Genomic DNA, 72,089 nt, shown 5'->3' on the forward strand with positions numbered 1-72,089 from the left:
CCTGCCTACAAAGAACTTACAGTCTAGAGGGGAGACACACATTAATATAAATTAATTACAGATATGTTCATAAGTGCTGTGGGGCTGAGGGTGGAGTGAATAAAGGGGGCAAATCTAAGTGCAAGAGTGATGCAGAAGAGAAAGGGAGAAGAGGAAAGGAGGGCTGTCGTAGTCCCTTATTCCCATCAGACAAATAAGTGTCTGAGAAGCAGCATGAGGCTGCACTGTCTGGTGGATAGAGCATGGGCCTGGAAGTTAGAAAGACCTGGGTTCTAATTCTGACTCCTTCCCTTGTCTGTTGTGAGACCTTGGGCACATCATTTAGCTTCTTTGTGCCTCAAGTTACATCATCTGTAAAATGGGGATTAAGACTGTGCGCCCCATGTGGGACATGACTTTTCCCAACCTGATTTATCTTATCTCCCCCTGTGCTTGGCACATAGTAAGTGCTTAACAGTTACCATTAAATAAATGCCAAGTATCTAATGTCTCCACTCCCTGGCAGAGGCAGGACCACACCTCGGAGAGTGAGGAAAATTTATTCTGTTCCTTTAGGTCTTCTGTGATGGCAATTCCTCAAGTTCCCCAGGAATCAACAAGTGCTCAACAAAAGTCCTTATTACCCTTCTTTCCCACACCTCTCCATCAAGGCAGGTTTTGCTGGGTTTTCAACTGAAGACCACAGGGTAGAAGGAGATGCTCTGTCTTTAATGCAGAGTTTTGCTCTTTCAAAGGGAAGGCAGATTTGGGGCCCTGGCACCGCCCCTGCCCAGATGGCAGCCAGCAGCTGGGCCTGGCAAAGAGAAGTTCTCACTCTCGGCTGCTGGCGTCCTGACCCCTCCCGTTCCCACGGCAATCCTCACTGGGCTGGTGGAGACAAGGTAAGCCAAAGCCGAGCTAGAGGCATCAGCTCACGCCTCCTGACTGGGACTTTCCGGCTTGCAGCCCCTTCAGTGGATGGCCATGGGAGCTGGCACTGAAGCTGACACATGGCAAGCCTGGTCTGTGCTTATCCAGTTCAGCTGTTTACTGGGCTGACCAGAAAGCAGCGTCTGGTTCCGGAAGTCTATTTCCTCAGGACCTCCATCTCCACCTGAGCTCTTGTGACCTGACAAACTCTTGTTCACTTGTGGATATATCTTACACATCCTCTTAAGCACAAACTCATGTACAGCTCCCTTTTTTCTCTTTCCTACTAACTGTAAATTACTTTAATATCAATCTCCCCAACTTGGCTGTGAACTCCATGAGTGCAGACACCATGTCTACTAACTCTATTGTACTGTCCTAAGTGCTTTCACAACAATCAGGCATTTAGAAATAGGAATTGATATATTACTTTAATAATGTGCTGTTTAAGGGGATACCTTGGGCCAAGTACTGTGGTAGATGTAATACAGACACAGTCTCTATCCCACCTGGGGCTGAGTCTGAGAGGGAGAACAAGTATTTTCTCATCAATCAATCAGTCGATCAGTGGTATTTATTTAGCACTTACTTTGTGCTGACCACTGGGAGACATTTCCATCCAGGGTCTTTCTAGACTGAGCCTTACTTTTGGGAGTTTACAGTATCCCAGCTCCAGAAGTGTGGGAATGAACTTTACACAACATAACCATTACAGTGGTCAGATTTCCTCCTTCACAATCATTCATTCAGAAACTATTTATCAAGCACCTACAAGTGGGTGACACTATGCTAACTTTGTTCCAAAATGAATCCAACAGGATAGAATCCTTGACCCCTCAAAGTTGCGTCTAATGCAAAGACCACTGAGCCACCAGAGCAATTAAGGGAGCATTTTATTCGAAGCCAAGAAGGAGGGTTTCAAAAAGATAGGTGGTGAAGTTACGTGGTGAGGACACTCGGATGGGAATGGGGAGATGTGGGATCTAGTCCCAGTTCTGCCTTGATTAGCTGGGTGACATGGGGCTCAGTTTCCTCACCTATAAAATGAAAATAAAGGTCCCCTGCCTCTCCCTATTCTGTAGGGGTGTTGTGATAATAAACAAGGTAACTGATGTAGAAGGTTCTGGTACTTGGAGTGATTGGGGGAAGGAATTCATTGCCATGGGAAGCTATGTTGTCAGGAAATATCAGCACTTTCCATAGTAACAACTGTGGTATCTGTTAAATGCTATGTGCCAGATACTGTACTAAGCTTCTGGGGTAGATACAAATTAATCCGGATGGACAGAGTCTATGTCCAACATGGGACTCATAGTCTTAATCCCCATTTTACAGATGAGGAAACCGAGGCCCAGAGAAGTGCAGTGACTTGCCCAAAGTCACTTAGACACGTGACAAAGCCAGAATTAGAACCCAGGTCTCTTGACTTCCAGATCTGTGCTCTTTCTATTAGGCCACGCTGCTTCTCACTGTTATTGCCCAGACACTAGACCGGGGGAAGATGTGGGGTAGATGTTTTATGGATATTGCAACTTATGTCTTTGCTAAACTTCACTATGTTTTTCCCAACTGCAAGTCATTCAAAAACACATCCAGAACTCTAGTCCAAGGACTCACTCTTAGGACACCTAACGATTAACCTCTCTCCACTTAAAGGAGCAGACAAACTAAATGATTCTTCCTTCCCTATCACTTATCCAGTTTTTAATATAGCAAAAGACTCTGCTCAAAGCCCTCTGGTCATCCATTTTCCTTAATAGCTTTTTATGAGGGACCTTATCAAAAGCTTGTGAGAAATCCAAGTAAATTATGTCCCTTGCCTCACCTTTACCTACTATTCATTAACTTTTTCAAAAACAATATGACATCGTTTTCAACATAATTAAAGGGTTTGGGGGAAAAAAAAAGAAAAATCTTTAACTAACGCTTGACAATTTCAGTTGTTGCTTAGGAGAGCTGTGCTTGGGTCACTGCTGCAGTTTAAGAACTCTAATCCATTTCCAAGCTGCCTGGAAAAGTCAGCCACTAGTTCAAGGTGAAAGTGACAAGTTCTCAGACACTTGAAGCACAGAACTCTTGTCTTAGGAGGACAAGAGGAAGGCAAGAAAGTAAATTCTGGTTACACTCCCAATGGGGATGTGACAGAGTTATATCTCCCACAGGAGACCCCAGAGGGTCAAGGGCCCTTGTTTTCTAACCCTGTGCAGGGCTGGTTGGGGAGGAGGACAAGGGTCTCTTCTGCACTGCCCCCAGTGTTAGAAACAGGATTCAGATCCCCCTTCCACCCTTGGCAGCACCATTCTCTGGAACCTGTCCGGAGGTGCTCTCCATTCTGAAAGCTCCAGACCCTGGAGAAGGCAAGCTAAAACGAATTCCTCCCAGCGAACTCCCGTTCATCTTGGAAAATGGAGCTCCAGGGACTCAGAGGAGAATCCAGGCTCTGTTTGAGCCTGAGGATGTGGGGAGCTGAAACTTGATTCTTTTAAAAGGTAAACAGGGCTTTTGTGATTCAGGTACAGCTATTATTTTTAAAGCAATGTGCTACTGTTTTTCTCTCCCTTCAGACTATAAGCTCCTTTACAGGTAGGGAACATGTTACTCCTTTATACTTCCCAGCCACCTAGTTCAGTGCACTGCACTAAGTGGGCATTCAATAAGTACAGTTGATTCAATTCAATAAATACATTCAATAAGTACTACTACCAACTCCAAACTTCGATGCCAGCAAGCCTGCCTTGTTGACCAATCACATTTTAAAACATCAGCTCTCCAATTTAGCTGCCAGTTCAGAAGGTTTTGGGGTTTTTTTGGGGTTTTTTTTGTAAATGCATGCTATATGCCAAGCTCTGTGCTATGCACTGGGATAGAATGCAATCAGATCAGACAGAGGACACAGTCCCTGTCCCACATGGGTGTCTCAGTCTAAACCTTTGTAACATTCCTGCCTAGAATTAACAGTAGAAGTTTCAAGCAAGCAGTATAGAGAGAGATTACAAAGCAGGGTTTCCCCTCTCCAAGTACCAGGCTTCTCTTGTTGTTCCTTGAGTTCTGCTTTTATAGAGACTAACAGGGTAAGAGATCTCATTAGCAATTCCTTACAAATCCTTGGAAGATAAGAGGAAAAACCACACATTAGCCCATATTTCTGATTTAAAGAGTCCTTACTGGGTGGGCAAAACTTAATATAGAGCTGCCCTTCTTGTTTGAAAATCATGCTGTTGCCAGTGAGATTTTATCCCTGAGTTTGAGTGAGGCTGAAAGGAGCAATGCATTGTCAATTTTCCCTTCCACTCTGTGCTCATGTAAAGATCATGTTTTGGGACTGAGCTGATACAGGGCCTGGTGATTCCACCTCTTCCATCAAAAAGTTCTGCTTTAAAAGAGCTACTACCTTCCTGATTCACGCAGGCCTGCTTTGGCCCGATCTGCTTATATCTAGCCCGGTGCTTAGTTAGAGTGCCTGGCACATAGTAAGCACTTCACAAATACTATTATGAAGTGCTTAGTACAGTGCCTTGCACTTAGTAAGTACTTAACGAATGCCATAATTATTATTACAAACCAGTCAATTAGTGGAATTTATTGATTATTTAATTTGCATGTTTGTAAACACTTACTTGGGCTAAGCACTGTACTAAGCACTGGAGTAGGTACAGTTCATGTCCTACACAGGGTTCATAGGCTAAATCCCCTTTTACAGATGGGGTAACTGAGGCCCAGAGAAGTGAAGTGATTTAAGGTCATACAACAGACAAGTGGTGGTGCCGGCATAAAAATCCACATCCTCTGATTCCCAAGCCCAAGCTCTTTCCACTAGGCCATGTAGCTTTTGAGCACTTCTGAATGCTTCCTGTGTGCAGAACAGTGTATTAAGCACTTGAGATAGTACAATATAACCAAATTGGTAGACACGTTCCCTGCCCACAAGAAGACTCAGCTGTGTGGCACTGCCTGAGGCCATAGGTGTTGCTCAGGCAATTAAAAAAAATTATAAGTCTTCTAGATTTGTGATTGTCCTGGCTTAATTTGCTAAGTTACCTGGCACTGACCCTAGCTTCTCTAGCTCTAAAACAGGCCTGACAGATTCATTCCTATCAATTAATGGTGTTTATTGAACACATGATGTGCAGAGCACTGTACTAAGCACTTGGGAGAGTACAATACAACAGAATTAGGGGCCACATTCCACACCCATAACAAGCTTGTTACCCATTATTCATTGGCATGCAGGCTGCTCATTTTAAAAGTTGAGGATGACTAATAAATTATTTGGAAAATTTTAGCCACCAGATGCATTGTAATGAAATAGAACAAATAGCAATGAAATTGTGAATAGGACCTTTTTTTTAATTTAATGTCTGGCAGATACAATATTAGTGGGATGGACTACCATGGAGACAGGGACAGTGGTCCGAGATTAGCGGGAGAGAGAGAAATGGCGGCGGTCACAAATTCACTCTTGTACACACATAGCATGGTGTAATTGATAGAGGCCTGGGAGTCAGAAGATCATGGGTTCTAATCTTGGCTCTGCCACTTGTCTGCTGTGTGACCTTAGGCAATTCACTTCACTTCTCTGTGCCTTAGTTACCTCATCTGTAAAATGGGGATTGAGACTGTGAGCCCTATGTGGCACAGGGACTGTTTCCAACCCGATTTGCTTGTATTCACCCCAGCGCTTAGTACAATGCCTAGTACATCGTAAATGCTTAACAAATACCATTACTGTTATTATTATTACTACTACTGTATGTTCATGACATACTTACACATCCCAGTTCTCCCTTGGCGGTTCTTGGTCTAAAGGGTAGGGAGAACAGGAATTTAATCCTGTCAGTCAATAAACACCATTGATTGATTGAATGCCCACAGTTCAGAGGAAAATACAACATCCAAGGGGAATGGACAAATAGCTGGGAACTCATCTCTGCAAATGAACTGTATAGGGAATTAGCTGAGACAATAGCCCCTCACATGTGAATAAGGAGAGGCATTGGAGAAGCTGGGCAAACCTGAAATGCTACTTGGGCTCACATCAAATGATGAATGGCCTCCTTTTGGGAGTGGGTAAAAATTTCCATCTGAACTGAAAAATCAATGAATCCAAGTGAAAATATGGGACTAGAAAGGGAGAAAGTCATGTTATCCTGCAAGGAAGATTATCTGGATGGATCCCCAGAAGGCCCTGGAGGCTGTGGCTTTGTCCATTCTCATCTCCAGGCACATCAGGTCTAGTCGCTGAAGAATAAGAATGTCTCGGGGACCACCTCAGGGCAGCAGGAAATGTGAGCCTCCTTGAGTCAGTCTATGAGGAGTCTTTGTTTTCAGGAGGCAGTGATGTGGGGAGTCTTCCAGCCACTTGGGCTAAAGCAGGAAGGATTTAGGCTAGACATAAGGGAGAATTTCCTGCATCAGATTGGGGTGGAACATTGGAGTTCAGTGTATCTTTCCCATGAGGGTTTGAAGAGCCAAACGGTTGCCTGCCAGTGAGAAGATCTCACTGTAGGCGGGCTGTGGGCTGTGGAGATTAGTCAGGCCATACTGTAGTTCCACAATTAAGGAGGACTTGAAACTTGGATCCCAGAAACAATGAAACCTCATCTTGGGTCATTTCATTTGGACTCTTTTTTTCTGCTGGGATCATGCTCCATCAGACTCTTCTCTGGTCTTCCTTACTCCAGTCCTCATTAAATACTCTAATTCTTGCTCTGGCTTCCTGCTCAGGTAATAGTCCCCAAATGGAACCACAACCCGGAAATCCAGAAGTTTGGATCCTCTTCTAGGAAACTGGAAAATCCAGTTTGAAACTCAATGATTGGTCACTCTAGTCAGTCAATGTTACTTAACTGTCTTGGTATCTCATTAAGTAAAGCCTTACTTACCAGGGACTATGAGATTTGCAGTGGAGGAACAAGACATAGGCCCTGCCTTTAAGAAGTTTACAACCTAATGAGGGAGACAGAGACTAGATTCACTTCTGCCAGACCAGGAGATTTCACAGCATGACTTAGCTAGAATGTTCTTATGGAATTAGAGAACATTTTTCTGAGCCTGTTGGATACAGGATTCTGTGCTGCCAGGAGATTGCACCTACCAACTACATTGTACTCTCCCAAGCGCTTAGTAGAGTGCCGTGCATGTAGTAAGCATTCGGTAAATACCAGTGATTGACTGGTTGATTGAAGTGGCCTCAGACACCTTGACTACAGTGGGAGTTTTCCTTAAACCTGGATTTGTGAGAATTCAATCCTTGCTTTAGAATGTTGTACACTCAGAAAAAAGACTGATGATGATAATCCATGTTTTCAGGACACAATTTGGCTAGAACAGGATTAGGCAATCAGGGAATGCCCTTTCAATAATGATAAACTGTATGTGTGCATGTGCTTAGCTTTGGGATCAGTAATGCAGCAAGAGTCATCTTTAACATGAGGTCTTGCAAGAATGTGACCCTTCTGTATTAGGACAACCGGGTGTATATACAAAAACAAAAAAACACAGGTGCAGGTGAAGAAGCATAAATTAAAAGAGAAAACACAAGAACAGAGGCAATTGCAATGTAGAAACAAAAATTCCAGAGATGAAAAATGTGTTCTAAAAGGTTACTAGAGTGTTTGAAGCCAGAAAGTGTAATCTGGGAAGACTTCAAGGTGGAGATGGGTTGTTGTTTTTTAGCAACATTTTATAAAAAGGAGAAAGTTTCTGATGAACTCTCCCAAGCACTTGGCAATGGAAAGAGGATAGTCCTGGGAGTCAGAGGACCTGGATTCTAATACCACCTCTGCTACCTGCCTGCTGTGTGATTTTGGACAAGTCACTTCACTTTTTCTTTGTCTCAGTTTCCTCATCTGTAAAATGGGGATTAAATACCTGTTCTCCCTGTCTCCAATGTGATTAACTTATTTTCTTGAATCTTCCCCAGCACTTAGTAAATAGAAGTTAATAACAAATATCATATTATTATTATTACTTAGTAAAATGCTCTGCACTCAGCAGGTACTCAATAAGTACAAATGATTGCCTAATTAAGCAAGTGTTTTCCATCTCCTCTGAAGACAGAATGAGAATAATTGGGCTTGAACCCAGAATGGCTATTCATCCAATTTTATACCAGAAGTCCAGTTTTCAGTTGGTCCGACTCCTCTCTGGTAGGAAGACAGCACCCAACCCTTTTGTGTCCAGCATTTTTTTTTCTTAACTACCCAGAAACTGTATAAGGTTCCGGGAATTTCCACAAAGAACCTTTGGGTGAGTGTATCCTTGAGATCTCCTCATTTCCATTATGCTTATAACTTGTAATTAACAGAATATTTGTCATCTTTTAAATTTCAAAATAAAATATTATAAATGTCACTAGGGAAGGACAGCTCAAACATTAGTCTTTCCCACAAAGTAGTATTATTATACTTATTACTCTTGATATTTTTAATTGTTCTTATCATTGTTATTTACTTAAATTTTAAAGTTAGGATAGCAGTTGGCAAAGGGACATCCTGAATTTTCAATAGCTGCCAGTTAATTAGATTAGATTAGTGAATTCACCCTCCTATGTGAATTAGAGCAAAGAGATTGAGACTAAATGATGGGGTGGAGTTTCCTTGGAATTTTTTTGTAGTATTTGTTAAGAGCTTACTCTGTGTCAAGCACTGTTCTAAGTGCTGGGGTAAACACGAGTTAATCAGGTTGGACACAGTCCCTGTCCCACATGGTGTTCTCAGTCTCAACGGGAGGGAGAACAGGTATTGAATCCCCAATTTACAGTTGAGAAAGTTGAGGCACAGAGAAGCAAATGGACTTGTCCAAGATTATACAGCAGGCAACTGAAAAAGCCAGAATTAGAACCCAGGTCCTCTGATTCCCAGGCCCAAGCTCTTTTCAGCAGACCACACTGCTTCCCCTGGGAGAGATTCTCATCTATTCAGTAGTTCATCTCATGGACAAGCACTAGATGAATTTTGCAGCCCAAGAGGTCTATCTTAATTAAATAAAATCCTACTCGGTAACCTTGGGCAAGTCACTTAATCTCTCTGGGCCTCAGTTTCCTTATCTCTAAAATGGGGCTAGGATAGCTTGTGAATCCCATGTGATTCAGGGAGGGTATCCAATATCACAACCTTGTATCTACCCCAGTGGTTATCACATAGTAAGTGTTTAGTAAATATCATGGTGATTACTGTGACTTCTTAGTGTCTCTGCTGCATCAATTTCATATTGATGGGGGTTCAAGAAGATGCAATCAAAAGCTCAGCTTCCACCCATGCTCCAAGATCTGATAAATTATCAAAAAAAATTGATAGGCACGACTGTAGCAGGAGATACACTCTGACACTCGCCTTTCATCAGCTTCCAAGCATGCACTTTTCAGTGGTAGTAATAATACTGTCCTCCAGTCACCCCAATTCCAGCAACAACTACTTCCAGATCAATCAATCGATAGCATTTATTGAGCAACTACTGTGTGCAAAACTGTGCTTAAGCTCTTGGGATAGTACAAGAGTTAGAAAACATGCCCCCTGTCCTCAAGGAGCTTTGGAGTCTAGCAGGGAAGAGGCAGACCATTATAACCATAATGAAGTTTATAAGATATAATCAAAATGTTCTCCAGGGATTTTGGTGTCTTAAGCACCTAGTTGGAGGGCTCTCCTCTTGAGGGACTGCTGAGGAGTTGGTAGAGGTTGGGGTGGGGAGACACGGGAAGTTTATCTGCTAGTTTTTTCAGGAAGGAGCAGTGACTGTCCAAAGTATACAAAGCCCCTTTCACCATTTGGAATGTATGTGAAGACTGTTCCTCTCCACACTAAAAATAATGCCTATTTTTCACCTGCCTGATATACTCAAAATATGGACAGGCTCTACTGACATTCTCTGACAGGAACCAGATCACCCTTTTTGAGGCTGTTCACTTTTCTGCAAGTAATGATGGCCACTCCAAAGTCTTTCTCAATCTCTGTTGTTAATGCTAATAATAATAATAATGACAATCATGGTTTTTAAGTATTTATTACATGCCAAGCAGTGTACTAAGCACTGGGGTAGTTACAGTATATGCATATTGGACACAGTTCCTGTCTCACATGAGGCTCACTCTTTGAAAATGTAGCTCTCAAATATTGTCAAGATCAAGACCATTGTAAAATTGGGGATTCTTGACCATCAAATGAGGCAGAAAGTTGTCCAAAGCTGTCCCAGCTCCTATGTCTGGATCATTCAACATCTCAGAATCTCTCCCTTTCCAGATTTCAGTAGTGTGTGTCTATGTATGTTGGCATGTAAAAAATACTTAACTCAATCAAGGGCATGCAGCATGGGAGTGAGCACAAGTCTTCTTCTCCCTGTCCTTCCCAGCCCCAACCTGTACAGGGATGAATTCTCACATTCATCCACATCAGTTACAAACACCAAGTTTTGCTTGATAAAAGCAAAACCTCAGCCTTGTGACTATGTGAGTTGAGCACTTGAGAAACCACAGCATGAGTCTCCCCCAGGCCCTTAACAGCAGTGCTTGGCACGCACAGTCACTGCTCAATAAATGTTATCAATGATGAGGGCAAGACAGATCAGTCTGAAGTACCCCAGTTTGAATTGGGATGACCCTTAAGACAGAGGTTTCAGGAAAACTAAGACACCAAAAGGGAGAAATTGAAAGAGTCAGGCATTGTGGATAACAAATGCAACAGTATAGGAAGCAGCAACTTTTTACATGCTCAAAATGGTCTTATCAGCTACGTTTCAGGAATGTAATCTTTGAACCTTCCATGTAGCTATGAGAGGGCATTGGTCGGGGGTGGGGTGCAGAGAGGGGGAAGGTATGTGTGGAGAGGGGAAGAACCCAATCAAACTCATTCAATTGCCAATCACATAGGGGTGCAGCTGAAAAGTTTAATCTCACAGGAACTCCTTTTCACACAAGGAGTAAATGTTTTTAGTTTTTGACTTGCCTCTCCAAATTCACTCACCTGCATTCTCCACCTCTTTCTCTGATCATAGGAGGGGATTGTTTTCAGTAAAATAATTGGCGTTAACTGCTTGGAGAATGGTTTTCATCTGAGCAAGACTAACGCACCTCTACTCCTCCCCACAGGTTTCTGAGACCTGTTATAAATCTCCTGATAACATGCATCTCCTTATCATTGGTCCAGGTCTGGATCCCACATATAACCTTATAAGGAGTACATAATGGAAGAACATACAAATTCATATCTTGGGAGCATATACAAGCAGGTCCAACCTTTAGTGTACTGTATGTACTTTTAATAATCTCCATAAAAGCCTGATTTTCAATCCCTGGGCTCAAGCTGACAGTGTAAATAAAATCACCCAAATCCACAGGGTAAGAGAAATGAAAATGACAAGGATTAAAATTTTGTCAAACCTCTTTCTTTTTAAAATTCTGCTTCCCTTCCAATTGGATCACGACCCTCTGTGTGCACAGCTTAAGACCAGACGGTATGCTTTCACTTTTATTCCGCTCTGCAGCAGGCTTACAGTATTTAGTGAAAGTCTGTAAAGAATGTGTGCTGTGTGCTGTGTGAGAGTTAATACTATAATCCCCCATCGTTGGGGTCAAATGCTGAATAGAGCAGAAGAATTAGAAAATATGTTACATACAATGGTGGAAAAAAATGCATCAGCATGCTGTTCTGTTAACTCAGGCATTCATTACTGGCCAGTAATGGCAATGAGGTAATAGAGGGTATAAAGAGATGTGTACTTCAAGTCTAGTGTGCATATTAAAATGAGATCGTGAGACTTGGAGCAAGAGAATCGATACTGCATGTACACCATTTGTTCTTTATTGTTGCTTATAATTACACCTCTCCAAGTACCTGCTTGGATTTAGTTTCTAAGTAACAAAATCAACCTTCAAATGGTTCAGAAGGGTCGAACTCTGAGCCACTCCTTTTTTCTCTCCAGCAGTGGTATGCGAACCCTGTAATCCAAGCACCGCAATACATCTGTCCCCAGAGACTTCTATTAACTAGAAAATGACTAGGCACCTTAGCCAAAAGGACAGACCCACTCATTTAAAGTATCTTGGAAAAATCAGAATTGCAGTGCTAGAGAACAATTATGAATATGTAAAGAAATGCATCTCTGGGTATGCGACATCCAGTGCCCTCAGCAGGTGATACAGAATAGATATTTAGGCTGTAGATCTTGTGGCTGATTTAAATTCCTCAGCAGGGGCCAAAACATTAATTGATAGTCAAAAAAAGAATCAGATATTAATAGTGATTAAATTTATTCTAATGCCTGCTCCCTCTCTAAACCATAAGCTCCCTCTGGGCAGGGAACATGTCAACTCTATTGCATTGTACTCTCCCTTAGGTTTAGTAGAATGTTCTGTACACAGTGAGCACTCAGTAAATATAAGTGATTGATTTACTGACTGTTAAATCAATAGCAAAGATATTTTACATTTGCCATTTCCAATGTCAGAAGCATATTTTGATTAGCCTGGCTCTTGATTTTAATATAGTTAGATGAATCAATTGAAATGTGTCAACCTCGGATCTTAGCTCAAAGTTATAAGTGCTTAATAAATGCCAACCTTCGATGCCACCCACTACTTAAAAATATAGGAGTCATTTCTAGTCAATCAGTATGTCAGCCATTGACATTTATTGGACACCCACTATGTGGAAAAGGTAGACCTAGGCACTGTGGAGAAGTTCAAATGAAGAAGTCACAGCCCCTCCTTCAAAGAGTTTGCAATCTAGCGGGGAAGACAGGGCAAGTCCGTATTCTAGGACATATAAACTCATCAGCCATCTCTAGCATTTATGAATTTATTTGTACCCAATGTCAGTACTTTTGTGTATATGTTTATTCAGGTGTACATGCAGTTATTTATCATGAGTATTCTATTTGACAGTGTTTCTAATGACTTTCTCCCCCATTAGAGTGTAAGCTCCTTGTGGTCAGTGCATTGTATCCAGCAGCCGCTCAGGAAATACTGCTGTTACTACTACTACCACTACTACTAAGACAAAACAAAATAAAACATTAAACATAGGGGCAAATGTGAAAATGCAAAAAAGATATATGAGAACCCAAACTATGGAAATATGAAACTTTATATATATATAAAACTGTTATGGGATTCAACTGTTATGGGATTCCTCAAGTGATTATCAGGCCCAGAGTCTGGTGAGGATAATTTGGGAAGTCTTTCTTCAGGAGGTGGCCTTTCTGTTTGTTGTTAAAATTGTATTTGTTAAGTGCTTACTATTTTCCCAGCCACTCTGTTAAACCCTGGGGTGGATACAAGGTAATCTGATTATTTTGTATATGCCTAGCACTTGTAGGGTGCCTAGCACAGAGTAAGCTCTTAAGAAATACCCCCCCCCCAAAAACCTCAGGTTAGACACAGTCCTTGTTCCACATAGGACTCAGTCTTAATCCCCATTTTACAGATAAGACACAGATGAGGCACAGAAAAGTTAAGTGAAATAGGGATTAGAACCCGGGTGCTCAGTATCCCAGTTCTGTGCTCTTTCTACTAGGTCACACTGGTTCTCATTAGGCTTTGCTGCCTTCTCTTTGAACTAAGAACTGTAATATGAGAATGACTAAGTCTCCATACATCCCAGTATGTAGTTACTTCCAGGAAGTAAGATTAACAACTGAGAGGAAACTTAATTTCTCTAGGGCAGGGCATGCAATGAGGGTCCCCCCCAACACTTTTTTGGATTCTATTTATTGCTATTGTTCTTGTCTGTCCGTCTCCCCCTATTAGACTGTAAGCCCGTCAAAGGGCAGGGACTGTCTCTATCTGTTACCAATTTATACATTCCAAGCGCTTAGTACAGTGCTCTGCACATAGTAAGCACTCAATAAATACTATTGAATGAATGAATGAACACTTAATGACCTGAAAGGGTAGTTGATGTACTTACTGCTAGAATTCGGCTGAATGGGGAAAAAAACATGTTGCTAATGCTCAGTGTTTTATCTTATCTCACCCAAGACTGGCTATATAAAGTGTTAGCAGGAAACCTATCACTTTTACCATATGTTGTGACAATACAAAAACCACACAGTGGATAAGACTGTCCTACTAAATACAAACTCAACCAGTCAATCTGCCTATGAAAATCTATGGGAGATTTCTCAGATACAGTGATAATTTTTTCTGAAGAGTCTTTTGGAGCAGTCTCCTGTACACTTAAATGTTACTATTATTGTGGTCTTTGTTAGGCACTTACTATGTGTCAGGCACTGTTCTAAACTCTAAGTTAGTCAGGTCAGACACAGTCCCTGTCCCACCTGGGCCTCATAGTCTAAGCAGGCTGGAGAACAGGCATTAAATCCCCATTTTACACATGAGGAAACTGAAGCACAGAGAAGTTAAGTGACTTCTCCAGGGTCACCCAGCAGTCAACTGGCAGAGCCAGGACTAAAACCCAAGTCCCTGGCTCCCAGGCCTGTGCCCTTTTATTAGGTCACACTGCTCTTCAATATTTGCATTTGTGAGAGGGACTGTCCCCTTGGGGTGAAGAGGAAAGAGGTCCCTTCCAGCCCCCTTAGAACATTTAAGAGCCTCTTCACCGTCACCTCCTTGCCACATGGCTGCCTGAAGATGTTTGGCCAGTTCATCTGCTGACGCTGTTTCTCAGTAGCTCTTACTTCTATCTTGCTGTTTCTGGTGGTACTTTTCTGTGTCTTTAAAGCATTTTCTTTGCTCCATTCTGTTGACCAAGAATCTTAAGTTTGAAATTTAGAAGTGATCTGGCTAAACTCCAGCTCCCTGCCTCCATGCTAAAGCAAGGGCTAAACCCTCTATGACAAATAGGGGTCCATTTTCCCCGCTAAGATTTACATAGATAAAGATTCCACAGTGCACTTCAGTAATTTGAGCCACTCTTTTATTCCGCCTTTGCTTAGTCTGTCAATCAATAGCATTTTTTGAGTACCCACTGTGTGCAATGCACTGTACTAAGCACTTACTTGGAGAAGCGGCGTGGCTCAGTGGAAAGAGCACGGGCTTTGGAGTCAGAGGTCAGGAGTTCGAATCCCGGCTCTGCCACTTGTCAGCTGGGTGACTGTGGGCGAGTCACTTAACTTCTCTGTGCCTCAGTTCCCTCATCTGTAAAATGGGGATGAAGACTGTGAGCCCCACGTGGGACAACCTGATTCCCCTGTGTCTACCCCAGCACTTAGAACAGTGCTCTGCACATAGTAAGCGCTTAACAAATACCAACATTATTATTATTCACTTGGAATTAGCGGACATGAGCCTATCAAGGAGTTTAAAATCTAATGGTCAAGGTGTTCTTCCTTATTCCCAATTGAAATTTCACCAGCTTTAATTCTTCTGGTTAAACCAGTCAGTGATATTTATTGAGTGCTTCCCGTGGGTACAGCACGGCATTAAGTGTTTGGGAGAGTTCCATCCACTAGCACTGTAGAAATGATCCCTGCCCTCAAGGAGCTTTCAATTCTCTTCATGGAGACAAACTGGTCATCATCTTCAGAGACACCTTTTGGGGTGTCCAAGTCTCCTTCCCTTTACTTTTTCTTCTCCAGGCCAATCCCCACACCCTTACACCCGATTCCTTTAAACTTTCCCCACAAGAACTTCAGATGCTGCAAATACAGGGTAGAGAAAGATCAGCAGAACAAGAAGACCTGGGAATCATCATCATAATCACCATGAGTAGCAGCACCACAGCCCATAGCAGGAAGATGAATTTGAGTCATTGTAGTGTGGTTACTAAAGGCAAAATGAAATTGGGATACATTATTAAAGCATACAATGGGCAAGAACTGGAGAGTAATCTTTCACTATACTCTGTCCTGGCCAAATCCCTCCTAGAGTCCATTTTAGCCACGGCCCTCTTAAAAGACAAAACTGGAGAGGTTCCAGAGAAGAGCAGCAAAAATGATTAAAGGTTAAAGGAATTGGGGTCACTCCACTTAAGCTACCACACAGCAGCTGTTGGCTATTCTAGTGTCATGCATTCTCCACCCAGTGCTGGATGAATGGCTGTGGTCCAGGACTTTGTTGTTTGGGATCGTGGCCTTCCATATAAGAGTAAGTTTGGCTCACCCATCTCAAGAAGCCAAATCTGTGATGATGATGTCTGTAATGCCTTCAGATTTTACTATCAAATGAAAGATTGGACACTCAACTACCTCCGCGTTGGGCTTCAGTTTAGTTTGGAGTCTCATGCCATTTTGGTGTCCGCAGACACAAGCCCCTCCACCTCAAGTAAAAATTCTTTACTCCAAGTTCTCCACCAATTTAGCTGAGCCTATGTATCTGCTCTCTTCACCCACTCTTTTCCAATCCTCTCTCCTAGTTCCTCCCAAGCCAACCTTCTAATTGTACCTCACTCTTGAGTCTCCTGCTGTAGTTTACTCACTCACCCAGTTCTTCCAGCTTGGATCTCCCTCCTTCCCCACATCCAACAGATCACATCCTTCCCAACAACCAAAGCCCTCCTGGAAGCCCACCTCCTCCCAGAAACCTTCCCTGATTAATTCTCACCAACCCAAGTCTTATAAACTCTTCAGTTCATGTACTTAAACCCACGTAGTACATATGAACAAATTGTATATATAAATATTAGTGATATATAAACAATTGAATAAATAAATGTATATGTTTATTCAATTATTTTGATTGCACTGTTTCTGACTCTCCATCTTTCTTTTTTCTGCCTTTTCTGCCCTGCCCTCTGGTTGCGTCCCCTGCTTGCCTCACCATTATTATCAATTGAGTATACACTGTTTTTAGAGTCAGTCAATCAATCAGTAGTATTTCTTGAACACGTACCATGTGCACAGTACAGTAGAGTTAGCAGACAAAATATCTCTACTCTCAAGAAGTTTATAATCCAGAGGGGGAGAAGGACACTAAAATAGAGTTAAAGATATAGAGAAGCAACGGCATTTAATGATATGTTACATAACAGTGCTACAGGGAGGGAAGGAAGGGTGTCGAGTCCGTAAGTATCAAGTGTAGTGAGAAGCTCACCTCTCTTTTACTTAAGGCGCAGATTCCCTTAAATACCAAACAAAAACAGAACAGACACTAGTTCACCTAGTTCGTGTTCTTTCCTATCTGGGGAAAGAGTGCTTATTTTAATGGCTGTGTTATTGTGGTTTGTATAATACCCCTCTTTGAGGAGATCCAATTGCATTGCAGTCACCAGGCACAAATATCTCTGTGGGGAAGGGAAATGGGCAGGGGGCGGGGGTGAGTGACTGTCTTTGCTGCCTGGTGCCAAGCAGTAAAGGGGAGATGCAGGTATTAAAAGACTAGGCTGTAGAATCGTCTTCATACTCATCCCTATGGCCGTGCCTGTACTAGGCAGACGTAATTCTTTAAAGGCATTTTTTTCATGGAAATTTCCTTTTTTGTGCAAATCTGCCCAATGCATATCTAGCACTAAGCACGAAAATAATGTTTGTGGGGATTGACCATGCAGGCAGGATTAACATTTCGCAGCCCCCACACCATTCACCAGCCCTCCCCCACCACCTGCCTCAGCCAGGACCTTGATTCCAGCCTAGCCTCCCGACGGAGAGATTAGCTTTCTGCCTTTTCTGCCCCTTAGCCATAACTTCCAACCTCACCTGCTACCTGGAGGGAGCTCGGGACGGCACCCACAGTCCGGGTAGGCCCCTCCATTAGAGTAAGGGGTCAACGACCTAGCCTGAAGCTGTCAACTGGGCCGCCTTCACCCAGTCTGAGCTCTCAGACATAACCCCATGGGAAAAAAAGATACCCTGTATGTCCCACCTCTCCCAGCTCTACTGTGAACTTTGGCTGCCCCCCATGTTCAGTTGTGACAACTCTCAGTTCCTCCTAATGGCAGCAGCCTTATGCAGCAACACCACAGGGACTTCCTCCCTCTTCAACCCCACCAGATCTCAGCCCTCTCCACCTTCAAAGTCCCTCTGAAATCCCACCTCCTCCAGGAGGTTTTCAATTATTTTTCTTCTCCCTAGGGCACAACCTCCCAACCACCATCTCAGCCCTCTTGTCAACACGGCTACTTATAGCCCTTATCAACCTATTTCTTTACGTACTCAATGATTTAAGCTCTTATTTATTCACTTACCCATATTTCCATTCTATTTTCCCTCTTAACTGTAAATAGCTTTGTATGTGTCTCCCCCTTTAAATAGTAAGCTCTTTAAGGGCAGAGATGGTACCTACTAACTCTGTTCTCCCGAGCGCTTAGTACAGTACTCTACACAGAAAGGGCTCAAGAAATACCATGGATTGATTGATTCATTACTGAACTCTCCCAAGCACTTAATACAGTGTTCAGCACAGTTTGCATCAGTCAATTCTCTGAATCAATTGAAGTTGACCTTGTCCTTTCCCCTGCAAAATGGATGACCAGGTCGGTGTAAATTTATGGAGGGAACTCCATAAGTAGCAAGGGAGGAAAATTCTCCCCTCCCTTCTGAGCCCTGGACTTTGTTGCTACCCAGCATTCACCTCCAAATATGCATGAGCGGGCTGGGGCTGGGGGGCCTGGGTTCACCCTGTCCCAGTGCAGGTCTTGCAAGGAGGTGCCTCTGGTAGCATGGGCCTCATAGTACCATAGTACCTCACGCCACGTACCATGGGTTTTATTATGTCTTTGGTCTTCCAGGCCCACCTAAGGGTTCAGGTGGCCCCTGAGGACCTATTCTGGGCTGTAGACACTTGTAATGACATCCTAAAGACACCCCCAGTAAAAATAAGAATTGTGGTATTTGTAAAACACTTACTAGCTGCTAAGCACTATACTAAGCACTGGGGTAGGCACAAGATAATCAGGTAATCAGTCCCTATCTCGCATGGGACTCAAAGTCTTCAGAGTTTGGGGGAGAACAGGTATTTAATCCCCATTTTACAGATGAGTAAATTGAGGCACAGGGAAGTGAGATAGCTTCTCCAAGGTCACACGGCAGGCAAGTGGAAGAGTTGGGACTAGAACCCATGTCCTCTGACTCCCAGCCTTGTGCTCTTTCCACTAGGTCATGGTCTTGGCAGAAATCTGTTAGTGGGTTATTGAGAAGCAGCATGGCCTAGCAGACAGATCATGGGCCTGGGAGTTGGAAGCACCTGGGTTCTAATCCCCGGCTCTGCCACTTGCCTGCTCTGTGACCTTGGGCAAGTCACTTATCTTCTCTTACAGTTACCTCATCTGTAAAATGAGGATTGAGTCTGGGAGCTCCATGTAGGATAGGGACTGTGTCCAACCTTATTATCTTGTTTCTACCCCAGCTCTTAGTATATGCCTGGCACCCCCACTTGCTCCAGGGCCATTCGGCTCCCCTCTCTGATCCCTGTAAATAAGGGCTCTGCTTCCCAGCTGCAGGGTCTGAGGCAGAATGATATTGAGAGTAAAATACAAATACTGGACATAAAGACTGTAGACAGTAAGCTCCTGTGAGCAGGGAGCGTGCCTACAAACTGTTGAATTATATTCTCCCAAACACGCAGTACAGTGTTCTTCACACAATAAGCACTCAATAAATTCCATTGACTGATTGATAAAGGCTTCTAGTGCCGTATTACTAACAGTTGGGTGGCAAAATAGCTGCAAAACAGTCTGGGCTAACACCAGACAGATGAACACCCCAGAGAGGAGTGCAGAAAAGGTTTCAGAGAGTGGAGAGTCATGCCACTGGCTGATCGTAGTCACGCCAAGTGGGTAGAAGGTGCTCAGAATCGGTCAGAAGAGCAGAGACAGATCCAGAAGAGCTTCTCAACTCAAACTCCCCCTCAGCCTGCCTCTTCTCCCTGCCCTCAAGAGGACCTTCTGGGTCTTTTCAGAAATCAATCTGGAGCCAGTTGTTCCTGGGTCTAGGTGGGATGTGGGGCCTTCAGCTGCTCTGTGTCGGAAGAGGATAACCATGAAATTTCTCTCTCCGACAAGTCTCGTCGGAGAGATTCCAGCACTGGGAAAGTAGGCTAAATGCTATTGCTGTCATGACTGGATCTGACTGCACAAGAGTTGAAAAGAATTAAATATTAATTTCAGCAGCACCCCACAGTGCATTTTCAACAAAATCAAATCCGACCATCTGGGGAGCATAAATTTGGAGGGCCACATTCAAAACTCAGAAACATGGTGCGCCTTGCCAGGGATGCTATCTTTGAAGGCAGTAAAGATTTTTCAAGATACTATATGCGGAGAAGCAAGCTGTGCATTTGAGAGTGGAATCTGGCCCCTCATCTCTATTAGCATTACAATTTATAGGAGGCTTATTTTAGCCAATTTTATCTCATCAACTCAAAGTGTTGGAATTGTGTTGCCGGTGGTGGGAGTTGAGAAACAGGCTCTACCTTCTCTTGGGACAAATGACTTCTCCCTTGGGTTTCTCCCCTGCTTCCCACCATGGCTTGCGACTTCACGAGTCACTTTAAATATGTGAATCTGAATGTTAACAAGCCCTTAAATCGGAAACAGCTATTCTTGGTTTTTATTTGTCCTTTTTTCAAAAGAACAAAAACAGTGTGGAAGGTGTGAAAAGCACAGAAACAGCTTTACAAGGGAAGCAGAGGGGCCCATTTCTGGAAAGGTGTCCAAACTGGGCAAACCCAGTCTGCTATAAAGAATCCACCCAAAGCCCCCCAACCAGAAGGGTTCAGCACAACATTGGGGTCTGAAAAGCCTCCACTGTTCACCATCTGCAGGGTCCCCAGGGATATCCCAAAGAGGAGTACTTCTAAAGTTGTGATGTAAATCACCTCCACGGGGTTGATGCCAGATTTGACATGCTGCTTTGTGGTGCTATCCTCTTTCAGAGAGAACAGAATCCTCAGCTTCCAAACTGGAGCTTAGTAAGTGCTCTGCACACAGTAACTGCCCAATAAATACCATTGATTGGAACTTTGTCACATCCTCCAAACATCAGTCTTCAAATGTCATTACTCAGTTGTCCCTCTGGCTCAGTATTTGGTTTGCAGTAGGATGCCTGCAAGAACCATGTGTTCATTGCTTTCCTTGATATCCATCTTAATCCTAGTAATGCACCACATAAGTTCCTTAACTCTCCCTCTCTTGATCCCTAACTTTCCCTCAGGTAATCCATTATAGACTGCTTTGTTCATGAATTTATCTGCACTCCCTTTGAAACTACTATTATTTCTGTGGGCACTACTTTCACACGCTCATCATCTGCCACGGGAAGGAGAATTTCCTTCCGGAGGCTTTGTGTGTACTAAGCTTCCATGGGCATCCTCTTATTTTGGTATAAGGAACGTAGTGAGCAACAATTCCAGGTGAACTAGCATGGCCTAGCAGAAAGAGTATGGGCCTGGGAGTCAGAGGACCTGGGTTTTAATCGCTCTACCACTTACCTGCTGTGTGACCTTAGGCAAGTCCCTTCACTTCTGTGTGCCTCATCTGCAGTTCCCTCATCTGCAGAATGTTTTCCCTCCCACTTAGACTGTGAGCCCCTTGTGGGACAGAGACTGTGTCCAAACTGATTATGTGTCTCAGCACTTATACATTCAGCTTGGCATATAATAAGCCCTTAACAAATACCACCAAAAAACAAACAAAAAAAACCCATGTCCTCTTTCTTCATGATTTTGTAGATTTCAATTATGTTCCATTTCACCCTGCATTTTTCCAGATTGAGGTGCCCAGATTTTGAATTTGTCATTAATGAAGCTTCTCCTTGCCTTTGATCCTCTTCCGATCCCTTCTCTGTATTTTCTCCTGCTCTATTATGCCGGACAAGAACCAGTATTCCTGGGGTCAGGGTGCCATCATTTTATATTGTAGCAGAATTATGCCTTTTGTTTGTTTCTGGTTGGTTTAGACTACTGTCCCTCATTGGTGATTGAAAGGAACAATCAACAGTGACTCTAGGATCTCTTTCCTGAGTTCTGACTGGTAGATCTGCACCCAGGGAGTTTAGATGAGGATTAATTTTTCTTATGTGCACAGGAAAGGACATAGGAAGGACAGTGCTCACATTGAAGCTCACTTGCTCTTTTTCACCCCTCTCATTTAGCTTTGTGAGTTAATCAATCAATTGTATTTATTGAGCACTCACTGTGAGTAGGGCACAGTACTAAGCACTTGGGAGTAAGTACTACAACACAACAGTGTAACAGACACATTCCCTGACCACAGTGAGTTGTTCTTGGCGTTATCTCTATCTTTGTGGCATTTCATCACCTGGAAAGGCCTATTGGTACTGGCAGTTTTTGAGATTCCACTGTACACTCTCTTGACCTGATAAATGAATTGTATTATTATTATTGTCATTATTTTTATTATTATTACTAATAATGATAATAGTGGTATTTGTTAAATGCCTATGTGCCAAGCACTGAACTGAGCGCTTGGGTAGATACAAGATAATCAGGTACCATATTGGGCTCAGTAGATAGTAGAAAAGATGTTGAATCTCCATGTTGCAGATGGGGAAACTGAGGCCCAGAGAAGTTAAGCAACTTGCCCGAAGTCACATAGCAGGGAAGTGGGGGATCCTGAATTATAACCCAGGTCCTCTGACTCCAGAGCCTGGCTCTATCCAATAGGCCATGCTGCTTTCCATTGAGCGTTTAGTGTGTACAAAACTCTGTATTAAGCAGTTAGGGGAGTACAATACAAGAGAGTTGATCATGAGAGGACTGAGGAGATGGCACGATTGGAAAGGTGGGAGGAGTGGAACCTGAAAATAGGCGTGAAAGAAAGATGAAATTGGATCCAAATTCTCTCCAAAAAGGAATTTCCCTTCTACCCTGCCAGGAGGGCCACCCGGACAGGATTAAGGCCCTCAGTGTCTGAGGACTCTGGCATTCCCTGGTTTCATCAGTGAATAGAAGGGAGTAAATTAAGTGATTTGTACAATCCATCCTTTGCCATACCTATTCTCTGAGGGAGTTAGCAAACTGGAATAATTACAGGCTAAACAGTGATGTTAAGGAGGAAGTGTACTGTAGTTGGAGTTAATGGGCTGAGAAAATAGCTTTCTATCGTCCCAGGAGGATATATTTGTGACTAAAATGATGAGAAGAAGGGAGTCTTGGAAGAAGAGAGACCTGGCCCTAATCCGAAGAATTTTAGTCCATAAGATGGAATATGTAAAGTTTTCATTAAAATCAAGAATAAGTACCCTTCAGATTCGGGCTCATTATTCAGTACACCACCAAGACCAGCCAGGAGAACAAACGGTGTGAATAGGTGATAATCCGAGAAAGCAATCATTTTACCATTAGAGTCGAAGAAGAGTTTAAGGAGAAGAAGCAGCAAGTGGTACTTGGGAGCTAAAGACTGCTTCAGATGTGAAAGCTGGGGAAAACTTCCCACACAAAAGGAAAAGCTGGAAACTTCTCATTTAGAGAAACACTGGTCGTTTACATTGAGCAAATAAAAACAGCTCTTGGCACTTACAGGAATCTCTTTTCTCCTAGGATGTCAAAACAGCTTACCCCCATGCAAGGATGATTTTCCACATTTAAAGGATGAATCAAACCAAGGCCCAGGTTAAGTGGTTTGCCCAAGGCCAGGAAGGAATACATAGATATAGCAGGAACCCAGGATTCCTTGCTTCCAGACAGTAGACAATGCCTCTACTCTCTTGCCTTCTCATGTCTTTCTACCTGGTGAGAGATACACTGTTTGACACTCTGCCCTGCAGCAAAAAAACAGAAGAAGGGAAAATGCATTTCATACTTAGGTGAGAACAAAACAATAGAAAGAAGAGGAGAGGTGGGGAAAAGCATCCAGGGAAGATAAAAATATGTTAGCAGCACCACCCAAAATAAGCACCAGTGGGTTACAGATGTGCTCTTGATGTTACTCCTTGGTTGGGGGGGATGGCCTTCCGCTCTTTTAGCTTGTTCCTGAGGAAGGAGGAATCGCTAGCTGTGTGACATGGGGAATGGAATTTCCTCAAAAGGGGTGAGTAACCGGCAGACAGGATGGTTCTCCCCTTCTATGAGGATGGGAAACCAGTTAGAATGGCAAGGGAGTCTGCTGCATTGCATTATGCTTGGGGAGCGGAGTAAATCTGTTCAAATTCTCCCAGAGGATTTGGTGAATTAGTTTCATTCCCAGGTGTATCTAATGGCAAGTTAGAGAGTTGGAATTGAACTGATTCAGTGTGAAAAAAAACTTGAGATCTTGATTTAAAGAGAACAATGTGGATACTTATTTTCATATTATTTGCACCTGGTTTATATACACCACCATGCATGGTCCTAATTTCCCCCCCCCCAGTAACCCAATTCATTTCCTCCCATGGTGTCCCTGGGTCCAGCTGAGCCAAGTTGGACTGGCCCCACTCAGAAAAGTAACAGGATTTCCCAGACATAGGGTGAGCCTCCTCTGCCTGTCTATCAGGGTATGTATTGAGCACTTACCGTATGCAGAGCACTTTATTAAGCACTTGGGTAAGTACATTATAGCAGAGTTGGTAGACATATTCCCTGGAAGCCTGAGCCTGGCAGAAAAATGTTTCAGAACTGAGAATCTTTGATGGCCATGTCACCCTTTATAGTCATTGACAATATTCAATAATTACTGAGCATCCCCTTTCTCAAATAACCATACTAGGACATTGTAGGAATCCAACTGTGTCAGATAAATTATTTTTTATGGCATTTGTTAGGGGCCAAGCACTGTACTAAGCCTTGGGATAGATACAGACTAATAATGGAGCTCGCAATCTTAATCCTCATTTTACAGATGAGGTAACTGAAGCACAGAGAAGTTAAGTCACTTGCCCAAGTTCACTCCAATTGGGAAGAATGACTTGTGCTCTGCGTGGGAAGCCAGAGAATTACCAACAGAGTGGAGAGGTTAAAAAAATCAATCAATCCAGGCTAAAATAGTCTGGTTTGTCACTAGATGGCTGTTCTTAATTCATGTAAGAACTTTGAGATATCTCCGTTTTAAAATTGTAACAAAGAAATAAAAAATGGGGTATTTGTTAAGCATTTCCTATGTGCTGCCAAACTCTGAACTAAGCGGTGAGGTAAATAAAATATGGGTAGTATAGATACAGTTTCTGTGCCACAAAAGGTGCACAATCTAAGTAGGAGGCAGGACAGGTGTTGAATCTCCATTTTACAGATAAAGAAACCGAGGCACAGAAAGGTTAAGTGACTTGCCCAAGGTCAAACAGCAGGTAAGTAGAGAGCTGGAATTAGAACCCAGGTCTCCTGATTCCCAGTCCCATCCTCTTTCCAGGGCTTTTTACCCCTCTAACAATCAGGTTCCATTCAGTCTATTTTAAACAAATGAACAAAAGCCAAATAGCCCAAAATGAATGTAATGCTTCCAACAGGAGAGTTGAGCTCCATGGTTTTAAGGACATTCTGGACCATCTTTGTGTTGTCAAAAAAGTAATGACATTTTTAGTTTTATCAGTGGTGAACTTGTTTGGTTGTGACCTGCCATTGAATTTCTGTACAAGAGACACGCCAAAGAAGTATTTGCTCCCATCTATTAGAGGGTGAACAGTATGACTTTTGGCTAGAGTTTAGAAAATGTGAAGGGGACCAAGGATCAAAAGGAAAGGGTTTTCTGGTTGAATCCACAGCATCTCCTGTCCACTGTTAGAAAATCCTCTAAATACAAAAACCATAATTTACTCTTCTCCATACTTGTACCAGGATCTCAATTCGGATTTAAAAGCACTCATTGTAATAAACAAGGCAGCAGTGAATATTGTTAAAAATCACGAATTATTATCTTATTACCTGATTGGGGAAGAATTTTTGCACTGCTGAAGAATCAGTCCTTTACTACTTTTCTGGTACCTTTGTAGGATAAGTTGAAGGATAACTCTTGTTTATAGCATAAATAATTAGGTGTCAAGAGAAATGATGTTCAACAAAACCATGCACATTGGCACATTCTTTTGGCTTCAAGGAAATAATTTAAGCCCTCTAAAGGAGAATTTTCTAATTTCAGGGCTGTATTGTGACCTTTCTTTGAAGATGAAGATGATATTCCTGGCTGCTAAACAGACACTTGACAGGCAAGTTTTTCCAAACTGTGTTAATGTACAGCCTATTTATTAATTATATTATTATTGTTAATAATAGTAATAATGATAATTGGGGCATTTGTTTAAGCACTTACTTTAGATACAAGATAGCCAGGTCAAACACACTCTTTGTCCCACACAAGGCTCACAGTTTAAGTGGGAGAGAGAACAGATATTTTATTCCCATTTTTCAGATGTGGACATTGAGGCACAGAGAAGTGAATTGATTTGCCCAAGGTCACACAGCAGGTAAGTGGTGGAGTCAGGATTAGAATCCAGGACCTCTGACTCCTAGCCTTGTGCTCTTTCCACTATGCTCACTGCTTTTAAGCCATATTTACAGGTCTTACAGGTACATTTACAGGTAGTTAGCTAGGTTATTTATTAGGGGTTTACCATGTATTACCCCCACCCAGAGACTGAAGCACACTGCACCTAAGTTGTGGGGGAGTGTGTTGGAATAGCCACATGTAGGAAAATGCCTTGTGGCTATGCCCCCGGTGGTATGTTTTGGGGACACAGCTTGGCCTAATGGAAAAAAAGCAGGCCTGTGGGTCCGAGGACCTGGATTCTAATCCTGGATCTGTCACTTGCCTGCTCTGTTGGACAAGTCACTTAAGTTCTTTGTGCCTCAGTTTCCTCTACTGTAAAATTTGGATTCATTACCTGTTCTCCCTACTTAGACTGTGAACCCCAAGTGGGCAGGGACTCTGTCCAACTGATTAACTTGTATCTGCCCTAGCACATAGAATAGTGCTTGACGCCTAGTAAGCACTTAACAAATACCATAATTCTTATTACTACTATTGTTATTGTTATCTGTGGTTGGATAGGTGACCCAGACACCCAGATCATCCTTAAACCCAAGTTTACCCAATATGTACAACATACTCCCCCAAAAAGCCTGTTTTAGGAGCTCTGAACAGTTAGCAGATGACAGTTCTAAAGATCACTCTCTCTCCCTTCCCCAGTCCAACCTTTGGTTGAAGACTAATAGTGAGATGGCTAAAGGGTCAGGGGGTGCTTGAAAGAGGAGGAGGAAAGCAACTGGATGAATCCACCTTTTAGCAATCTACCCCATTAATGATCAAGAGTTAGTTATGAATCAATCCATCAGTAGAATTTCCTGAGTGCCTCCTGTTTGCAGAGCATGATGTCAACCACTTGGGAGCATAGGCTATAAAAATGCATTATTATATAAATATCTTCAGCTCTCTGGTAGAAAACGGAGAGAACCAATATGTCACAGGATTCTAGAATCCCACCCTTTCAATCCTGGCTCAGAATCTCAGAGCTTCCTTATCCTCACCTCATGTCTCTCAGACAACCCACATATTAAATGTTACCAAATCCTGTTGGTTCTACCATTACAACATCACTAAAATCTTCCCATTCCTCTCCATCCAAACTGTTATTGTGCTATTCCAAACACTTTTCATATCCCACCTTGGCTACTGCACCAGTCTTCTTGTGTTAATCTCCTTGCTGAGCTCCCTACCCACTCCCTGTTCTCCCTACTCCAGTCCATACTTAGTTCTGCTGCCTGATTCAGTTTTCTAAAAGAAGCTCATTCCATATTTCCCAACACCTCAAGAACCTCCAGTGATTGCCTATCCACCTCTACATCAAACAGAAACTCCTTACTGTTGGCTTTAAAGTATTCAATCAGCTTGCCCCCTTCTATTTTACCTCACTGATTTCCTGCCCACACACTTTTACCTCACTGATTTCCAGCCCACAAACTTCACTTGTCTAATACCACTCACTGTGCCTCGATCTCATCTATCTCACTGTCAACCCCTTACCCACATCCCTGCCCCTTCATGTACAACAGACCACCTCTCCCCGCCTTCAAAGCTTTATTAGAATTGCATCTCCCCCAAGATACCTTCCTCATCTAAGCCCTCATTTCCCCTAGTCTGTCTCCATTCTGCATCGCCCCTGCATTTGGATTTGTACCCTTAAAGCCCTTGATATTCGTCCCACCTTCAGCCCCCACAGCACTTATGTACATAGCCATAATTTATTTTAGTGTCTGTCGCCCACTCTAAACTGTAAGATCCTTGTGGGCAGGGAATATCTCTACCAAATCTGTTCTACTGCACTCTCCCAAGCACTTAGTACAGTACTCTGCACACAGTAAACGCTCAGTAAATACTATAGATTGATTCCTTTTGTGATCCACGGGAGGAAGACAAAATGTCTTGAGCCACACAAGATGTCAGCACAATGACATCCTCTTCAGATATTTGACCAGTGTCTCGAAAATGATTAGCCTCCCGTCTTTGACAACTTAGAAGATGAAGAGAGAAACTTGCATGCTTTGCATATATTTACTTTTATAACATGCACCATAAAGATTAAAAATACATTGTGCAGAAGTGCAGTATTTAATGTCACACTTTAATTACATTCAAGTGTGTTACTAAATAGTCTTGAGAAAACCTTAATGACCAGCTGTTCTATTCTGCTCCCATATGTCAGAAACAGTTTCAGGAATCACATTCTGGGACAGTAAGGTTGTATAATTAGACAGCACATAGTTAACACTTTGCGATTTTCCTCTTAAACTGTGGACCCTTTTTGCTAACATATTGTGCTTTCCTGCCAGTTTGGCGCAATGCAAATAAACGACAATGCCAAACTGCAACCGGGATGTACAAACTCTGTGAGATGATATGATTGCACCATTATCTCTTTATATCTTTTTCATCATTAGGATGGGATGCTTTTTATGTTATGCAATATTCAACATGTATGGCTGACAGACACAGTTAGTAAATAGGGCTGTAAAATTTTAATTCTCTCTTCATAATGCAATTTATCTCATTAGAATTAGCTATTTGAGTATCTTTTTGCCTCCATTTAAACCCAGAACTATCATTCCATATAAGCACTAGTCACTCAAAAAAGCCCTTTCAAATTCTCAGTGTTTTGATAGTAGAAGAGACTAGTGTTGAATATTGTTCATGGAAACGCAGGAAGATAAAAAATTGAAGCTAGATTAGGGGAAGTCTTTTAACTGGGTAATTCCTTCTTCCCCATGTAAAGAGCTGCTTCCATGACCGCCCAACAGATTACATGTCAAAAATGCATTTTATTTGGAGAATTGTCTTTTGAATGTGTTAAGAGCAAGTCACAGTTGAAGACTCAAAAGAGCCTGATTGCGTCAAAGACGTTTTGAACATGATCTCCTAACCTGATAAGGGAGTTTTGCAGTGAAGTTTTTTAGGTTTGTTTTTTTTTTTGAGTTTGGATTGCCAATGACTTGTTTAGATGACAATACATAGATAGCAATGATGACAGTTGTAGTTGTGTTTAAATCTTGCTTTGTATCCTTAGTTATAGTGTTGTCCAATTAATATTCAGAATAATGGCAGGGATCCACCCCTTTGAAAATAACTTGAACCCAATCCAATGCTTTGGAAAACTGGTTCTCAAGAGGATTAATCAGCATTTATTACTTGCATTAATAAAAATTTGATCTGCTGAGGGGTGAGGCATGCATAATACTTTTAGTTTTTAACTGTTTTCTTTTAATAGTCTAAGCGTCCTTTGTTCTCCTTCAGATCATTCCTACTCTGTCCCCTGAACATTAGTTGACTGAATTTAAAGTAGTAGAGGAAACCTGCTTAGGGTATGGTGCACATTATTTCCATTATCAAAGACGAGGTCCACTGTATCATGCCATACATGTCAACTTTTGTATTATTATATATGGTATTTACTATACACCTGCTTATTTGTCAAGCTTAATTCTGAGCTTAATTCTGGGCTGGATACAAGATAGTCAGATGGAGATAGATCCAGATCCCCTAAGAGCTCATGATCACATTTTACAGATGAGTAAAGTGAGACCCAGGGTCACACAACTGGCCAGTGGCAGAGCTGGGATTAGAACATGGGTCCTGATCCCGAACTCTTGCCACTTAGGCCATGCTGTCTTCAGGTCATGGAGCTGGAATTACAATTTCGATAAGAATTCATTCATTCCCTTCATAGGCAGCAGTAAATTTTTTTCTTCATGTTTTTCAATATAAAATCATAGGTATAAACCCTATTTTATTGGAAATCAATCAATCAATCAATGGTGAGTGCTTTTGCAGAGCATTGTTCTAAATGCTTGGGAGAGTACAATTCAAGAGGATAAGCAGACACATTCCCTGCCCATAAGCACATCATCATTTGGCATTTTAATCAGGACCTCATAGTGCAAGATGTTTTTTGTAGTCCAGAGCCCTGAAACCTGCATTGAAAGATAATGTAATATATTTCTTTGACTTTTAACTTTTTTTTGATACTTCATGGTTTATTGGAAAAATTTAAGAGGATTTGTTTTTCAACCATAACTTAAAATGAAAATGTATGGTAGTAAAATCAGTTTTTTACAAAGCTAATGAGCCAGTAGTCAGAGAAATCTTTATTTCCTTTAGTTTCTACACAAAGTGGAAAAAATATAGTTCATATGGAAAGTGGAACAAGATGAAGTGTGTGAGCTCCTTGTGGGCAGGGAACATGTCTACCTATTCCTTTGTACTGTACTCTCCCAAGCACTTAGGGCAATGCTCTATGAACAGTAAGCACTCAATACATGCATTTGATTCATTAATTGATTTGAAACAAAAATGGGATGAAAAGGATTTCAAGGAGAATATTGTTTTTAAAATCTCTCCTTTGGTTTTTGATATCAGAAATGTCAAGTTAGGTAATATTGACATTGTCATCCATTCCAATAAATTGCAACAGTTTTTACTTTTACTTTGCCTCGGACCTAGTTGGATGCTTTAATTCATTGCCAGAGTGAAAGGTTTCTTTGTCTTCTGTAAACCTTTAGGGCTCTTCCCCCAACATTTTAATCAGTATCAGTAAGCAGTCATGTTTGCTGTTGCCAAGAGTGCACAGCAGTGTTCTGCCCCATGGCCAGTCTGTGTCCCTTACCTGACCATGGGAGGACCCAGTCTAGGTAAGGGGCTGTGAACGATTCTGTGCAAACCACCACCACTACTGAAAGCACAACTCAAGTGCATGTCAGTAAGATATCCCATCCTCTTACCCCAAGCCAAAATCTTATGCAAGTAGGCTGTTGAGATCTTGGTCATTCGATCGATGATGAGGTAGTAGTAGCACTCAGAGATCAGTGAATATCATTGGCTAATTTTAATAGTAATTGCATTTATTGTGTCCTTATTTTGTAAAGAGCACTAGGAAAATATACTCATGTTAAAATTATACATGGTCCCTGGCCCTCAATATCAAGAATGAGCAGCCAAAGAGACAGGAGGAAAACTAGGAAAGGACAGTGTTAGTGAAGAGAAGGTTGGACATTGTGTACAGGAGAAGCAGGTGGTTGACAGTGTTGAAGGCAGCTGAGTGGTCAAGGAGGATACACAAATACACAGATACACAAATCCCTGAACTAGACTACAGACTGTAAGCTCCTTGTGGGCAGGGAATGTGTCTACCAACTCTGTCATTTTGTAGTCTCCCAAGCACATAGAACACTGCTCTGCACACAGTAAGTGCTCAATAAATGATTGATTGATTGAACTCCGATATTTTTCAAGCACCACCATTCTTTACATCAAATCAATTCAAATTATGGATTTGGATCCCAGTGGATCCTAACTTAAGTTTTTAGAGGCAGAGGCATGAAGTAGATGGCTACTACCACAAGGCCACTACCCTTCCAGCCTGATGATCATATTTTGTGATTATATAAGTCAGAGCTAGACTCAATCTTTTCTTTATAATGCAGACTGCATTATAACTCTTTGAGTCTTTAAACAACATGGTTACATATATGGGTTTTGAAAAACTGCTGGCATTGCTATATATTTTGGTGAGGAAATGGGACAAGATTGATGTTGCCATAAGGTTTTATGTTCCTGTTGCCTTGGGTGCCAAAAGTCTTTAAATCTCAAGGAGTCTGCCGAAAAACAAAAGATTCTTTTCCAATCCATTTTGTAGCTAATTGCATGCAACTCGCTTCCAGAAAGTTTCTGAACCTTTGGATACAAATCTGACCCTGATCTCCATACCTTTGGGGAGTCACCTGCCCCTATTAGATTTGGAGAGAGCCCAATGGTGGTCTAAGAAGGTCAAAGCACTCAAGGTTGGCAGGTATATATTCTCTAGAAACCTCAACCTATGCAACTTCATGAACATCAGTGTTCCAGGGGTTTCCAATTGTGTTATGGACTTCTTGACCCACACAAGATCTGCCACCTTCTGCCTGCCGGTAGCATTCAGGGAAAATTCAACTCGGTGGTATATTTAGCCTCATCAGCATGTAGAGAGCCAAGGTGCACTGATTTATATGACTTGGTCTGCATTATCACCATTAGCCATTATGCCTCTTGCTGAGATGTTACCTTTCCTGGGGTTGTGAGGTTGCAACAGTCTTAACTCTGGGATTGGACGGAGCCTTACTCTTGGAAGGGTATTTGTGTCCTCTGCCTCCCCCGCTTCTAAAATGGTCATTTCATATGAAATCAAAAAACATTTGGTTATATTATCTCACAGATCCAGGAGGAATCTGGATGTGCCAGACCCAAAGAAGCATTGCCAAATGCCCCAGTCTGCATTCTGTAGCCTGGAAATGTTGGGGGGGCTGGTGTTGGAGACTGGCAGATTCAGAAGGAATATGCATTTCCTCTGGTGAAGCCCTGGCCATTTCATGGCCTTGTAGCTGTGGCCTTAGGCCCCTACATCCTAGTTCTAGGAGCTGAAGGGAGCTTTTTCCCTCAGAAATGCCAACCATTCGTGACAAACTGCACCCTGGTTAGTTGCCAAGGTCCCTGGGCCAGCCCTTTCCTACCTGTCTCTGAACCAAAGTCACAGAGCCCTAAACCTGTGTCTTTGGTGTGGTGTCACAGAGAAGAGGGCGGGATGCAGGGGAGGAAGAGGGATATCAACACCCTAACACCTACCCCCCTTTTCTCCCTAGATGGGCCCTGGTTTATATCCTCAACACTTACATATCCATGAACATTAAATTTCCATTCTGGTATTTCATCCTGGCATATTTGTTCTACTACCTATTTTATGCTGGTTCTCCCTCCTTTACCCTTCCCCCCGCAATCTATACATAGTTTTGTCTGTCTGCCTCTCGCATTGTCTAGTAAGCACCTATTGGCAGGGAACATATTTTTGCTTGCTTTAATCTCGGAAGCATTTAGAACAGTGTACTGCACTCAGTAGGTGTTCAGTATATGGCATGTATATTGATATATATGTCATATATCACCGCAACCTGTCCAGCTTTATTGTATACCTCAGCATTTGCAGATTTTTGTTTGTAACTATGCCCATTTGCTGTTGGCCACTCCCAGTGGGTGGTGGAAGGGGCTCTGGGCTCAATCAATCAACTGTATTTATTGAGCACTTACTTTGTGCAGAGCACTGTACTAAGCACTTGGGAGAGTACAATATAAAGAATCAGCAGACTCATTCTCCAACCATAATGAGCTTACAGTCTAGAAGGGAAGACAGGTAGTAATATGAAAAATTTATATATAATTTAAAAATATGTACATAAGTGCTGTGGGGTTGGGGGTGGGGCAAATATCAAATGTCCAAAGGTTTGTGGTCCTGCCTCCAGCTCCTGCCGTCTGTTGTCTGTTTGGTAACCAACAGCCACAGCTCCACCTCTTCAGTGGCTGGCTGGCCACCACCCTCCTCCTTACTCTTCCCCTTCCACAGAAAGGCCAGATGGTCATATGGGATAAATCTTCTAGTGCTTTATGCGCAGCCATTGGGGGCACATGGGGTTGGTGGTTTCACCTTTTTTGCAAGGGTTCCTCTAACCAATCCCCAGAAGGATGACTGTATTTATTCTCCCCTGAATTTAACTCAGCTCCATCCCATTCAGGGGAAGACAAAAAGAAAACAGAAAAGAATAGGAAAATTAGTATTTACCTGCGGTTGCCACTAGAACCAGTAAGAACCAGTATGTCCTAGTGGGTAGAGCATGGACCTGCCATTCAGAGGAACTGGGCTCTAATCCCAGCTCTGCCACTTCTCTGCTTTGTGACTTTGGGTATTTCATTTTACTTCTCTGTGCCTCAGTTACCTCATCTGTAAAATGGGGATGAAGACTGTGAGCCCCATGTGGGACATAGACTATGTCCAACCTGATTATTTTGTATCTACCCCAGTGCTTATATAGTCCCTAACACATAGTAAGCACTTAACAATGGTACATTTAAAAACAAAAATGGAATCACATTGAGCTGCATCAACGACCACAGCTGTAGCTGATGGCCATTTTAAGTGGCCTTGCCTCTTGTAAAATAGCAGCCCAACTGGGCAAGATATTAAAAATAATTAGAAGTTTGGTCAAGTTGAGTCCAGGCCAGAGAGAGGCCTGGCTGGGTCAAGTTGTGAAAATATGACTTCTTGGACTCCTCTTATAGATCCCAGGGCTTACTGGCCATGGACAACTGGTTTCTCTATAGATACCACTTAATTGCTAGCTAGTATTAGAACAAATATATGTGTATTTCTCTATTTCTTGAAGGGCTTAAAAAGTGCCATTCCTCAGAGGAATAAAATACTCCCTCACATACTTACATGGTTTGTCACCTTAAGAAGGTAGTCTTTCCAGGAACCATGGAGAGAGAAAGATACCCTGGGTGTCTTCCAGTGCTTAGAACAGTGCTTGGCGCATAGTAAACACTTAACAAATGCCATCATTATTATTATTATTTCTGCTTTCTGCAGGGGAAGAATCACCCGGCTCTGGAAGGGAGGAGCTAAGAATAAGTTTGGAAATAATTTTCAAGCCTCCCCCTTCCCATTACTACACTGGTGCAATTGAGAGCTTTTCTGAGGTACTGTCTACTAGGGAGCTCAACCTAAAGCTAAGCAGTGACTGGAGCTTTTCTGACCTGGCCCCAGCTAAGAGGCTGGTGGTGGGACTGGGAGGGGTTGCCATTGTTCTTGTCTGTCCATCTCCCCCGATTAGACTGTAAGCCCGTCAAACGGCAGGGACTGTCTCTATCTGTTGCTGACTTGTTCATCCCAAGCGCTTAGTACAGTGCTCTGCACATAGTAAGCGCTCAATAAATACTATTGAATGAATCAGTGAACCTACATTGATCCCAGATTAAAAGGGGCAAATGAATCCTGTTATTGTAGTATTATTATCAATAAGTCATTAGTTATATTAGCCCCTTATAACATCCTCTGAGAGAAGCGTGGGCCTTCAAAAGCGGTACTTTTTCCCCCCCATTGAAACAATTTTGTTAGAAAATAATTCAAAACTCAAAGAGGTACATAGCATGCCAGTGATTACCCACTTCCATCCAACCCTCCACTCACCAAAGGGCAGGCTACAGAAGTCCTTTTAAGGCTGGCAGAGGGAGCTGAATGACAGCTGGGCTCCCAGAACCAGCCAATCTGACCTCAGGATGGACAGAATTGTCTCATTTCCCTGAAGGCTTAATGGGTTGGCGGAAATGACAAATGGAGAATCTGGGAAAGTTTGAGGCCCACCAATGATGCCATTTGTATCCTGACCAGCCACCTTAGAAGTGGCACACATGGCTACTGTGGCTCAGAAGGCTTCCTAATCTATTGCATGTTAGAGCACACTGCCTGGAAGGCATACAACCCGAATGAAAAGGAAACCTGAAAACCAGCCAGGCAGAACAGGCTGCAGAAGTATCACAGAGAGCAAGAGTTTTGAGGCTTTGCCTCCAGATAGGCTAGAAAGATAGATCTTGGGTGGGGCCATTCAGGTGACCAAGAAGCCCCACACATCTGGTGCGCCAGAGAGCCGAAAGGGAAGATTTCAGCTTTAAAGAAAGAAGCAGCTTGCTTTACAACCCCCAGAGAGGAAGCAGAAAATGGAAGGCACCCAAGGACAGATGCTAGTCTCGTGAAGTGGTTTTTAGCAGTTCCAGTGAAGTGGGAGCTGTGCTTTCAGACAGCAAGAACACATCTAATGTATTATGAAGGTTCCCGGTACAGGGTAGAAGCCAAGGTTGCAGTGTTAGGCTCGACCTAGCAAAAGAAATCTCCTGAAATGCTTTAAAGCATTGGAGTGTGTATTGTAAGGCATTAGCCTTCCCTGTTAAGTAGATGGGCTAACTGGCCTCCTAAGCTTTTCCATAGCAGATTTCTCCAATTCTGTAATTGACTCTAAAGGAAACAAATTTTGGCATGTTTGGGTGTTTTTTGTCTATTCTAACCTTACAATGCCTTTTGGGGAAACAGGTGTGACCACTTTTAATATCTGGCCGTCTGACCTCCTCTCACCTGTGCTCAGAAAACACTGATAGCCAAGGAGGCTGTTCACTAAATTGTTTGGCTTTCAAAACAGTGCTAAGTGGTTCCTCTCAAACAGGTTTGCAATGTGATCCTTAGCGTTTGCATCTGGGGAGAGGGGAAGAAATAGTCTGAAAATGTTGGTAAAGTGCTTTGAAGATGAAATGTATTGGGTAAATAGTAGTAGAAATAAAGCAACAAGAAAACAATAAAGGAGAAAGCTCACCCAGACCACAAGGGTAGGCTGATGAAACCAGCGTGAAACAAAGCCTCTACCATAAAGATCCTTATCTTCTGAAGCAGATCGAAGCCGAGGATATCCAGCAGTGAAGAACTTTACTGTATTTCATGGTCAGCCAGCCAGGTAGATGGTGCTTATTTTTATTTATTTTTTTAAAGAGAGGGAAGATTAAGCTATTGCTTTCCTTGGAGCAGTCACTGGGATCAACTTTATTATTTACTCCAGCCCTGATACTCAGTAACCTATTTGGGAAATTTATTTTTAATTTTCAGTGCTATTTGATGTTCAAATCCACTAAGCAGTGGCAAGGGGATAAGTTCTTATACAGGCTGAAAGTCAGGAAATTGAGTTTCCCACTAGTTTTAAATCAGCTACTAGCAAGACAGGTGTGGTAGGTTTGTTAATCTAAACTGAATTGATGTCATATAGAGGGAGTTGGGAAGGTCTGTGGATTCCAGGGAGTGATTGGAAATGAAAGCTATGTTTATGTTTGATGTATGGACTGCTAAGAGATGTTATCGGCAAAAGATAAGTGTCTGCTGATGAGAGGATTAGAAAGTGAAGTAAAATGTCAAAAATGGCATTGTTCATGGAAACCTTTGTAAACCTGAATTGTTTTGGTGGTCAAATTGTATGCAGGATGGAGTGAGGTGGTAATAATAATAGTGATTATTTGTTAATTGCTTAATGTTTGCCAAAGAGCGTGGCTCAGTGGAAAGAGCACGGGCTTTGGAGTCCGAGGTCATAGGTTCGAATCCCGACTCGGCCACTTGTCAGCTGTGACTTTGGGCAAGTCACTTAACTTCTCGGTGCCTCAGTTACCTCATCTGTAAAATGGGGATTAAGACTGTGAGCCCCACGTGGGACAACCTGATTCCCCTGTGTCTACCCCAGCGCTTAGAACAGTGTTCAGCACATAGAGCTTAACAAATACCAACATTATTATTATAGAGAAGCAGCGTGGCTCAGTGGAAAGAGCACGGGCTTTGGAGTTAGAGGTCATGAGTTCGAATCCCAGCTCTGCCACTTGTCAGCTGTGTGACTGTGGGCAAGTCACTTAACTTCTCTGTGCCTCAGTTCCCTCATCTGTAAAATGGGGATGAAGACTGTGAGCCCCACGTGGGACAACCTGATTTCCCTGTGTCTACCCCAGCACTTAGAACAGTGCTGTGCACATAATAAGCGCTTAACAAATACCAACATTATTATTATTATTATTACCCCAGCGCTTAGAACAGTGCTTGGCACATAGTAAGCGCTTAACAAATACCAACATTATTATTATTATTACTAAGCACTAGGGTACAGGATTATAGTAATTAGTGCTTACTGTGTGCAGAGTATGGAACTAAGCCCTGGGAGAGAATACACGTGGGGTAATTAGACATGGCTCCTGTCCCTCAGGGGGCTCACAGTTTTAGAGTATAGATTTATCAACTTGTAATAAAAACCTTCCAATCTTGTAAAATTCTAGATGGTGATCAGTTCCTCACTCATCTTAGACCCGGTTTGAAAGGAGGGAGCTGAAACGTAAAGAAGATGCAGTCTGATTCTGATGCCCGTGGGATGGGTGAGTGCATATCTGACCTGTTGCTTTGTCCTCTTCTTTATGTTCCTATCAGGAACTCTCATCTGTAGTTATAGAAGGCTCTGGGCCTCTGGGGAAGCTAGAGCCCTTCCCCTGAGCCTTCCCTTACCCTTCCTCCCCTGAGCCTGATTCTTCTCCACTGCAGGTGGGAGGAGGGACTATTCTTTGTTGGAAGGGACTGTAGGGGGGAGGGTTTTTTTTGTTTGTTTTAATCATATCTATTAAGAATTTACCTTCTGCCAGACACTATTCTAAGTACTGGGGTAGATACAAGGTAATCAGGCTGGATTACCTTGTCCCACATGGGACTTTCGGTCTTAATCCCTATTTTATAGATGAGGTAACTCAGGCACAGAGAAGTTAAGTGACTTGCCCAAGGTCAAATGGCAGACAGGTGGCAGAGCCAGGACTAGAACCCAGGTCCTTCGGACTCCCAGATCTGGGCTGTATCTACTAGGCAACTCTGCTTGCTACCCCCTTGGTTCGGTGCCTGAGGGCCCACAGGAGGTGTGGACAGAGGCAGGATCATCATTAATGGCATTCATTGAGGACTTACTATGTGCAAAGCACTGTATTAAGTGCTTGGGAGAGTACAATATAACAGATTTGGCAAGATGAGGGAAAACCTTCCAGGGAGGGTCTTTCAGGCTCGTTGGCAAGGCCAGTGCTGGAAGTTGGCCATCTCAAGCAAGCAACCATTTTGAGACCCTGAGCTTGGCCTCTGGAGAGGTGTGGGCAGGGATTGAAGAGCTGAACCAATTACTGTTGCTTTAATAGTCGGTTGTATTTATTGAACACTGCTGCTGTAGTGGTGAATTGTATTTATTGAGTGCTTACTATGCAGAGCACTGTACTAAGCACTTGGAAGAGTATAACAGACACATTCCCTTCCCACAGTGAACTTACAGTCTAGAGGGAAGACAGTAATATAAATAATTTGCAAATCTGTACATAACTGTTGTGGGGCTGGGAGGGAGGATGAATAAAAGGAGAGAGTCAAGGTGATGTAGAAGGGAGTGCTAGAAAAGGAAAAGATGCACCTTTCACTTCCTCCCCCTCTTTCAGCCCCCAAAAGCACTGGTTCTGGGGGCACATTCTAGGCCCAGTGCAGAGGTTGGAGATGGAAGTGGTCTAAAGAGCATCCAATTATAAACAGCCCCCCCGTATTTTATTGACAGCTCCCCAAAGCCCCCCAATGGGGTGAGGCACTTAAACGATTGACCAGTTGATTTTCCTCGTGCAACTAAAAGTCATGGAGGTGAGCAAACAAAGCTGTTCTCTCTGGGACTAGGGTGGGTAGTGTTGTGCTCCCAAATTCTGTGGGGAAAATTGGTTGTTTTCAGTGATAGTAATGGTGATATTAAGTGTTTACTATATACTAAGCACTGAAATATGTTCAAGACACTCTCTGGTCAGACACAGTTGGTGCCCCACTTGGGGCTCACAGTCTAAAGGGTGAAAATAAAGAGGAATAAAGAACAATGTCTCTTGATGAGGGCCACCCGCCATGAAAGACAGAGGGCAGAAGGCAAAAGAACAAGGGACTGGATTCCAGAAAACCAACATACTGACTTTGGATTCACTAGGGGTTGATCGATTCACCTATTTTCCCTCTGCATTCACCTGTTTGTAAATGAGGATCATATGCTTATCAATTTCCATGTCTTTCATTTGTTAATAAGCCTCAGCAACCTATGAGTTTTAAATCTTCATCTTTGTGTATTTGTGTTCATCTTGCCTCGTCTAGGGGCAGGGAATATATCATGTTCTTCCTCTGTCACTCTCCCCAGTGCCTAGTACAGCATCCCCATAGATGCTTAATACAGACTTTTGCCTGCCAGACTAATACCAGCCCTGCTCTACCTGATGGGCACATTGTGGCGTTTAATGCAATGTTGTCGGCGGGGTGTTCAGAACAACTGGATGGTACAAGGGAATGATTTTCTCTCTCTTTCATGCCTTGTGTGGTGGAATGACCCACATGGGATTTAATGAGCTCTTCTGGCCCCTGCTCAGGAATGGAGAAATGATGGATAGAATATACACAGCAAAGCTCCATCCCTCTGTCTTGCCCTAGGGTATGTTCAGGTCTGCATAAGCATCCCTTCTGGGTTTTTCTGGTTGTAAGAGAATTTCTCTGTGGGAACTGTGCATGGAAAGAACCCAGGAGAAATGGACAGAAGGGCCAGGCAAATTCTCCTGATGCTTGGCTATTGGGAGGTGTTCCCAGGGTAAGGCTCTTAGAGATAGCTGGCATTTTGGGGCACACCTCTAAGGGTAAACAAAAGTGGTGTTCCTCCTGGAAAAATAAGTGTGGTATTTAATTCTTTCTATGTACCAAGCACCATGCTAACTATTGGGGTAGTTACACTATAATCAGATCGGACACAGTCCCTGTCCCATATAGGGCTCAGTTTAAAGGGAAGGGAAAACAGGTATTTGATCCCCAATTGTAGATTAGGAAACAGACACAGAAGTTAAGGAACTTGGCCAGGGTCACACAGCTGCGATTAGAACCCAGGCCTTCGGACTCATAGGCTGTATTGTTTTCATAAGATCAGACCGTTTCTCTTCTTTCTCCCATGAAGAAGTGTCAGAAATGCTGCTTGCATTCAGGGCCAGATTCCTGAAAGCCTTCGGGTGGGCAGGAGTACTTTCTCCTATCTGCTTCCAGCAGGGGCCCTGGTTGGCATCTTCCCAGGGGCCAAGGGAAGCAGCAAGACCATTTTAAGTCCTCATTATGATCTAAATTCACTTCTGGAAAAAACCATCAGATCTGTCATGGTGTTTTCAGAGTCAGTTTAGAAATACTTAAGCTGCCACTAATAGGGTGTATTTCCTTCTATGAGCCAGGATAGGGTGAGAGCTTAGCCCCTAAAAAATTGATTTCTGGGAGTCCACACACCAGACTGATTTCCATGTGGCAAATGCTTGGTCCTTTCTTGGCTTTAATCAACTCCATAGTGTTACTCTAAAGGGATTATATCATTTTCTATAGGGTAGATCCTTAAGGTCCTAGCGTCTTCACTTTTCCTTCCACAAACTTTCCTTTGACTTGGTATATGCATTCCATGGACACAGTAGGGATGTCCAAAGCATGGCACTGGAGTTGAAAGGGTGTAGGTGCCAAATAAAATTTTATTAGAGAGATTTGTCTATAGTGCCTGGCTTAGCTAATTGTTTTGTACCAGAGATGAGTTTCTTTGGAGGGTTCACTGTTAGACTGGTTGATGGAATAATATTAGGATTAATCCAACCTAGTAATGATCTTGAAGGGGAGAAATGCATTTATAACCGATTGTAATAATCTATTAGGGAGAGGCAAAGTAGGTGGTTTGTTTTTTTTTAAGGCAGCAGTCTTCATACACATTGTTAAAAATCACAGTCAAACTTGTATGTCCTTATAGAAAATCTGTAGTTAGGGTTGTGTAGTCATTCAAGAACACGATTTCATTATTCTTGTACATTTAATCCTCATTCAAAAACTGACTTTTTCAAGCCTCCCCAGAATTGTTCAGTGCCCTAGGGAGAAGCCCTCTGTAGCGATATAACAAGTACCTGCTTCTATCCCAAACTGTGTTTGGATATTTCAGTCAATTTTTTGGCTGTCTGCTTGACAGTTGAATTAGTTGGAGGTATTCTGTGTCTTTGTACTCCTTCCTAGATTAAGTGTTCTTAGAGAGCAGGGACTGTGGCGTGTAATTAGATTCCTTATTTCCCAAGTGCCTGGTGTAATGCACTGAATAAAATGGTTAATCAGCAGGATTTATTGAGCTCTTAATGTATGCTGAGCACTATACTAAGTGCTTGAGAGTACAATAAAAGAGTTGGTAGACACCATCTCTTACCCTCAAGGATCTTACAGTGTAGTGGTCCAATGTTGATTGTCCAACACTGTCAACAGGAAAATTGATCTTTTAAAAAAGTATGGGTACTAAGCAAATGTTTTTGTAAACGACAGTGACCACTGTCCTAGAGAGCTGAGAGCTGTGTGTGAATGTCAGTGTGACACGTGTGTCCTGATGTTCAGAGACCTGCTCTTTTCACGCAGAGGAGAAAGCTGGGCTCATTGCCTCTTGTGGGCAGGGCTCGTGGCTACCAACTCTATTGTGTTGTACTCTCCCAAGCGCTTACTACAGTGCTGTACACACACAGCCTGTTGTTGGGGAAGGTGTCCGTGAGGCCAGAGGAAGCAGGGGTGGCAGGGCTATTGCTTGGGGCCCTGCTTAGTGCCACCCACCCCCTCTGCAGCTGCTCTCAGCTCATACAAAAAACCTACTCAAATGCTTGAGAGGGAGCATGAGGAGGGCAACCCCCAGTTCCGGTTCTGGCTGGAAACTCGAATGGAGCGCCCGGTTTCTGACCGAAGAGCCGGGCTGCAGAGAACTTTATACCCGCCCTTCGATATCGCTGAGAAACCCGGGTTTACCACAGATAGCCCTGGAGACTTTCAGTGGTTCCCTCAGTGTTCTTTTCCAGCCATACTTAGCGTTAAATGATAATGCAGAGTCACCAACAATGAGGTCCTGGAATGAAGCCAACCCACATGTATAGAAGCAATACAATGCTGGGCGAGACATGTGAAGGGAATGAATGGCAGCAGGATACTAAAGCAGCTGCTGTCTGGGGGACTGAAATAGGGGAGACCTCAAGCCGGATGGGTGGAAGATACATTGTAAAGATACCAGGAAGCACAACCTCAAACAATGCAGGCAAGCCTGGGACGCAGGGGAACAACAGCAGCAGATAGGCCAGCCTGGGGAGTGGCAGTCGGAAATAGGGTAGCTGTTCTTGAGCAAAGGTTTTGAATAGTCCACAAGTCCAGGAGGAAGTGTCAAAACTAACACCAAATGCTATAAACGGCAGCGGCTGCCACAGGCAAAAGTCAGTGTTCACATGTGTCATTTGAATTACCAAGTTAGCCGCCATTGATTTTATCAGCTTCAGTGGCACCTTTAGCTCACAGATCCTGAGGATGATGTCATTTCCCAACATAAAAAAAACACTTTACAAACTGGAAGATTCAGGCATAAATGGTAAGTCCTAATGTGTGACTCAAATCGAGCTGATGGAACTTTTCATCAGAATGTTTGCTTTGATACAAGCAAGACTGACAGGTATTGCTTGTCAGTGATGTCACCGGGAGTCAAATTGCTGTAAACTCCCAACTGGCAGTAGGTACTGGTGAGTGCAGATACAGTAGCCCGTACTTAGTTTTTTACCTAAAACACGTTTGCCCCTCCGTGGTATTTGCTAAGTGCTTACTCTGAGCTAAGTGCTGGAGAAGACACAATGCAATCAGGTCAGACTGAGTACCTGGCTCACCTGAGGCCCCCAGTATAAGGGGGAAGGGACTCAGGCATTTAATCTCCTGCAGCCAGTATTCAGACAACAGGTGACATAGGTTCAAAATTACAAGGTGTCAAAGGTAAGACAGGTGTGAGCAACATGTTGCAGGGAGCTCTTCCAACAAGGTTTACAGACAGGATATTAAAGATCATTTAAAAATAGGACAGAGTGTTTACTTCCACACTCAGTTCGGGCTCTGGAATCTGATCCCCAGTGCTTGCCACCTGGTCCCAGCATAGAGGTTTAGAGATTAACACCTTGCCTGAAAACCTTACCAGTGGGGCCCCCCGGAAAGGACTCCCCGAATGCACTTTCAGTTAACGCTCGGTTCGTTAAACCCCCTTTCTTTCACCATTTTGCAGTGGGGAAGCCGAGGCCTGGCCTTGATCCTTAGGGGAAGTGGAGATGCCCTAGCCCAGATTTGGGAGGGAGAATTTATATGGTTGGCCTTGTAGGGAGTTGGGGGACCTGGGTTCTAATCATAGTTCTGCCACTTACCTGCTATGTAACTCTGGGCAAGTTATTTAACTCCTCTGTGGTTTAGTGTGCATAACTGGGATTAAATACCTGTTTCCCCTCCACTCACTCTTAAAACATGAGGCCCATGTGGATCAGGGACTGTTTCTGGTCTGATTATCTTGTATCAATACTTGGCACACTGTAAGCCCTTAACAAATACCACTTTTTTTTTATTATTATTTTACAATGACTCTAGAAACCCTAGGCAGAAGTAGGCATGGAGACCATTCATTAACATCATCAGCAGTTTTTTAGAGAGTACCTAATAAGCAGCGTGCCCTAGTAGATAGAGCATGGTCCTGAGAATTAATAGGATCTGGGTTCTAATCCTGGCTTCACCACTTGTCAGCTGCGTGACCTTGGGCAAATCACTTTATACTACTGTGCTTAGATCAGTGCCTGGCACATAGTAAATGCTTAACAAATACCATTATTATTATTGCATTTAGAAGTATTGTGTTTTCAGCCCAGTATAGCTGGGCCCTTATATTGCTCAAAGAAATATTAGCATACCATTGTAGCAAAATGGTCTCTTCCTTTTAAATCAGACTTGAGTCTGATGTATTCACCAATCAGTAATGTGGAAATAAAGCCCATGGTTTTTCAAACTAATTTGTTTTATTAACTTTTTTCCCTTAACACTCTTTTTGGCCTTTTAAAATTCCTCTATGCCTGCAATTTAGAAAGACTATATCAGTGGTTGAATGGTTAATAAAAGCAAGCTAAAGCAAATAATCACTTTCTAGTACTTCTGAATATTCTAATTTTTTAATGGAGAAAATGCATTCTTAAATTAAATATGCATAATAAGGAAAACTAATAATAAGAATAAAGTGGGATCTGTGAGAATGAATGTAGGATTGTAAGCAAAATGCACTTGATTTGCAGGGTATAAAAGCAGGCTTGAATCCATGTAAAAAAGAAAGCCTCATAATGCTCATAAATTGTCCATAATTGTATAGATTTTAAATATAAAAGTTGGCAGTGGCAAAAGCTAAAAGCCATTAGGAGAGATACTATTGTGAGATGCATCAGCAACTCACCATCTTATTAAAAAAAAAAACCCAACTAGAGTTTTCTAAAATTTTGATAACTATACTTGAGTCTTGTCTTGATGTTTACTACAATGCTTGCATTGTTCAGCATGGCATGGCCTAATGCATATATGAATCCTATTCGAAAAGAGCTACTAATTAACATGAATAGTCTTCTTCTCTGAAGGTCGTTTATTGCAAAGTTCATTTTTCCACTGAACATTGCTAAAGTAGACCGCCACAGCCATTAGTTTAAGAGATTTAGTCAGTTTCTCCCTGACACTGGGTCATAGTTTTTAAATCTTTTTCATGCCAAGAAACACTGAAAAATAATATTTAGACAGAAAAGAGATTTTTTTCTCTCCTGTTGCTATTTCTGCCTATTGAATTCACCCAATTATTTTTGTTTTAAAGAACTGCTCTTGTAATATTGGCTCAAATTTTTTCTGTGGTGTTTTGTATTCACATAACTGAAATAATGATTATAGTATTTGTTAAGCCCTTTCTATGTGTCAAGCACTGTTCTAAGCACTGGAGAAGATACAAGTCAAACAGGTCAGACACAGTCCCTGTCCCATATTTGGCTCAGTGATAGATCAATGAATTAGTAATGGCTATCGTTTCCACCAAATACTTTTTTGTGATTTGTTGGCTGAACCCTTTATATAAGATGTAGATCAATATTTCACAGAACTGTTTCCTGGGTAAAAAAATCAGTGATTTTTTGGGTAAAGCTCTGTCCTTTACTGAGCAAAAGGAACTTTCTCATGTCTTCTCAGCGATGAAGTGTTTGGACTGGGCTGTCATGGGAGAAGAGAACAAGGCAGAATCAGAGGGTGGTATGTGTTTTGAGTGTAACTGCTGGGATGACGATTAAGAAATCATTGGAAGTTACTGGTGGGGTTGGCATACATGACAGTTAACAAGATGATAATTGCAGTCTTGTTAAGTGCTTGCTATTTGCCAAATAGTGGGCTCAGCAATGGGTCACATTCAAGAAGATAAATCAGACACAGTCCTTGTCCTACATGGGGCTCACAGATTCTAAGGAAGAGGGAAAACAGGTTTTTGATTGCCATTTTACAGAGGCACAGAAGTCAAATGATTTACCCAAGGCCACACAGCAGGCAAGGGGTGGAGCTGGGCTTAGAATCCAGGTCTCTTGACTCCCAGTCCTGTGCACTGTTCACTAAGCCAAGCTGCTTCTAATCAGAGTAATTGTTGAGATATGAGGAATCATTTTAGCTGAGTGACAGTTAGAGTTGATAAGGGTCTGAAAGAATTTAGAAGTTCCTTAGCCCCCAGAGGAAAACTCAAGAAGAAATCCAAACTGAGAACAATATGCAGAAAAAAAATGCTTTAGAGCATCTTGTCCCATAGTAATGAAGCAGTCTTGATAATAAAAATGTAAACATTTATCTCAGTGTTACACCATTGACTTTTAAAATCCATGCAATGTACTACCTTCCTGGAAGTTTCCCAAGAAATAGCCCGTCCATTTTGATTAACTGAATATTTGTTGAACACTCCATCAAGCACTGGACATTAAATAGCAGGGAAGCAGCGTGGCTCAGTGGAAAGAGCTTGGGCTTGGGAGTCAGAGGTCATGGGTTTGAATCCCAGCTCTGCCACTTGTCAGCTGTGTGACTGTGAGCAAGTCACTTAACTTCTCTGTGCCTCAGTTACCTCATCTGTAAAATGGGGATGAAGATTGTGAGCCTCATCTGGGACAACCTGATTACTCTATACCCCAGTGCTTAGAACAGTGCTCTGCACATAGTAAGCACTTAACAAATACATTATTATTATTATTATTAAAGCAGAAAGTCTATTCATGTATTATAAATGCCCAATAACCTAAACTTGAAATTATATTAGATTAAAAATTCTTATGAGCCTGTAGCATTTAGAAGTGAGATAAATGCTCTTAACATGCCTTGGAAATTTACTGAAATATTTTTAAAAATTAATAAAAAAAGATACTGCCATAATGTAAGGAAGACCACCAGGAACTCTGAAAGTTTCAAGAAAGAGAAAAAACCAGATGGTTCTCTTTCTTAGAGCTTTCAGAGTTCCTGGTGTTGTCTTCCTTACATAATGGCAGTATATGCATAAGGTAAATATATTTGTCAATTAACTACACTGCTTTTCTCCTTTGCCCTCTCCCTCCCTTGCACCCTGCTTACTTTCAATCATCTAAGTCTATCAGCCAGTGGTATTTATTGAGTGCTTACTATGTGCAGAGCACAGAGTGCTTGGGAAAGTACAATTCAATATAATTAGTAGACATGTTCCCTGTACACAAGGAAGGAAGCTTAAATTACTTAAACTGAAGCAAAATCCAGGTCACCCCACACTCCCACTAGCCATGACATTGGCTTGAATTTGCACAGCACTTTTATTTTTCCAAAATGCTGCTCTACTCCTTCTCTCACTCTTCCCTTAGAACATCTCTGTGCAGTCAGGAGAAGCAGGTATTAATATCCCTATTTTACGGATGAGGAAACTGAAGTCCTAAGAAGTTAACTGACTTATGTGAGAACACCCAGTAGGCAAGGGGCCAAGGTGAAAGTAGGGCACTGATGGTCTGACTCTTAAACCCTTGTTCTTTTTTCCACCAGACTGAATCCCTTGGAAAGGGTGGAAAGGCATATGGATGAGGTGATATCCCAAGATAAGGAGTTCTGTTTTGGGCATGTTAAGTTTGAGGTGACAGGAGGACATGCAAGTAGAGTTGTCTCGAAGGCAGGAGGAAATGCAAGACTGGAGAGGGGGAGAGAGATCAGCACTGGAGTTGTAGATTTGTGTAACATCTGCATAGAGGTGGTAGTTGAAGTCATGGGAGCAAATGGGTTGTCCAAGGGAATAGGTGTAGATGGATGTCCCACCAGCATCTCTTGTTTAATATGTCTATAACAGAACTCCTTCCCTTCCCTTCCAAATCCAGTCCTCTTTTTAAGCTTCCCAGTGCACTTGCCAACATCGCCATCCTCCACATCCCAGAAGCCTGCCGCCTTGGTATTATCGATGACTCCTCATTACATTTTCACTCTCACTAAATTCTGCCAATTTCTCCTCCGACAACATTTTTCTGCTGCCCAGCTCATTCTTCTAAAATGGCATTCTACCCAAATTAATTTCTGCAAGTCTCAGAGATGTGGAAGTTGAAAGAAAGCAAGGAGTTGAGGATGACACAGACCTGCAGGATTCTGAGACAGGGTGCATGGTGATGTTAATGACTGAGATGGCAAATGAGGAGAAGGAGTGGGAAAGACCAGTAATTCTGGCTCCCATTTGGTAGTGGGGTCTAAATGTATGAGTGCTCTCATGAAAATCCAGATGCACCAAGGGGAAATCACTTTTTATGCTGGAAAAGGCCTGTAGTAGTATCTAAAAATGAATATAATGGGGAGATTACCTGAGCTTTTACTCTGGAAAAAAAAAATTCCAACTCCACAGCTGCCAGCTATCTCAGATTTTGCTAGTCTCCATGGCAGAGATGGGATTAGACCTCTCAGCATCTGAATGCCTGACCTGTCGCTCACCCAACTGAGTGAGTGCTGCCTCCTACCATTTCTGCCTTTGTGCACATTTTTTTGGGATTTGTAATCCAAGAACATTTCTCCTTACAATAGGTTAGCACTACTGAGTTGAAAAGCTCCCCCACCTCAGTGTTGCTGTTCCGGTATCCTCATGGATTAACTCCTTATTGGAGGAAAAACATCCCAGAATTTTTATGCATGCAGAGAAGGAGTGGTTGGTGCCAAAAGATCTATGGGAGATGGGTAGATCCACAGAAGCCTCCTCTTGTAATTATTTTCAAGACTGTCCCTGTAATCAGTAGCGAGGCTTTATTGAAGAGGACCCTGGTCATGGGACAGTGAATTCAGTACTGAACCACCTGGCCAAGTTACCAGTTAAATTAAAAGATGTCTTTAGCTCTTGCCTCCTGCTCACCTCCTGAGATAGGCCTTCTTTTAGCCAATGACAGCACTTGAACAAACAGTGGTGGTTGTAATGTTAACATCAAAAATTGCTACTACTACAACAAGCATCTCTATCGACCACTTGGCATGGTCATTTCCGCTTTTCCAACTCCTTTCTGTGTTGTCCTGATTTGCTCCTTTTACTCACGGCACTTATGTACATATCTATAATTTATTTATGTTAATATCTGTTTACCCCTCTAGACTGTGAGCTTGATGTGGGCAGGGAATGTATCTACCAATGCTGTTGTATTCTCTTGAGCACTCAGTACAGTGTTTTGCACACACTGTGTTCAATAAATATAATTGATTGTTTGGAGTGTGGCCTAGAGGAAAGAGCACAGGGCTGGGAGTGAGTCAGGAGACTTGGATTTTATTCCTGGCTCTGCCAGATTACTACTGTATGTCTTCGGGCAAGTCATTCAATTTCTTCATGCCTTGGTTTCCTCATCTGAAAATGGGGATTAAATACCTTTTCCCCCTTGTCCATAGAGTCCATGTCTAGGTTCCTATCTGTGCATTCTTTCCCAGCACTTAGTACAGTGTGCTCTGCACACAGTAAGTGTTTAATAAATACCATTACTACTACTTAGATTGTGCGCCCAATGTGGGACAGGAACTGTGTCTGATCTTATTGCACTGCTTTTACCCCAGTGTTTACTGTGGTGCTTGGCCTATGGTCAGTGCTGAGAAAATACTACAATAATAATTATTGTCACTTTTATTCTTGATTTTGACAATAGATTTACCCAAGAAGATTGCTTTCCCCAGTGGTTCTGGGGAAAGTCTAGAGTGGGTGGTGGCCAGAATGGTTGGCATGTTTAGGGAGCTAATGCTGTCATTGCAGTTTGGCTCCTTGGAATCTTTTCTCACCCGGAAACAGGACTCTGTTTTCTTTGCCATCAACGAAGGTGTCAAGAGAACAATTGTTGTCATTTAGATATAGTTGACAGAAATAACTCCCAGGGCCTCTTGTGTAAAAATCCTCATCTCTTGCTGTAGTTTCAAGGGTTTCCTTTGTGCCAATGGGTATGTGACCATCTTGCAAACCTGTGATGGATTTTGGGTATACTTTCTCCATAAACAATTTTCTCACATTTCTCAACTCCACCACAAAGGTGCTTGCTGCATCTGTGTGTTAGTTTAACTTAATGCCAAGGCAGCATCTCTGAAAGAGTGTCTCACTTGGATGTGTGTGAGTTTATATCTATATATTTTGTGTGCACAATGTGGCCAGGACTGTGGTTCCCTCATTGGCCTTTTCAGCCACACACAGATCCGTAGATGAATCATGATGTCAGTGAAGTCTTCAGATATGAAGGACAACTATAAGTATCTAAACACATTCACCTTCTACAATATAAAATCTTCATAAAGAAGCCTTTCCAATTTTAATTTGATTAACAGAAGTACATTTCCAGCACAAATGAGAACGGTTTCACTAATGTTTTCTCTGAAAGACCTTCGTGGAGCAGGAATGGGATTTATGCAGTGATTGAAAATGTTCTCTAAGTCAGAATATACTAGAATAGATACTCTTCAGAAACAATTCACTCTAACCTTCATCCTGAAGCCATTCTAAAGAAGGCTAAATACTATTGTTACTAGTTTCTTTCAAACTAACAAGTGCCATAAAGTAGAATTTTCAAGGTAGTTATTCCACCTATTGTTCAGGTCTTTTTCTGCTGCTTTGGGGGCATAATGAAATCTGGACTGGTAGCTGGTGGAATGTTGCATATTAGCATCTTCATACAAAGAGATTATTTTATCTAAACGGTGGGGAAAAAGATAGAACAACAGTGTTCTGAAGGGGTGAGTGGTAAGGGAAGATCCAGCAAAACTATGGGTTAAAAGCACACACAATTCTTGGTTTGGAGAGCCACATTTTTTTTTAGTTGGACTGTAATCCGTAACCTAAAATGGAAGGTGGGAAGAAGTTTTCTTAGTCCCATGACTGAAATTGCCTCTGTCCTTCCCAATTTGCCTTCGTCTTCTTAATCCTCTTTCGTCTCTTTGCACTGTTCATCTACACAGAAAGCTGGGGAAAGCCAGTTCGGCAAGCTGGGGAAAGCCAGTTCCTTTGAGTGTGACCATAATACGAATAATGATAATGATAATAATAAGTGTATCAGGCTAAAGAAGATTGTATAGTATTCCCTAGAGGAAAATGAATTTCTTTTATAATCTCCAGTAGTTTATTTTGCATACCCATGACCCTCCTGATTTTTTTTATGATGAGCCATAAAAATGACAAAATACATTAGCAAAGTTCTCGGTTTATGCTAAAATGACCATATTCAAAAATAATAGAGACTTGTATCAGCAATGCAAAAGATGCATGAAGTAATTGGTGCTTAATTTGTACACAAACTGTCAAGGCAGTTTTCCTCACGGCCTGCATCTTCTGAATTCATTAGTCTCTAATTAAGGCCAGTTGGGACCAGCAGTTAGAAGGTTAAAGAGGTTCTGACAGCCCTAATCATTGCTCAGGAAGCTGAAAATGTATGCAAAGTCTCGGCAGATGGGGTGAGATCTGCTTCTGCCAAGTGATAACTGTTATTCCTTTGCACCTCCAAAGCTGTCATCCTAATAGGCACATTTTAAATTTATTAATGCTCTAGTTACAATGCATACCCGATCTCTAATGGTATGTCATTCAGAGTATATAAACGGAGCAATTAACACACATTACCTGGTAATGGTAAAATTATTTGTTGCCTGTTTGATTTCTTTTTGTTTTCGAATCCAGCAAGACTAGTCATCGTCAAAGATTCCCTTTGTTCAAAAACATTAATGAACAAACTGCATTTTTGTTTCTCTGGTGTTAAATCTCTGCATTTTGTCCAGTTAGAACTCAACTGCCTTTCCTTTAAATTCTCCTTTGCTCCTGCCTCTGTATTCCATTGGGTCACATCTAAAAACTTTTTTCTGAACTTTTTGATTGAAAAAAGACTCCATTTGGAAGGAAATATAAATTTTAAAGATGAATGATATGTCGCCAAGGATCTCATCTTTAGCACTACAAATTCCTCCCCTTTTCCCTCTAATGATTTAAATGCACACTGAGAAAGTTGTCTTTTCTAAGAGATATTCCCACTTCTTTCCAAGTATGACCCTAATGCTTCCTGGTGAGGTGGCTGGCTGTAATCCTGTTCAGTTTCAAACTCTCTAATCAATGGAAAGAGCAGGTTTCCGTGGTCTTTCGTGCCACTGCACCCTGACACAAGAATGGCCTTTCATTAAACGCAGCTCTTGGTGCAACAATTGTTTGTGATGCCGGAGTGTACAGAAATGGAGACAGCTGGAGTGGATAGTTACTAAATTGTAGGCTAGATCAGGACTGCAAAATTCATAAGCAGTCCTAATAGCATGATAAGGTGTTAATCTCAGCAAGAGAGCAATTATCTTCCTAGTGACTTGTAGGCAGACAAGATACCTACTTTCCCGTTAGAGCTAATTGATTCATCCTCTACAGGGCCAATATTACAAAAGAGTCATCGAGACTTTATGATAATTAAAAAAGCGTGATTACTTTTCCCTGCTAAGTGATCTGTTGGAGATCCAGCACCTGGCAGGAAATATATTACAGTTCAGCAATAAGCACTCTTGAAGTTAGGGACAGCCTCTTATTCTAGTGGTAAGAGCACAGTCTTGGCAGTTAGAGAACATGGGTTCTAATCCCGGCTCTGCCACTTGTCTTCTGTGTGACCTTGGGCAAGTGACTTAACCTCTCTGTGCCTCAGTTCCTCATCTGTAAAAGCACGGTTCTCTCTGGAGACTCCTACCCTGTAGCATTGGCTTCCCTGGCCTGATCTCACCTGAATTTTGAACTCTCTTCTTTTTGCCCTTGCCATAGATTCTAGACTCAGAATCGTTCTGCATTATGAGGGAGAGATGATGAGGCAAGACAAAATATCTTGAAAAATTTCTATGATTTCTAAAAACTTCTCTCTCCTCAGTCAACATTTGAAAGCAAGCATTCCTGCCTCCAAGGTATTTCTGGCCCAATCCACCTTTAAACACCTTGGATCTGCAGTAGTGTCATAACTGATGTGAGCAAGCAAGTCAGTAACGAAGGCGTAGTTCAGAAGCGGTGTTTGTAAAGCACTTACGATGTGCTTAGCTCTGAGGTAGATAAAATATAATCAGGTTGGGCACAATCCCTGTCTTACATGGGGCTCTCAGCCTAGGTAGGAGGGAGAACAGGTATTTAGTTCCCATTTGCAGATGAGGAAATTGAGGCATAGGGAATCAACCAATTGTATCCATTGAGTGCTTACTTTGTGCAGAGCACTGTACTAAGCACTTGGGAGAGCACAAATATAACAGAATTAGTAACATTCCTTGCCTACAATGAGTTTACAGGCTAGAGAAGTCAAGTACCTTGCCCAGGGTCATACAGTGGGCAAGTGGTAGAGCTGGGATTAGAACTAGGGTCTTCTGATTCCCAGTCTTGTGCACATTCCACTAAATCAAAGAATGGAGTGTAAAGCTATCCCCTCTGTACTGGGGAAAAGTGGAATGCAAATTTGAAGCAGGAAGCACAGTTCACTGTTTCCTTCCCAGTTCCCGAGGTGGCCCTGACACTGCCAGTTGAGTAGGGGATAAGAAAAAGCAGTTTTGGGAGGTGTGAATGACAATTGATATTTAATTGCTTACTATGCAGCAATCACCATACTGAGCATGCGAAGCAGTGTTGCCTAATGAGTAGAGCACGGGCCTGAGAGTCAGGACCTTGATTCTAATCCCAGTTCCACCACTTGTCTGCTGTGTGACCTTTGGCAAGTCACTTAACTTCCCTGTGCCTCAGTTACCTCATCTGTAGAATGGGGATTGACTGTGAGAGCCCCATGTGGGACATAGACTATGTCCAATCTGATTATCTTTTATCTACCCCAGTGCTTTAGTACAGTGCCTGGAATGTCAGTGCTTAACAAATACCATAAAAAATAGATTTGATAATCAGGTCAGAAAATAATAATAATAGAATTATGGTACTTAAGTGCTTACTGTGTGCCAAGCACTATTCTAATCACTGGAGTAGATACAAGATATAAGTAGGATTTAATCCCCATTTTTACAGATGAGCTAAGTGAGGCAGAGAAGTTAAGCTCATATATCAGACATGTGACAGAGCCAGGTTAGAACCCAGGCCCTCTGAATCCCAGGCCCATGTTCTATCCACTAGAGCACATTTTTTCTAGAATTCCCAGGAAAGTCTTGGCATCTGCTACCTGACCAAAAGTAAGGAAGGTTTGTGGGGGGCAGAGGTGGGGATGGTAGGTCACCAGGGTTAAAAATTAACCAGGTGTAAAAGTAGTTAGACTTGTCACTGCCACTTCCTAGATCCCTTTCCCCCTTGACTTTGCAACTTTTAACAAAGGTTTATCCAAATCATCTCTGGCTCCAATAATTCTTGGAAATAGCTTCATTTTAGACCCAGGGTGGAATATTTGAATTGCTGAAGACACTTTGTTGGGTAACTTGCTCTCAATCCACCTTCCTCCCCGCTTTCCTAGTGGCTATATTGTGGCCAGATCTGTTGTGTTGGTTTCATTCCTTAGAAATGAAGCTAGTTTCTGGTAGGCATCCCTGCTAGGAGCACTTCAGCTGTCTCCTTAAGAGTCTGTATTTTTATGGGCAGAGTTTGAGGGGGTCGAGGCTGCAAAAGGGGAAACCTTTATTTAGATTTTGGACCTGGGTTCCCAAATGAAAGTGTTCTGTAAAATAAATAAATAAAACAAAACTTTCTTTTGTGCCAAGGAACCAGGAGACCTGTAACTCTACTGTGACTGTGGCATATCACCGATTTGCCTTGCTGGGCTCAGGCGGGTATTTTCCTCCATCATCTTCTGTTGGTATTAGTGATCTGTGACTCTGCTGTTGGGGCCACTTGGGATGTGTAATGTAATGAAAATGAAATCCGTGTGGCCATGCTGAGTGTGTATTCATCAATCTGTTTCTCCCTGTTGCAAAGGAGTCATAACAACTTGGTAGTGTGCTGCCATAGCTGTGAAAGAAAAATTTGCACTGGAGGCAAAATGTCGGGGAGGGGTTGCATGGGATTGCAAATTTGCAAAATAGGCAGAGTGATTGGCTGGAGGGGTTTGGAGAGAGAGGATGGTGCCCCTGAAAGGAGACTGCCTAAATGCACAAATAAATTTGAATTTGACAGTCCAAAGTGGGAACAGCTAATATCTGGGAAAGTCAGATATTTTTTTTTGGCCTCCCTTCATTTGTGAATGTACAGGGTTATTTTAAGTAGGGAGGAAAAGATTAGAAGAAAGTTCTCTTCGGGTTTTCATTTGTTCCAGTATGGTAATGCTTGGTTAGACTTACACATTTATGCCAGGGCTGAAGGTAAACCAGGATGGAGGAGAACTGGGTTCTGGCTAAAGACAGAGTCCTGGAATGACAATTCCAGTGTCAAAATTGTGGCCGCTCTTTTGGGTCTTTCCCATGGCCCATTTTCAGGGCCATGGGAAGGGACTGCAAAGACTGGAACAAGAGGTGGGAGTTCCAGGGATCCTGCCCCCAACCCCAGGAGAAACACTCCAGGTTCAGGTGGACTTTATTACTTCTATGTCCCATATCACAAGAGCAATATCCCATGCATCTCAGTGTCCGGCACCTGTGAGGCCAGTGGTGGCCACCATAGTGACTGGTAATGCCTAGAAGCAGCCTGGCTCAAAGTGAGGGATCAGGCCAGGGTAATGGCATGACTGAAGTGAAGTTCGGAAGGTCTGGAACAAAGAAATGTAATTCCAGTTCTGGTTTGCTGGGGGCTAGATGTAAAGAAGCTCTCCGCCTCAGTTTCCCCCAGGTAAAAAGTAAGCAGAATACCTTGCCCTTGCTATTCCATCGATTGCTGTGAGAGAGGATGGCACTCTGCCAGGAGCAGGTCTTTATTCAGACGATTTATTGCTGCCGGAAGTCTTTGCCCCTACCCAGACTCTGGTAGGAATGTCCATGTTTAAAGCACTCTAACCCATACAGCATATCATAAACAATTCAATTAGGAGGGAAAATAATTGGCGGGAGAGTGCAACGAGTGCCTCTAGCAGTGGTAATTACCTCCAGTGCCATGTCTGAGTAGTCAAGCTACATTTCAGTTTATGCTATAAAACCTTAATTATAATACAAACAGCTTCCCTTCAGCATTAGGGCGCACCTCACCTCCACATCATTCTCCCTCCCAGGTGCCCAGCTTGGCATTTCCCTTCAGGGTCTGAGTGGCTGGACTGAAGTGGAGGTCCAATCCCCCAGGCTCAGTCCCAGTTCGTGGCTCAGTGGCCCCCACAAAGCCAGGGAATTGAGCACAAAGTGCCATCTATCCAACTGCCACCTCACAGGAAGTATGAGATGGCACCACCTCTGGGTTAGAGTAGAGGTTCCTCAAGGGCAGTTTTTGCTATTCAGTGATATTTATTGAGCATCTATGATTTCTGTACATTCATATAGTAAGGACATGGGAGGGTACAAGACACAGTCCCTGCCCTATGGAAACTTATCTAATGAGACTCATTGTGGGCAGGGAAGGTGTCTGTTTATTGTATTGTACTCTCCCAAGCGCTTAGTATAGTGCTCTACACGCAGTAAGCCCTCAATAAATATGATTGAATGAATCTAATGGGAAATCCAGGCAGACATAAATTTGTTTACAAATAGTGCATGCAGGAGGAAGAATAAAGGGATAATTGATGATGGCAAACGTAGAAAAAATGAGGATAATAAATCGTGAGCCCCATGTTAGATATGGACTGTTTCCAAACTGCTTAAAAGGCACTTGGCTCCATACTCCTTGATTAAATGATATCCCTGCCACAGCACATATGTACAATATCTTTAGTATCTCCATTTACCCTATCAATACTTTATTTTATAGTCTTCCTCTCCCCTCTAGACTATAAACTCCTTATGGGCTGGGATTGTGTCTACCAACTCTGTATGGTACTCTCCTAAGCTCTTAGTACAGTGGTCTGCACACAGTAAGTACTCATACAATTGATTGTAAGTGCTCAGTGACTTCCATTGATTGTGTCTACCTCAGTGCTTAAAGGGCTTGGTAGATACCAAGATTGGAATACCAAATGCCATCATTATTATCCTTATTATATGTACATCAATTTTTGAGAAGTGCTGACAGTATCTGAAGTGATGGTAATTTATTTGGGGAAAGCTTCCTGGAGGAGGTGGCACTTAAGGTAAAAGTGGTGGATTTGCAGGGAGGAGGGAGCTCCAGGGAGGGAAGAGCCATGATCAAGGGGCCAGATGCAGGAGAGTTGAGAGAGAGTTAAGCAAGATGGTGAACTTGGGACGGGGGACCCAGGAGTTTGAGTTTGTGGTGTAGTGAGAGAAGAGAACAGATATTTGAGAGGGCTGGTGAGGCTAAAAAAAGCAACCTAGAAGATTGTAGTTGAAGTGAGAGCACAAGGATTGACCATATTTCAAATTGTTTCACCATTTATCACCTGAGAAGCTATGGTTTCCTTTGTACAAAACAATGGGAAACGTCCAGATAATTATAGATTTCCTTAGGTTTTTAGTGAAAACAACCCAGGAGGATCCTTCATCTTCCTCCTGTCTCCACTATGTGTAATCTAGTTTTGTCTGCTTACCCCCACACCCCTTAATAGTCTAACCACTTTGAGAGCAGGGAATGTGTATCTTGTATAAATTGTCTCCCCTAAACACTTTTTCAATGTTATTTAAATGATCACTCTGTGCCGGGCAATGTACTAAGCGTTGGAGTAGATACAAGCTAATCAGGTTGGACCCTGTCCATGTCCCACAGGGGGCTCTCAGTCTTAATCCCCATTTTACAGATGAGGTAACTGAGGCACAGAGAAGTCGAGTGACTTGTCCAAACTCACACAGCAAACTAATGGCAGAACTGGGATTAGAACAGAGAGCCGCTGGCTCCCAGGCCCATGCTCTTTCCACTAGACCATGTTGCTTCTCACTTGAGGGAGTGCTTCACATTCAGGCACTATCACTGATGTCCAGATAGCTGAATGGATGGACAAAGACAATGTGAGGCTGGTGGGGGATGAGGACTGTGTGCGATCTAAGCTTGTATCCATCTAGTACTTAGTACTGGTAGTGTTCAGCACACATTAAGCACTCAGTAAATACTACATTTTTAAGGGCAATGTAAACTTGAAGCTGGGGGGCAGGGGGGCTGTGCAAATTGGCAGAAGCTTACCATTATGTGACCCTTTTTAAGGACTAGAAATGATGGGAAGAGATCTAATGAGACCCAGTGGGATTTCTGGCTACAGATCGTAGCCTCTGAGGGAGCTTGGGGTTGATGGTTGGATGGTGATGGGTGGGGGGTGTTGTTGAAATCTCCCAACATTAATGGTTTGAGCCTCAGTCCAGTCATGAAGAACCCCGTGAAATTGCTGTTTGTAGTATAGCACCACTTGCATGCTCTGGTCTCTGCCAGTCATATTCTTCCTGGGGCAGTGGTGCAACAAGCAAATAAATGGGGGGGGGGGGGTGCAGCATGCTGCAAAACGCATGCAGGAATTTTATGTACAAAGTCCATTTTTGGCCAAAATGACCACAGCCTAGTGCCAGTGCTGAATGGTAGCGTCATGGACCAGTAGGCATTTGCTAATACAGCTGTCTCGGGAACCTTTGGGCTGTTTCCCTCCTAACCTAGCCAATTAGTCGCCAAGCCTGTCCACCACTTAAAATGATTCATGTGGTTTTTTTGGTCAAAAACCTTCACTACTGATGACATGTCCTCAGCAGGCATGCAATCAATCAGTCGTATTTATAGACCACGTATTTTGTTCAGAGCAATATATTTAGCACTTGGGAGAGTCCAATATAATAGAGTTGGTAGACACAATCCCTGCCTTCAAGGAGTTTACAATCTAATACTTCTGGCTGGTTCCTCATGGTTCTTGACTCAAAGTAAGTGCTTAACAAATAGCATAATGATAATATATTCTCTGTTAACATATCCTGCTGATAATTTGTGGTATTTGTTATCCTCTTACTATGTGCTATACACTGAGGTAGATGCAAGATAATCAGATTAGGTCCCCACATGGGGATCACAGTCTAAGGGGGAAGGAGAAGGGGTATTTAATCCCCATTTTACAGATGAGGAAACTGAGGCACAGAGAGATTAAGTCCAAGGTCGCTCAGCAGGCAAGTGGTGGAGCCAGCCAGCCAGCCTGGCTCATGTTCTGACTGGAGGAGTTTCACTGCCCAGGTACTCGATCAACTAATTAATTAGATTCTCTTCAAGGTGAAGTTCTTGCCTTGTAGTCACCTAGGGATTTTGTCTCTTGGGCAAAAGTGAGTGAGTCATTTCACTTGCAGTCAGTGGCTACTTCCCTATTAGGTCAAAAGAATGGACACAATTCCAGAAAATCTCATCAGGTGTATAGAGTGTAGGTTGGGGAAAATTCTTTTAAAATGTCTTTAGCGTGTCCTTTAAGAAAATAGCTTTTCTTTGTGCCTCTATTTTTAAAAATCGACTCTGGATATGTCAATCAGTGGTATTTATTGAGCACTTTCTATCTGCAGAGCGCTGTACTAAGCGTTTGGACTAGTACAACAGAATAAGCAAACCTGTTCCCTGCCCCTAACAACCGTACAGTCTTAAGGGAGAGAACCCCCTCATTTCCCTCTCCAATTCTCTCTGCTGCCCTCCACCCACCCAGACTTGTCATGACGTTGGTTGGGAGAAGCTGGTTCCTTGCTTTCTGGGCTGAAGGTAAATTACACTGAGAGTTATACATCAAGAAGATGATTTTGGTTTACAGTCTCTTACTGTACTCCTCAACAATAATGTGGTGAAAGAAGATGTCTTCTAAGAAGTTCACGTTACTGGCAGTAGTAAAATCAAATAGCGATATTGTTTCAGCTGCCAGTTTCTGGCCATTGTCTTCATTTTAAAAAACATGCTCACTCAAAGGTGAGGGGATGTGTTTCAGTACAATTTGAGAACTGAACTGTAACCAAATATTATCTTCATTTTGCTCCTTGTTTCATGTTACTTTTGGGTCCTTGAGTTCTCCAAAGTTCACCGTTGCCCATGACATTACCGTGACTCGCTAACTTTCTCATTATTTCCACAATCAATAGGAGAACAATATATTGTGTGATTTTGTATTTCAGTTGCCTGTCACTCAGTGTCTTATCTCCATTGATACTCCAGGTAGCAGCATAGAAACTAAAGTAGGCTGTCTTGTCTTCCGTTAATCTTGAATGCCTTTTGTTTGAGAGGTGTTTTGTATTCATCAGTCAACTAAGGACTCACCCTGAAGAAGCCTCAGTCAGCACACAGATCTCAGTGAAAACGGGATAGGCGGGTTGTAAAATATTCATACCAAAAGGTACCTCAATCATTTTCACCTTTTGACCTGGCAGTCTGAAAGGATTATCAGCAGTAACTGGCAAATCTTCTGAATGTGAAATTTTCCTAGATGAAATGCCCTGCAACGCTGTTATCCACTTTTGATATTAAACCCATTCAGACAACACACTTATCTTCCCCCTCGATCTGCCACCACAGCTGTGTCAAAACAGTTTTAATAAAAGTCCAAACTTGAAATGATAGCGATCAAAGTCTAGAGTTTAACCCATTTTTTTCTTAGGCAAAATAGATAGCTTTGTCTTTTCTGGCTAAAAAGCCCCCTGAAACCCAAGCATCTTCCCTTTATATTGAAAAATGGTTCTTTCTGCAGAATTAAGGGTTCTGCCACTTATATTTCCAAAAAATAAAATCTTAGAAGCTCAGTAAGGCCACATCCAAACATAAAGTCCATCAAGAATAATAATGGCAATTAATTGAATTTGATTGGTTGTCTCTAGGTGTCAGATCAAAGCAGAAAATAGTCTATAAAAGAGACAAAAAGACCCTCTAACCTTGTATAAGATTTGCATCTACAAGTTTTTATACAGTAGGAAATAAATGACCCCATCTGTAAGTAAGATTTACACATACATACCCTTACATTGTTTTTTTAAAATGGTTTGGCAGGCCTTAAGAGCCTCCTTCTGAGGGCTAACCCAATGGTGGGCGGAAGCACAAAGAAAATAATATTAATTGTGGTATTTAAATGCTTTCTATGTGCTAAGCACTGTATTAAGTGCTGGGGTAGAAAAGTCCCACAGGGCTCACACTTACAAAGCAGATGAAATACCACAACTGGAAGTGACCGTCAGGGCAGGCTTCAGACAAGGGGAGAGGTAGCTGCCTCAGGGTGCCCCATAGGAGTCAGTGGGGCCTCAGTTCTGATGATGGGTGCTTTTAAATTTTTTAGAAGTGATGTCCATGTGAACAGACACCTGGGAGGGATACTACTCCAAGGCTCTGGTGTAAGAGGGTAGGGTGGGGTGAGTGATTCACTCCAGGGTAGGGAGGCTGAATGTACTTCAGTATGACATTATAGACAAGCAGCATGACCTAGTGGAAAGAGCACAGGCCTGGAAGTCACAGGACCTGGGTTCAAATCCCAGATGTGCCATCTTGGCTCTGCCACATGTCTGCTGTGCAACCTTGGGCAAGTCACATCATTTCTCGGGGCTTGCCACCCTGGTTGCACAGGGGTGGGATCTGCTGGGAACCTAATACAATAAAAGATGAGAAGAAACATGCCCTAGTGGATAAAGCCCAGGCCTAAGAGTCAGAAGGACCTGGGTTCATCATTCAATAGTATTTATTGAGCGCTTACTGTGTGCAGAGCACTGTACTAAGCACTTGGAAAGTACAATTCAGCAATTCAGAACAATTCAGTTTTAATACTGGCTCTTCCACTTGTCTGCTGTGTGACCTTGATCAAATCACTTCTCTGTGCCTCAGTTACTTCATTTGTAAAATGGGGATTGATTACAAGCCCCATGTGTTGGACTTTGTCCAACTTGATTACCATGTATCTATCCCGGTGCTTAGAACAGTATCTGGCACATAGCATTTAACAAATATAATTTTTAAAAAACCATAAACAGATGGAACCCACCTAAGTGACCAGGCTAGAAGTAATTATTAATTAATGATATTCAGTGAGCACTTACTGTGTACAGAGCACTATACTGATTACTTAGGGACAGTATAATTCAACACAGTTGATAGATGTGATCCCTGCTCACAAGGAGCTTACAGTCTACAGAAGAGGAAACCCTAGTTTCTCCAGAGATCCCTAAAGGGTATCAGCTGCTAACTGATAAAATAATTTTGCCCATAATTTAACAGAAACAAAAAGTTCTATTGTTCTCTCCATGCACTTTGAATAGTGCTCTGCACAAAGTAGGTGCTCAATAAATACGATTGTCACACTTAGCCATTGATATTCTGTGCTAATTGAGGCTAGATAATCAAAATCCCCAAGACCCCATTTTGGCCAGTAGTTTCATACTCATTAGCTCCCACTCTCTAACAGAACAGTGAATCAAAAGCTAAAAGGACTTGTTTGAGTGTCTTCTCTTTTCTTTGCTTCTGCTGATTATCAGGAAAATGACTCCCATGGAAGGGAGGAGGAGGGGGAGTCATGAGTTTGGAGTATCCCCATTCTGATGTATCAGACAAGTAACAATAATTGCCTGTTGTGGGACCTTGGGCAAGTCACTTAACTTCTCTGGGTCTCAGTGTCCTGATCTCCCTCCCCCTTGGACAGTGAATTTCATCTGGCACCATCTCATCAGTTTATATTTTATCTAGTTCAGTGCTTGGCACATAGTACTTAACAAATACTAATCATCATTATTATGGTATTGAGCACCTACTGTGTTCTTGTTCCCCAGAGAATAGTATTGTGCTTTCTAGGTGCCCAAAAATTACTGATAGTTTTAGTACAGGTGAGGGAAAGATAGGGCCTAATTTCATACTCTGCACCTGGGAGTGCAATATCTAGCAGTCTTCTCCTCCTCCCCCCCCCCCCAACCCCCCACCCTCATTTTAAAAATAAAAATACAAATTAAATGTCAAACTTAATTCTTCATGGTCCTGGGGCATTTTCCATGGAGTTTAAGGAATATGGATTCTCTAAACTCAGATAAGGTCTTCTTTGATTCGAAAGGCACCAGCTCTTTCAAAAGCAAATCTAGCCTAAAAGAAAGCAAATAATTAAGTCATTAGGAAACCTATAAAAGTACGGATGTGTAGTTACGCCCTGCTGTTAACTTCAAAAGGTGACTGAAAGGCAATGATACTTTTGCACTAAAGGAAAAAGCAATCGAATGGAAAAAGCTGTCACATGACTTCCAAGGATTGAAAGAGGAGTGTGTTCCATAGGATTCTGTTCTAGCTCAGTGGGAGAAAGAGAGTTTCTATCCTACATTTCTCCAGTTGGGTGTTCTCCATTTAGGTGAACTTCATCAGGGGACTCCTGGGAAGCTGATGGGTTCCGGTCTTTTCCAATTAAAAGGGTGGAATATTCTTAGGAGTCCCAGATTCGTCTGGTCTCCCAGCTATGTCCTACAACAACCCTGATTTCATAATAGGGAGAAAACAGTATTAAGCACTTACTATGTGTCAAATGCTGGGATAAGCACTGGAGTAAATACAGTACAATCGGTATAGTTAGTTTTTGTCCCACAAAGTGCTCATGGTCTAATGGGGAAGGAGAATCGACATTTTATAAGAGAAGCATAATTAATAGAGCACAGGTCCAGGAATCAGAAGGACCTGGGTTCCAATCCCTGCTCTGCCACTTGTCTGCTGTGAGATCGTGGGTGAGTCACTTTATGTCTCTGGGCCTCAGTTACCTCATCTGAGCCCTATTTGGGACAGGGACTGTGCTCAACTCGATGATTTTGTATCTACCCCAGCACTTAGTACAGTGCCTGGCAAATAATAAGTGCTTTACAAATACAATTATTATTCTTATTCTCATTTTACAGATGAGAAAACTGTAAGGGCCTGAAATCCTGGTCCACCCTAACATGGAGTCTAACCAGAACCAGTTCCTTCAATTGGAAATATCCATTCTGCAAGATGCATAGGATGTTTCCATTTATCCTGTTTCTACTTGGCTTCTCAAGGGGGAAAATACTTTACTTTTTTTTTTTCCTTTTAAACACACCTATGTCATTTAGTGACTCCATGAATGAAAACGATGTAATTTTAGCCGAGAACAACATTGATTTGATGTCATTAGTTTTAAATATTTAAAAGTGTGTTTGGTCTAATGTGTTTTCCTGAATGAGCTGTTAACTCATTAGGGATGGATGTGATGGCCATTCATTTAGAGGCTAATGCCCATCTGGGTTTCTTAGATTCTCTCAGGATGGTCCACACCCTACCTGCTTGTTCTTTACTTCTGCTACCCTGGAAGTCCCTAGTTGCTTCTATTACTTCTATGAACTATTTGGCATTAAAGGGCTTTGGAAATAATGCTAAAATCCTGAGAGAATGCTTGAGAGGGGAAGAAAAGTCTTTGAGAGGCTGATTGGAATCATTCCTTCCATACCTAACAACCCATTTGTGTTCATGTATTTTGCCTATCTAGATTTGAGCCCTCAGGACTCTAGAATAATAATAATAATGATGTTATTAAGCACATACTTTATGCCAAGCATTGTACTAACCATTGGGATAGATAAAAGATAGGTTGGACATAGGCTCTGTCCCACATGGGGCTCACATTCTAAGGGTGAGGAAGGATAGGTATTTTAATCCCCATTTTACATCATCAGTCATCATCAAGAGCATTTATTGAGTGCTTACTGTTTGTAGAGCACTGTATCAAGCCCTTGGGAGAGTACAGCACAACAGAGTTAGTAGATATGTTACCTGCCCACAGTGAGTTTACAGATGAGGAAACTGAAGCACAGAAGTGATTTGCCCAAGATTATTCATTCAATAGTATTTATTGAGCGCTTACTATGTGCAGAGCACTGTACTAAGCGCTTGGGATGAACAAGTTGGCAACAGATAGAGACAGTCCCTGCCGTTTGACGGGCTTACAGTCTAATCGCGCAGCCAAGTGGCAGAGCCAGGAAAAAGTAAAAATGTATCAAGATGATCCTACCTAGAGCTCTATTGCATTCTCTTAAGCACTTAATACAGTGCTCTGTACAGAGTACATGCTTAGTAAATGCTATTGATTGATGAAATAACTGAATAAATAATTGTACATATGAGTGGAAAGAGCATGGGCCTGGGAGTCAGAAGACTTGGGTTTTAATCCCAGTTCTACCATTTGCCAGCTCTGTGACCTTGTGCCAATAATTGAATTTCTCTGTGACTCTAGGGCCATCTTATTCACGGTGCCCCAGTCTCATCTACCTCACCACCAACCTCTTTCCCACATCCTCCCCCGTAGTCTGGGACTCCTTCCTCTTCCACATGAGTCCACCACTCTCATTAAGCCCACCTTCAAAGCCTCATTAAGGTCACGTCTCCTCCAAGAGGCCTTCCCCAATTATGCCTCTTTTCCCTGGCTCCCTCTCCTTTCTCCATCATCTTTATATTTGGATTTGCAACCTTTAGGTTTAGGATTTTCCCCACAGCACTTAGGTTCATATCTATAAATTATGTATTATAAACTATATTAATGTCTGTCTCCCCCTCTAGAGTGTAAGCTTGCAGTGGGCAGGGAACGTATCAACCAAATCTGCTTTATTGTACTCTCCTAAGTGCTTAGTACATTGCTCTGCAAATAAGTGCTCAATAAACACCATTAATGATGTGCCTCAGTTTCCTCATGGTTAATCGACCTCTGGGTGTACAAGAATTGCCTGGAGCTAATAATGTTCCGGACCCCTGGGATAGAGAATAAAACATGTCCAAAAATGAACAAACACATTCTCCAGCAAACTGCCTTCCTAATTTTTGTGGGGAGGTCCATGTTTGTCCAGACTTAAAGTGCCTTAGTCTGCACACTGTTCAAACCCTATGAAGAAAGTGTGGAAACAGTAGGTACTGAAAGGAGTAAATGCTCCTGGGAGGCCAGTGGAAGCACAAAGTGGAGTGGAGTACTGAGAGCATTGCATTAAATGGGTACTCTTCACCTCCAAGGAAAATAAGGGCATAAGTCATATAATTCTTTCCCATTGTTTTATTTACAAATGCACCTGATTTTTCAATAAAAATGAGCCTGAATATACCCATCTCCAAATTGGCTTCTGTCCCAGCATTGCTAGCAATTACATTTTTTCTATACTAGGCTAGGCATAACTAAGGGGGAAAAAATGTCTTGCTCTTGAACAAAATACCATAAGTTGACTTCCTTTGGATTGTTTTCTTTCTTCTCCTCACCGGGTCTTGGGCAGGGCTCTTCTTGAACTCTTTTAGAAGTCTCCTGGGCTTTATTTTCTTTTGGCATATGCACTTTTGATGGGATTCTGATTAAAAACTATTTTTTTAACTTGAAAAATAAAGCTCACTATGGACAATGATAGGAAAGAGGAAGTGATTGAGTCCTTTGTCTTTTCAAAGCCTCTCATTGTAATTAGTCTGAGATCTTGGTTATTCTCCCTATTTCACAGATAAGGAAACTGAGACTCTTAGAGAAATGAAGTGTCCTAAGGTCAGACAGCAGGAGAGTGGCCTAGCTGGGGATCAGAGGGGTAAGACACCTCTTACTTTACCACTCACTTCCTTCCTTCTGATTCTCCCCACCTTCTCTCTGCTCCCACCCACAAGATGTTTGCTCAGTGGAGTTGGGCTGGGCTGGACTAGGCCAAATGAGATTTTCATGGCTTAAAAGCATAACCAATCAGTCAGTGGTATTTACTGAGTGCTATTGTGTGCAGAGTGCTGTACTAAGCTTTTGTGATAGTACAATACAAAAGTTGGTAGACAAGTTCCCAGACCAGAAGGAGCTTACAGTCTAGAGTGGGGGAACAGATATTAAAACAAATTATGGATAAGTACAAGAGTGTTGTGGGGTTGAAGGTGAGGAAAATATCAAGAACTTTAGTGTGGAGTGAGCACAAAGGAATCTGCTTTGTTCCCGAATTTGTAGATTTTGGTGTCTTAAAAAATATTGCTGCTCCACCTAATGGTAATATTAACTTGGATTTGTTGTAATAATGCCTTTGGTCAAAATATTGGCTCTCCCATTAGATTCCAGAGAGGAAGTGTCGTGACCTCAACCCTGGAGTGCCAGGGTCTCTTTGCTTCCATTTGCTTACCTAAATTTGGCAATTAAAAGGGGTGGCAGTTTACCCTGGCTTTTACTCTGGGCCTTGGCCTTTTGATGTCACTGCTACTGCCTCTCACCCTCTTTTCAAGCATTGCACTGCCTTATTCCTGACTTTCTCACTCCTGACATTTTTCTCACAGCCTTCCTCCTGCCTGTAACTCCCTCTCCCATCAAATGTTAGCCCACAGCTCTCCCCATCTTCAAAGCCCTCCTGGAAAACCCACCTCCTCCAGGTGGCTTTCCCCAGTTAAGCTCCACCCTCCCAGGTTGTAACCATCCAACAGCTGTTTTTAGCACTTTCATTTATACAACTTGATCCTTTTGCTTTTTTTAATCAAATATTTATCTGTTTATCTTTTCATCAGCCATAATATTTTGTGAATATCCTGAGTCTGTTAGTGTTACCCATCAGATTGTAAATTCCTTGAGGGCAGGAGTCAGCTCTTTCTCGATCGTATGTTCCAAGTGCTTAGTACAGAGCTCTGTACATAGTAGATCTCCACTGAACTACTGACTGATTGGAATGGCTTCTCCCCACTTCCTCCCCACCACCTTTGGCAATTGAGAACCACTTGAAGGAGCAGCCCATTCACTGCCCCTTAACTGAGTCAACCCCCACAAAGAGTGGACCTTCTTCTCTTACATCCCAGCTGGTATGGGGAGTTGTTCTTAAAAGCAAGAGGAGCTGCTAGACATATTTTGTTTTCCAAAAGGAAGTAGTCCATTTGGGATGAGAAACAAGGCTGATTGCCTCTGCTTGCTTCCTGACATGGAAATAATCAATCATTCAGTCAATCAGTGTGACTAGAAACTCCATACTAGGCAGTTGCTTACGGTATTCAATATTCTGCTCTGTCACTTGAAAGGCCTCTGGTGGCACCAACTGGGTTTTCCTTTTGGTAAGAATGGCAGGGGCAGATAGTGGAGAATGAGAGTTGTGGGCTACTTCTTCTCTGGCTCCTTCTGTCTTTCTATTCCCTCTTTCTTCCTACTATACTTCTCCTTTTCTCCTCCTTCCCCTGCTCTCCCTATACTATACTTCTCCCTTCCTCTAAACCCTTCCATCCTTTTTCTCTTTCTCTCTCTCTACTTCTCTCCACATTGCTTTAGACTATAAGCTTGTTGTGGGTAGGAAATATGTTATACTGTACTTCCCCAAGTGTTTAGTACAGTGCTCTGCATATAGTAAGTGCACAATAAATTTGATTAACTGACTTTTCTCATCTCGTTTTCTCACTCTTCTCCTCTGTCCACCTTTTCTTGATTTCATGTTCTGGAGATCTTGCCCTATCTTACTTTGGACTGCTGAGAATCTGGATTTCTCCAAACTATAAGCTCACTGTGGACAGGGAATGTGTCTATCAGCTCTATTGTATTCTACTCTCCCAAGTGCTTAGTATAGTGTTGAGAAGCAGCGTGGCTCAGTGGAAAGAGCACGGGCTTTGGAGTCAGAGGTCATGAGTTCGAATCCCGGCTCTGCCATTTGTCAGCTGTGTGACTGTGGGCAAGTCACTTAACTTCTCTGTGCCTCAGTTACCTCATCTGTAAAATGGGGATTAGGACTGTGAGCCCCACGTGGGACAACCTGATTGCCCTGTGTCTACCCCAGTGCTTAGAACAGTGCTCTGCACATAGTAAGCGCTTAACAAATACAAACATTATTATTATTATTTAGTGTTCTGCACATAGTAAGCACTCAATAAATACCATTGATGATGATAATGGTGGTCACTGTATGAAGGGCTGCTATACCTTAAAGAGAATAAATATACTAGAAGAATATTATCTGCACTGAGGCACATGGTGACTTGCAAAATAAAACCTGATTATTCTGGTTGATGGATAAAGTTAAAGTTAACGCTCAGTTATTCAGGATAGATGAGTTAGTCTGCAGATTAACCAGGGCTCCTATTTATCAGTTTTCCTCTCACTTTCCCCTATCTTTATCTCATGTGGTTTCTTATCACCCCCAACGATCTGAAGAGGGCTGGCCGGCAGAGAGCGAAGAGATAAAACTGAGATACTTCAACTTCACAAATTAATTCCTAAGTTTCTCCTCAGGTGCATTACTGCACTGAACTCTCTGTCAATCTTTGTTATGTTGAGAAATTGCAGTCAAGTTTAATAAAGGACAAAATGATACCATATACTACAAAGCACAAATATTGTACAGCGTAAGGCCCAATCAATCAATGAATTCTATTTATTGAGTGCTTCCTATGTGCAGATAACTGTGCTAAGCACTTGGGAGAGTACACTATAACAGAGGTAAACCATTCCCTGCCCACAAAGAGCTTACAGTCTAGAAGAGGAGCTTATAGTGATCTACGGGCAGCATGGCTTAGTGGAAAGAGCACGGGCTTGGGGGTGAGGAGACCGATCTAATCCCAGCTCCACCACTTGCCTGCTGTGTGACCTTGGGCAAGTCTGTTAACTTCCCTGTACCTAGTTTCCTTATCTGTAAAAATGGGAATAAGATACCTCTTCTCCTCCCACTTCAGACTGTGAGCAAAATGTGGGGCTGGGGTGGTGTCCGATCTGCGTATACTGTGTCTATCCCAGTACTCAGTACAGTGCTTGAGGCACAATAAGTGCTTAACAAATACCACAATTACTGTTATCAGTATTATTATTGCTATAGAGGACTCAGAGGGTAGAAGGGTCATTCACTCAATTGCTTCCTGTCAGGTCAGACCACATCTAAGCCAACCCAAAGAATGGTGACTCTCTCCCTGCCTCTACTCAAAATGTTCCCTTCACCAGAATGACTAATAACCTAAGTGGGAGCTTATGAGAAATGGCTAGTTGATCCCTAACTTTAAAGGGGAGGATCTTTGCCCGAAAGAGTAAAGCAGAACAAGATATTGGAAGAAGAAAGGAGGTTTTTGACATTTTGAAAAGCCTCATTCATGAAGGACCAAATGGGGAACTTATGAGGGCCCAGTTACTGGTTCCTGCCTCCACCTGCCGCTGGCCCCTCATGGGAGACCAAGCCCAGTCCCACCAAACCCGAGTCCCTCCACCTATTTTGTTCTGCTTCACAAAGGAAGAAGAGCAAAGAGGAGAAGGTTTGATTTCAAATCTGGGGAAAGAGAAAATCCCTACTGTGGTAGTCAGGCCAGATCTCGCACTACTGAAGCAGCGTGGCTCAGTAGAAAGAGTCCGGGCTTGGGAGGCAGAGGTCATGGGTTTGACTCCCGACTCTGACACTTGACAGCTATGTGACTGTGGGCAAGTCACTTCACTTCTCTGGGCCTCAGTTACCTCATCTGTAAAATGGGGATGGAGACTGTGAGCCCCACGTGGGACAACCTGATGAGCCTGGATCTTCCCCAGCGCTTAGAACAGTGCTCTGCACATAGTAAGCGCTTAACAAATACCAACATTATTACTACTATTCCTACCCTTATAGGTAGGAATAATTACATTTTTATGGGCTTTTTTTAAGTAATGAGCTTTAAGCAAATTAGAATACTTAATATGTTTTTTGAACTTTTGCCAGGCAGGAGCTTCCAAAGCCAATTCCTCCTATTTACATTGCCGCATTTATCCATTTCCAAACACAAGAAGATCTATCTATCAGATTCTGTGTCAATTCAGGACATAGATAATTTGTAAAAAAAGCTTTCTTTCAAAATGTTCTGTGGGTTTTTTTTTTCTAATCTCGTTGCTTTTCTAATTTCCTAATCATATAACCTTGAAGTCTAAAGACACAGCCTGTGATAATCTGTGTACACTGTCTTATTATCACAGGCATTTCTAAAAAAAAAAAAACCCACACACACATTCAAAGCTGCCTTTTAAGTAATACTTTAGTCACAGTTCAATCAGCTCTACATTACTCCTACCCATCAGACAGAAAGTGTTCACATGCAGAAGGGGGATATTGACTTTAAAAATTCACTGGCGAGAGGCGTTCAGAGCCTGCAGGAATGTCAAAACTCCAACCTGCATTTTGATGTTTTCGCCTCAGGTTAGTCTTGACTGACATGCTTGGAGCACTTTTGTTTGTGCTCTGGCATCCATTAACTGTCCTTGACTCAATGTTATAGAGGCCTTTATGGTCAGCTCAGTGCCTAATGGTTACAGCAGATTAGGTGCCGCGAGGTGTAAGAAAAGCATACGCCTCACTTTAAGGGATCACATTGACTGTTCTCTGCTTCATTAGGAGGTATTGTTTGATCCCAAATTAATGAGAGTCTGTTAATTATTATTCTGATAATTGGGCCTCATGTGGGAGCATGCTAGCCAAGTGGTATTTTAAAGAAATCAAGTTTTGAAAATGAGAAAGAAATGTCAAGGTTGAGATGTCTTTGAGTGGAGTTTGTTTATATGTAAAGCATTTCTCCTTTAGTGTGGATGCTGCAAGAGGCGAAGAAAGGAGAAGGAGGCATGAGAGAGCCTAAGTCTGTACTTACTTCAGCTATTGTTGATTACAAAATAACCACCTTGTTGAAAGCTATCCTAAAGAGACTCACCAATCCCACGATTTAACTGTCATTCTGGAGAGCTGAGGTTGAGAATTGGCTTTAGGAAAAAGATATGCTCTAAAAACCGGGTGGCATAAATGGGAGTGTTAACTAGGTATTGGGATTTAGACTCTGCACTCTGGAGATTGGTTTTTAATTTCCTGACTCAACTTTTCATCTGTTAAATGGGGGCCAGATAAATTCCATGGATATATGGCGGTTAATCTGGTCATACTCTTTTCCAAATAGAGAGGGCTAAGTTGGATGGTGGTAGTTTTAGATTCTCTTCTCACTGGTCTGCTTTTAGGATAAGCCTTCCAGACATTTCCAATTTGGCCAAAGTATGGTCATAGTACTGAATCTGAATTTCTTAATTTAAATCTCCCACTCCATTCAAAAGAAGCAAACTGTCTTCACTGATGCCTGTGTTGCCTAAGAATTGTAAGAGATCGTGCCCAACAAGATTGATAGGATGGGGGATCAGTTTTCCCACTATAGTACCCCACAAATCAGGATCCAGCTGGAAATGGAGAAACCATTGGTGTTCCCAGCATGTGAACATAAAGGAAATTTGGACCTGACTTTCGTTGCCTCAGGGGCTCAGGATTTGTGCATACTTGATGGGGGACCTCTGAGGTATAGCCAGACC

Source organism: Ornithorhynchus anatinus, chromosome 19, assembly GCF_004115215.2.
Source record: "Ornithorhynchus anatinus isolate Pmale09 chromosome 19, mOrnAna1.pri.v4, whole genome shotgun sequence".
Lineage (NCBI taxonomy): Eukaryota > Metazoa > Chordata > Mammalia > Monotremata > Ornithorhynchidae > Ornithorhynchus > Ornithorhynchus anatinus.